The sequence below is a fragment of the Monodelphis domestica genome, chromosome 5 (assembly GCF_027887165.1).
Source record: "Monodelphis domestica isolate mMonDom1 chromosome 5, mMonDom1.pri, whole genome shotgun sequence".
NCBI classification, from domain to species: domain Eukaryota; kingdom Metazoa; phylum Chordata; class Mammalia; order Didelphimorphia; family Didelphidae; genus Monodelphis; species Monodelphis domestica.
The window spans coordinates 99,943,963-100,016,051 of NC_077231.1; the positions used below are offsets into that span (position 1 = coordinate 99,943,963).

General features: G+C 41.7%; 1 protein-coding gene and 1 long non-coding RNA gene across 2 annotated transcripts; one reads left to right on the top strand and one right to left on the bottom strand.

Annotated features, from left to right (window-relative positions):
• The first annotated feature begins 1,078 nt into the window (after positions 1–1,078).
• Positions 1,079–11,774, top strand: LOC103092902 (uncharacterized). The gene is made up of 3 exons (XR_001624812.2): positions 1,079–1,373; positions 8,404–8,569; positions 9,039–11,774. It is a non-coding gene; the product is annotated as an uncharacterized LOC103092902 (long non-coding RNA).
• Positions 11,775–27,918: 16,144 nt separating this feature from the next.
• IL2RB (interleukin 2 receptor subunit beta) lies at positions 27,919–55,931 on the bottom strand. The gene is made up of 11 exons (XM_007503448.2): positions 55,679–55,931; positions 42,935–43,072; positions 40,855–40,969; positions 39,463–39,577; positions 38,710–38,788; positions 34,906–35,008; positions 33,896–34,044; positions 31,122–31,290; positions 30,244–30,349; positions 29,424–29,508; positions 27,919–28,990 (listed from the first exon to the last, which is right to left on the bottom strand). The coding sequence occupies exons 2-11, from the start codon at positions 42,953–42,955 to the stop codon at positions 28,244–28,246; spliced, it is 1,689 nt and encodes a 562-aa protein (XP_007503510.2). The 5' UTR covers positions 42,956–43,072; positions 55,679–55,931; the 3' UTR covers positions 27,919–28,243.
• Positions 55,932–72,089: the final 16,158 nt, after the last annotated feature.

The following is a 72,089-nucleotide window of genomic DNA, read 5'->3' on the forward strand; positions in this document are numbered from 1 at the left end:
ACAACAATTTCTGGGGGGAGGGCCTGCGAACACTCTGGTGACTGGCTTTGAGAGGCTCTGGCCTCTAGGTCCAACCCCTCCTATTGCTCCCCCACATACACCCTGAGCCCCCACTGAGGAACAGTGTCAAGTACTGGAAAGAGGGCTGGATTGGGCATCTGTGGGCCTGAGTTTGAATCTGGTCTCTCCTCCTTACTGGTGTGGCTCTCAGGTCACTCTCCCTCCCCAGGCCTCAGTTTCCTGGTCCCTTCCCAGAGAGCCCTTGGCTAGAGGCTGACACAGCAGGGCCAGGGCTGCTGTGCCTGGCAGATTCAGGCCTGGAGGGGAGAATAGGCCACTGGGCACCCTGAAGCCCGGACAGAATCAATACTTTACCCAGCTGGCAGGGTGGGGTGGGCAGCAGGATGGAGGCAGGCCTCTGGTTAAAGGAATGGCGGGTCTGGGAGCCGCTGGCTGCGGCGGGCTGTGCCCCTCTCACCCACTGGTGTGCACGTCCCTGGCAGGATCAGGAAAATGGATGTGCCAGCAACTCTGCCCTCTCGCCTAATCCAGGGCTCCCTGTCCTGATGTGCGGAGAGAATGCTGGGCGCCAAGTCAGGAGGGCAGCTGTCTGTCCAGGCTCCCTTTGTGACCCCGGCCAGTAACAGAATCCAAGCTCAGCCCTGGAAGGGGCCTCAGAGACCCTCGAGTCCAACCCCTCCTTCTACAGATGGGGAAACTGAGGACCAGGGAAGTGAAATGATTCCAGCGTGGTCATACGCCTAAGACGACATTTGAACACAGATCCTCAAGGACTCAAGACTCGCCTTGTACCCATCTCTCTCTCCGGGGCTTGGTCACCTGACAAGTAAGGGGTCTGGACTAGATCAGCTGGGAAGACTCCCAGGGATCTTCAATGAACTTGGATGGGAAAAACCAAATTCATCTTTATTTCAAAATAATGCTTTTCTTTGGGAAAACAATGCATTTGATTTCATACATTTAAAAACATTCTTCTGAGAAGGTCCCTAGATTTCACCAGACTCTCCCTGCCAGGGGGGTCCGGGACCCCCCAAAATGGGTAAGAAGCCCTGGCCAAGGCCCCTCCTAAGGCCGCTTCCTGTTCTGCTCCGTGCCGCCTCGGTCCCCCAGAGAACACCCATTCCCTGAGACTCCTTCCCCTCTTCCCACCTCCTCCTCCCCCCTTCCCTGACATTCCCGGCGCGTCTCAGACTTCGGTCCTTCCGCTTCTCCTGGGTCACTTCCTGGGCAGCAGGCCCTGCGGACGCTCTCCTCCAGGAGCCGGAGAAGCTAGGCCAGGGACGCCGACCCACCACCAACTCTGAAGGAAGGGAGGGGGCTCCCAGAGAACCCGACTTACCTTGACACCACAGGTAGGGCAGGGCCAGAGTGCGGGCCCCAGGAGGCCCTGTTTGTCCAGGCTCAAGGTCTCTCCCCTGCCCCCTCCCGGGCCCCAGATCAATGACCCGGCTCCATGGCCTCTTGCTCCGGCCCTTGTCCCCCCTGGCCCAGGGCCCCTGGCTCCATGGAGCCCAACGCCTCCAGCTTCCTGTGCCAGTCTGGGCCACCCAGAGCGTATTGTGCTTCTCCAGGGCTGGGGGGACCCCAGTGGGCTGGGATCAGGCTGCCGGTGCTGTAAACAGCTGGGGAAGGGAGCCAGCCCCCGCCCCTGCCCCCCATGGGCACCCCCGGGGAAGGCAGGTGCAGGGAGATTGAAGTTCTCCCCCAGGGGAGCCCCAGTTGCTTAGTGACGTCTGAGTTCTTGGTTACACCTGCTGTCCCAGGTCCCGTGAGGGATCCGAGGAGGGGCTAGAGGCAGGGAGTCTGTCGATGGACGGACGGACGGACGGGGTGAGGAAGGCGGGCCGCGCCCTCGCCCGCTGCTTTGCCCACGTGAGTCCCAGCTCAGCCGGCCTCTGGCCTGCCTTGGCCTGGAGCCCCACGAGCTGGAGTCCAGGAGATACGGCCGAAGGAGGAACGTGAGGAGGTCTGATGTCCTCAAACAAGAGAGTAAATGGTGGCAATGGCACTATTCCTTTGGGGGCCGAGCTATTTATTTCTCCTAAGCTGAGGCCTGGGAACCCAGGCTGGAGCCCTCCCATCCAGCTTTCAGTGAGCGTGTGTGCCATGAATATCCTCCGATCCCTGCCTGTGGGAGTCTTACGCAGGGGTGGCTATGAGGCACCATGGAGGCGCAGCCCAAACAACTCTGGATGTGGGGTACAGAGAACCTTGGGGAGCACATGCCTGTGTCTGACTCAGGCAAGACCCTGCCTCTCTGGTCTCAGCTTCCTCGCCTGTAAAATGGGTCCAGCAGTTCCCTTAGAACTGATCTCACCATATTATTAAGGGGAGAATTCTCTGTAATCCTTCCAGTTCTATAGAAGGGTTTTGTTTTTTTTATTTCCTCCAAGTTGTGTCCTGGAGGACAGAAGTATGTAATAACAATGGCTCACAGTTACCTTTGTTGGTATGTAGTTATGCTGGCAACATATTTAATCCTTGTTATCTCCCTTGAGGGATGGGTATGATGGGTTTGACCAAGTCTTAAGACTTTGGGCTTTTTTGGGTAGAGTGCCAGACCTGGAATTAGGAAGACATGAGTTCAAATTTGACTTCAGACAATTTCTAGCTGTGTGACCCTGGGCAAGTCACTTAATCTCCATTTGCCTTATTTTCATGATCCCTAAAATAAGGGAGTTGGACTCCATGGCCTTTCCTGTGCCTCCTGGCTCTAAATCTATCATTTTCTTGTCTACCACTTTCTTTGTCAAATCTATAGCTCCTCCTCCTACTCTTCCCCCATCTTTTGTAAAATAAAAAGAGAGGGAAAGTAGTTCCGCAGGCCTGCCTTTGTATGTCGTGTTCTATGCCCATAGCCCTCCACTTCTGCAAAGAAGAGAAGAAGATACATTTTCTCCCCTTTCTTTCTGGCCGTACTTTTTCATTTCAGCATTTATGAAGGTTCTATTTTGTGCAAAGACATTTGTGTCTCCTTTCTCTGTAGGGAGGAAACCTGATATGGTGGAAAGAGCACTGGTCTGGAGGCAAGTTCTAGTCCCAGGCCCACCAGGACTAGTCATTTCCGCTTCCTACGCCCATTTCTTCATCTCTAAAATGAGGGGGTGAGACTAGCAGATGATTCCTAAGATTCCTTCTCGCTCTTATGAATAGACAATAACTCCCTGTATGACCTTGGGCCATTCACATATCTCTGGGCTTCTGCTTGTTCATCTGCAAAGTTAAGGGATGGCATTAGGCGACCTTGGGGGTCTGCCTCAGTTGTGACATATTTTGGACTCATTCTCCAAAGGCCCGAGGCTTTAGGAGTATCGGTCAGCACTGACACTAGGTCCTGGATCTGTAGAGGGCGACGAGGGTCAAAGTGGCTGGTGTTTATCTGGGCATCTCTCTCTCCAGAGCTCCACCTTCTGGCCTTACCTTTAGCCTCCAAGAGCATGTCCAGGCCTACAGAGCTGTTATAAATAGAGTTCTTGTCCTTCCCCTAGGAATAGATCTATCCCATTCCCACGTCTCTCTCAAAGAAAACCATTAGATTCTTCATCCATTTCCAACCTCAAATAAAATGGTCCTTGGCTTTTCCCTTCCCTAGAGATGGCCTTGGAGCCTTTCCCACCCTAGGAGGACCCTCAGTGTCCTTACCTTCATGGGTTCAGCCCTTATCTATCTCCAGGAGTAGCCCTGGGGGTTATTAGACCATCCAATTATATAACACTATATTATAGCCCACAGCTCTCCTCAATTATTGCCCTAGAAAGAACCTTGAACCTTCCCTCCCATTAGAAAAGATAGAGTCTTCCGCTCCCAGGCTCAGAGATTCAGAGCTAAGAGGGGCCTCTGAGGCCATATTGTTGTTACTATTCAGTCATTTTTCAGTCATTCCTAACTCTTTGTGATTCCATTTGGGGTTTTCTTAGCAAAGATCCTGGAGTGGTTAGCTATTTCCTTCTCCAGTTCATTTTACAGATGAGGAAACTGAGGTAAACAGGATTAAGCAACTTGTCTAGGGTTACCTAGCTTCTGATTTGAGGTCATATTTGGACTTAGATCTTCCCAATTCCAGACCTGGCATCCTATCCACTGCACTACCTCGTTGCCCTGGAGACTTTTATTATAAATGAGGAAACTGAGAGATTTTAGAGGCCAATAAATCCAACTGTCCTCCTGTTTGACCTAGGGATGTTAGAGGTTGCAAATGCCAGAGGCAGCCTGACTTCAGAGCCTCTACTCTTTCCATTGTGTCATGCCCCCTCCTCCTCACACCCATAGGAACAACCTTCCCCTCCCCCTGCTCTGGGATAATTGTCAGTCCCTTCCCCCTCCTATTCCCAAAGGGACAACCCCTCACCCTAGGGACAGCCCCTACCTGATGGTGGCAAGGAAGTGGGTGGTGGGCGAAGATAACAGGAGTCGGTGTGTTTGTTCCACCAGTACTCAGGGCATGTACAGTAGACAGCCTAGCTGAGGGCTGCTAGCAGTCCCCAGGAACCACAGATCACCCCCCATCCATTTTCTCCTAAGGCTCCCCAAGTCCTTTCTGGGGGATGTGGCTTTAAGGACAAGGGGAGGTCCCTCCCGGGAGCAGGGGGGTCAGGTTGATGTTTGAATAGAGTCACAGAAAACTAGCCTGGTTTATGCAATCATTGCCCTCTGCAAACAGGCCACAGAGTTCTGGGATCTCAGCCAAGTGCCCAGGAACTCTCCTAAGCCCCAACCCTCTGCTAAAGGTACTAGGGAGAGGCAGTGCGCAATAGACTCTCCTTTCCTCATTGCAGAAAGCCAGAATTTATTTATTTTTTTAAACCCTTGCCTTCCATCTTGGAGTCAATACTGTGTATTGGCTCCAAGGCAGAAGAGTGGTAAGGGCTAGGCAATGGGGGTCAAGTGACTTGCCCAGGGTCACACAGCTGGGAAGTGTCTGAGGCCAGATTTGAACCTAGGACCTCCCATCTCTAGGCCTGGCTCTCAATCCACTGAGCCACCCAGCTGCCCCCTAGAAAGCCAGAATTTAAAAGAAGGGTTCTTAATTTTTTGTGTGTCCTGGATTCAGCAGGCAGGGGATCTGGTAGAGCCTATGGACTTATGGATCATGCAGTTAAATGCATAAAATAAAATATAGAGGATTACAAAGGAAAGTAATTTCATTAAAATAGAATTACCAAAATAATTAAAAAAAAAACAGATTTGTGAAGGGATAGCTAAGTGGTTTAGTGGATAGAGAGGCCCGGAGATGGAGATCCTGGGTTCAAATCTAGCTTCAGACACTTCCTAGGCAAGTCACTTAACCCTTATTGCCTAGCCCTTACTGCTCTGCTTTGGAATAGATATTTAGATTTGATTCTAAGATAAAAGGTAAGAGTTTTTTTTTTTATTTAAAAATTTTTTTATTTTTTATTTTCTCAAAATCAATACATTTTTTTGCCAAATATATCTATTTATTTTAAAAATATTTTCCCATGGTTCCATGATTCATGTTATCTCCCTCCCCTCTTCCCTCCCTCCTCCCAGAGCTGACAAGCCATTCCATTGGATTGTACAAATGTTATCACTTGATACCTATTTCCATATTAATTCGTTTTTGCTATAGAGCGATCTTTTAAAGCCTAAACCCCAAATCATAATCCCATATAAACAAGAGATAACTCAATAAGTTTTTATTTAGCTTTTCTGCTCCCCCAGTTCTTTCTTTCGATGTGTATAGCATTCTCACTTGTAAGTCCTTCAGGAGTGTGTAAGGGTTTAAAAACATAAATAAATAAAATGAGCAAAAAACAGATTTGTGACCCTTAAGGGAAAGCCCCATGCTTTAAGGAAACTGAAAATGTAGCCACATTTGCAACCAAATCAAGAAGCTAAGGGATCCTTGGATGCAGAGCTGGAAGGGACCTCATTTTCCCCATCTGGAAAGTTAAGTGGTTTTCCTAGATGGTGCCCACGGTCTCTTAGATCTTAAACTCTATGATCTTATGGATTTCTTCCTTTTATGAATGCGGAAACAGGCCTGGAAAAGAGAGGGAACTTGCTTGATTGTTAGGAGGGGTATTTGAACCCAGAAACTCCCACCTCCCAGTCTAACCTTATACCACCCTGCCTTCTTTTCAAAAGTCCTGCAGAATAAGCACAAGTACCAGAGACATGTTGGTTATACAAGGGCCCCCAATATAGACACAGGGAAGTCTCCTCCCCAATTTCAGCAAACCTATTTCTAGCTCCTTGGGGTGTAGACAAAACTCTGGGGATGGATGGAAGAGTGGCAAAAGTTGTCAGCCTGGCTCCCAGAGGTGTTGACTGTTCTGTAATGAGAGCCTGCAATGGCCACAGCCCTCAGTCTGACAGCAAGGCTCTGGAAAGGCAATCACCATTGGCTCAGGGTCCAGGGATGTAAGCGGTGGTCCTTATATGGCCAGTATTCTCAGTATTGTTTTGTCTTCACAGCATGGTTTTGCATTGTTACTATTATGACTGTATTTGACTACATAGGCTTATATATGACTATTATTATGATTCTGACTGCAATTATTACCAATTTCATAGATTCAAGCTGTTAGAGACCATTTAGCCCAATACTTCCATTTTACAGATGAAGAGACTAAGGCCCAGAGAGGCCAATTTCACATACTCAGTAAGAAACAGAGGCAGAACTTAATCTGAGTCTGTCATTTCAATACTGTTCTTTTCTCAAGGAAAGAGTTGAAAGGAATTGTTTACCCAAATAATCCCAATACGAGATAGAAGTTCCAATCTTGACAAAATAAGGGGACTAGACTGGATGACCCCAAGGTTCCTTCTACTTCTAAATATAAGGGTGCTATAAATGTGCTTGAGGAAGGTGCATCATGCTGTGGGAATGCCCAGGAGGAAGAAATCATGGCTAGATGGAAGGAAGAGCAGCATGTCTTGAAGACATCAGCAAGGAGGTGACTTTGGTCTGGGCTTTGAAGGAGAGGATGGAGGATGATGGGTTGACATGGGGAGGAACAAGCCATTCAAATAGAGAAGGAAGAACCACACAGAAAGGCAAGAACATACATGTGCTTAGAGAATGGCAAGTCGTCGGATGTGTATGAGCACTTGGGTGATTAATGGAAATAAAAGGGAGACGAGAGTAGGAAAGTCTGAGAGGTCTGACAAACCAGACAAGTGGAGAACTGTGGTCAGTGGGACAACTGATTTTGGGGCCAGGAGGCCAGATACTGATACTGGAGAAACTGAACAAATGCATCAGCCTCTCTCCCACCATGAGGTAGCGTTCATACTTGCTGGCCAGTGTACTCTACTGAAATGGAAAGGCTGAATACCTTACAAGGAAGAAAAGACCTTTGGGAGAGGCAATTGGTCTTCTCTTCTTGGGCAGTTTTCTTGTGTTGGATGAGTATTCTTGCAAAAGTCTTCTGTCCCAATGAGAAGATTAAAATGGATCCTGTATCATTTATTTATTGATCCTCTTCAATTACTTCACAAGTAATTGATTTTTGTCCTGGAACTGCTTAAGTCAAGGTTCTTTGTCTCTGAACTTATTTCAGAGTTCAGCTGACCTGGAGTAAGTTAAATTTAGAAATCCAACTTGCTTGTCAATCACTGATTTATTCTTGTCTCAAGGAATTTTGCTAGGGGGAATGTGTGTGAATGCAAGGGAGTTTGGGTCTGATATCTTTGTGCCATCAAGTTATCCTTCACAGATATCAGGTTTGCTCTCCAAAAGTCTGGGCTGCTATTTTGCACTTGGACTCCAAAGATGAGCTCTTCTTAGTTTCATGGGAGAAGAAGGGAGGTCATTAGTAGTCCCCATCACCAATCTTCCAATCATTCATGTTTATTTTTTTTAACCCTTACCTTCTGTCTTGGAATCAGTACTGTGTATTGGTTCCAAGTCAGAAGAGTGGCAAGGGCTAGGCAAATGGGGGTTAAGTGACTTGCACAGGGTCACCCAGCTAGGAAGTATCTGAGGCTAGATTTGAATCCAGGAATTCCCTTCTCTGGGCCTGGCTCTCCATCCACTGAACTACCCATCTTCCCCACAACCAATCATGTTCCTTGTGCCTCAGCTCTGTAACCAATCAAGTTGCCCTCAATCTCATGATGCCATCTATCCTCTTCTGTTCTTTGTTCTGTACTCCCCAAAACCAAGGGAGATTGTCCTCCTGCTCTTGATCTTTGACATTAATGGAGGCAAGCTGCTGGTAGCATGCTCTTGCTAATAAATTATTTGCTCAGCATCTCTGCTTCAGTTTACCTTTTTGCTCAAATTAAATTGAAACACCAAGTCACGCCTGAAGCTGCCTAAGGTCATGGGTCCAGAAAACACTAAAGGCCAAGTAATGTTGACTGTGATGGTAACATTATCCTTAACAAACCTTCTGATCTCTCCTCTCTTCTCTAAAGGATCCCTACATTTGAGGTCATGAAATACTGCTGGCCAGATATTTGTGGAATCCTAACAGGAGAGCCTTTGAATACCAGGCTATGGAATTCAGCAACCAGTGGAAAATGAAATCTGCTATCTGTGGGGCAGACCCACGTTTATGCCATGGATCACAGAGCATTTAAGGTTGGCAGGGGCCTTAGGGATCATTTGCTGAACATTTATTATGGAGTCTACTGAGCAAGATGAGTATTCTAAATCAGCGGGTGTCCTTGTCCTTGTAAAGGGAGTGTCATATAAGGATGATTCCTTTGCAGAGGACTATAATACCTAAATATACCCAAGAGGGACCCAAAAAAGTCCTCCATTGGCATGTATTAAGCACCTACTCTATCCCATAATACCATGTGCCAGGTACTGTGCTAAGTAAGCATTTTTTTATACTTTTACCTTCTGTATTAGTTCCAAGGCAGAAGAGCACTAAGGGCTAGGCAATGGGGGTTAAGTGACTCTCCCAGGGTCACCCAGCTAGGAAGTGTCTGCGGTCAGGGTTGAATCCAGGACCTCCCATTTCTAGGCCTGGCTCTCTATTTACTGAGCCACCCAGTGCCTCCATTAAGTAATCATTTTACAATTATTATCTCATTTGATCCAGGAGGTCTACAGAGGAAGATTCAACTGCTCAGGGAAGGCAGAAGAAGACGCTGAGACCCAAAGGGATTGTGTTTTGACCAGTGTTTTATGACAGTTGCCAGAATCTGAACCCAAGACAACTGACTACAGATGTGGTAGTCTAACTAATGCAAGATACTATCTCAATTAATGAGATATTTTATCATCATCATCATCATCTCTCTCTGTCTAGCCTTTGCCCTTTCAACAATATGGCACCAGACTTAGCAATGGTAGGCAGCCCAAGAGCATCTATTCAAACCCCTCATTTTACAGATGGGAAACTGAGGCTCATGGGGATTAAGTGACTTGCCCAGTTTCATGAGTAATGTGATGGGTAGATCCATCCCAATGAGAGCAGCAGAGCCCATGAGTCAGACTGTTAGCAGACTGCATAAATGACGATACAGATAGGAAAGGTAGAACTGTTGTGGGATAGAGGAGTTGGCCAATCTCTAGGGTAAGCCAACTAGCTGACATATTCCAGACCTTGGAGACCTCTGAAAGCCCTTTCGAGGATATGTCACAGACTCTCAGTGGCAAACAGCTCATCTTATGTCTAAAAGTCAGTTATGGTACCTGGAAAACAAGATACATGGCCATCAGTTGCTGACAAACCAAGACTTAATGATTTTTTTTCTCTGAAAATCTGTGTGGGATGTTTGACATCACCTCTGTGGTAAAGGGCTGGCAGAGAAACTACCAGCCAGGCAGCTTAGAAAGAGAGAACCTCAGAGCTGAAAGAGTGCTTAGGAGTCAGCAGGGCAGAGATCTAAAGCTGGGAGGGTCTTACGATGCTATTAGTTCCTCGCCATCATTTTATAAAGGAGAAATTGGGGTCCAGAGGGAGGGAGAGATGTGCCTAGTATCACACAGCTAGTGTTAGGAGCAGGATTTGAATGCAGGGCTTCTTGATGCCATGGCCAGCAATCTATCTACTATGGTCATCTGGCCTTATTGCTCTCATAATGCAGAAGAGAAAACTAAGGCTCAATACATCAGAGTGAGTTCCCTCAGATCCCATGAGATCCAGCACTCTAGCCTAAGCTTTTCCTACTTGCACTCTATCGGCTCTCATGGCTAGCATTTGGGGAAAGCATAGTGATGGCAGAATCAGGAGGTAACATCATGTGCTAGAATGCCTGGACTGCCTTCCTAACGGTAGTCATGAATAAGTGTTGGCCTTTGTGTGTACTCTTTCCCTATCTCCAACTAAGTCCCGTCCCCATTTTCAGGTGATTAGAAATGCTTTTTAAAATTTAATGTGATTTTATCCTCTAAAATTCTGGTGAGAGTAGCCTAAGAGATGTGAAGCATGATAAAAGGGACAATACTTTTTAAAAAAAAGTTTATTTATTTGTTTAATTAATATAGAATATTTTCCCCCTGATTACATGGTTCATGTTCTTTCCCTTCCCTCCTCCCACCCCCTCCCATAGCCAATGAGCAATTCTGCTGGGTTTTACACGTGTCACTGATCCAGACCTATTTCCATATTATTGATATTTGCACTAGGGTGATAATTTAGAGTTTACATCCCCATCATATCCCCATTGAACCATGTGATCAAGCAGTTGTTTTTCTTTTGGGTTTCTGCTCCCACAGTTCTTTCTCAGGATGTGGATAGCATTCTTTCTCATAAGTCCAAAAGGGACAATTCTTAACAACTATTCACAGTTTTTTTAGACCTTTATTTTATGTCTTAGTATCAATTCTAAGACAGAATAGTGGCAAGGGTTAGGCAATTGAGATTTACTGACTTGCCCATCCAGATAGGAAGTGTCTGAGTTTACATTTGAACTCAGGACCTCCCGACTCCAGGTCTAGTGCTCTGTCCACTAGGTGGCCCTAACAGCTCTTTAATAGTTGTCTCTAAGGTTTCATAGGATGATCTTGACTGGATTATCTGGAGCAGAGAAAATTCTTCATAAACCCTATAGAATGGAAGTTGTGTAATTATTAATATGACTCGATTACTCATTTGCCCCCACCCTCACCCTCCCAGAATATGACCTCCCCCAAGCCAGACATCTCTTCAATGCCCTCCATGGTCATTCTGGACCTTCCTGGGATGTTCCTCTGACCTTTTTATCCTTTCCTCTTCCCCATGAAGTCTTCTCTTACTACACCAGCCCATCCCTTCCTAACTGCTCCTAAAATGATCATAGATAGAGTCACACATTTTGAGCTGGAAAGGACTGAAGAGGTTACCTAACCCAGCACCCTAATGTTCCAGAAGAGGAAAGTCCATGGTGGAGAAAGAACCTATTCAAGGTCCCACAGGTACTAGGATAAGGATTTGAACATAGATTTTTGATCCCAAATCCAGTATTCACTCATTCATTTCCTAGCTCAGTCAATAAACACTGAACAATGTATCATGATTCCCACAATATGAGGGAGTTTAACAAGATGACTTCTAAGTCTGAAATTCTATGACTGTGTAGCAAAGGACCTGGGTTCAATTTTGGATTTGCCACTGACTGGCAGTGAGGAATTGAGCCAGGCCTTTCCAAACCCCTCTGAATCTTGGTCTCCTCTTCTGCAAAATAAAAAAGGTCAGCCTTAATGATCTTTAAGTCTAAATGATGATCTCCAGTTCTAAATCAATTTTTTTAATCAATGAGTGTTTCTTAAGTGCCTTCTACAAGCCAGATGATGTGGACATAAATGCAAGGAAGGAAATAATGTCTATTAAAGTTTCATTTATTTAATTGCACATTTAGCTATATTTTCGTGTCATAGAATCAGTGGCCTGAATTTCGAGTCAATAATTTTTGTAAAAAGCCAATGAAGTTTCTATAAGAGTCTAAATCCATCTCTCCCTAGTTCTTCCTGACTCCCTCCAAAGCTGACATCCATTTCCCTGAAGGAGGAGCTATGCTGTGATCACCACCATCCTCTCTGGCATGAACAGTCTTGCCACTTTCCTCCCCCACCCCACCCCAACAGTGGTCTAGGGCTGAAGGGCTGAGAAAAATATTTGGGGGTTTTTTGAAGAGAACTTTCTCACGTTGTTTGTGATAATGGAAACTTTGAGACAGGTGTACTCTCGGACCAAAGGTCTGGCTTTAACCACACCAAAAAAACCAAACCAAAACAAAACAAAAAACCATACACAAACTGACATGCACCAAGTTTCCAGCCAGAAACCCTCATGCTCAAAGAACAAGAAGGACCCTAGAGACCATCAATTCTGCTTAAGCTAGAGAAGAGAAGAGACCTACCACTATGACTACTTAGTGGAAGAGAGAAGACTAGACTTCAGGTCATTTGGGTCTTCACTCTTTAAAATAAGACAATCCTTATAAAAAACTCTTTTTCATAAGAAGCGATTGCCTTATGAAGTGGTGAGTTCCCAGATACTGGAAATGTTTTGAGCAGAATCTAGATGACTTACTGTTCACAATGCTTTCGGGGGAATTCCTTTATTTGGAGAGAATTCAGCAAGGCCACCCCTTTGGTCCCTTCTCACAATGCCTGTGTGTCAGGAACTTTTGTCTATGTGGAAAAACTATAAAATCTGAGTTAGGGAACATTTATATTTTGATGGCAGGGCTTATATAATTTAATGAGTATTTTAGCATCATTGGATCATAAAATTATGGAATCTTTGACCTATAGAAACATGAGTTGTTAGAATCACACACTATGATTTGTTTCTTTTTTTAATTTTATAATATTTTATTTGATCATTTCCAAGCATTATTCATTAAAGACAAAGATAATTTTCTTTTCCTCCCCCCCCCCACCCCCAGTAGTGGACGCGTGATTCCACTGGGTATCACATATGTCTTGATTCGAACCCATTGCCATGTCATTAGTACTTGCATTAGAGTGTTCATTTAGAGTCTCTCCTCTGTCATGTCCCCTCAACCGCTGTAGTCAGGCAGTTGCTTTTCCTCACTTTTTCCACTCCCACAGTTCTTCTGCTTGTGGATAGTGTTTTTTCTCCTAGATCCCTGCAAATTGTTCAGGGACATTACACCACCCCTAATGGAGTAGTCCATTACGTTCGATTATACCACAGTGTATTAGTCTCTGTGTACAATGTTCTCCTGGTTCTGCTCTTCTCACTCTGAATCACTTCCTGGAGGTCATTCCAGTTCACATGGGATTCCTCCACTTTATTATTCCTTTAAGCACAATAGTACTCCCATCACCAACATATACCACAATTTGTTCAGCCATTCCCCAATTGATGGGCATCCCCTCGTTTTCCAGTTTTTGGCCACCACAAAGAGCGCAGCTATGAATATTTTTGTACAAGTCTTTTTGTCCCTTATCTCTTTGGGGTACAGACCCAGCAGTGCTATGGCTGGATCAAAGGGTAGACATTCTTTTATCGCCCTTTGGGCATAGTTCCAAATTGCCCTCCCGAATGGTTGGATCAGTTCACAACTCCACCAGCAATGAATTAATGTCCCAACTTTGCCACATCCCCTCCAGCATTCATTACTTTCCATAGCTCTCATGTTAGCCAATCTGCTAGGTGTGAGGTGATACCTCAGAGTTGTTTTGATTTGCATCTCTCTGATTATAAGAGATTTAGAACACTTCTTCATGTGCTTATTAATAGTTTTGATTTCTTTGGCTGAGAACTGCTTGTTCATGTCCCTTGCCCATTTATCAATTGGAGAATGGCTTGATTTTTTGTACAATTGATTTAGCTCTTTATAAATTTGAGTAATTAAACCTTTGTCAGAGGTTTCTATGAAGATTTTTTCCCAATTTGTTGTTTTCCTTCTGATTTTAGTTACATTGGTTTTGTTTGTACAAAAGCTTTTTAATTTGATGTAGTCAAAATTATTTATTTTACATTTTGTGATTCTTTCTATGTCTTGCTTGGTTTTAAAGTCTTTGCCCTCCCAAAGGTCTGACATGTATACTATTCTGTGTTTACCCAATTTACTTATGGTTTCCTTCTTTATGTTTAAGTCATTCACCCATTTTGAATTTATTTTGGTGTAGGATGTGAGGTGTTGATCCAAGCCTAATCTCTCCCACACTGTCTTCCAGTTTTCCCAGCAGTTTTTATCGAATAGTGGATTTTTGTCCCAAAAGCTGGGTTCTCTGGGTTTGTTGTATATTGTCCTGCTGAGGTCACTTACCCCGAGTCTATTCCACTGATCTTCCTTTCTGTCTCTTAGCCAGTACCAAATTGTTTTGATGACTGCTGCTTTGTAATATAGTTTAAGGTCTGGGACTGCAAGGCCCCCATCATATGTGTTTTTTTTTTCATTATTTCCCTGGACATCTTTGATCTTTTGTTATTCCAGATGAATTTTGTTATGGTTTTTTCTAAATCAGTAAAGAAATATTTTGGGAGTTCAGTGGGTATGGCACTAAATAGATAAATAAGTTTGCATAGGATGGTCATTTTTATTATATTGGCTCGTCCTATCCATGAGCAGTTAATGTTTTTTCAATTGCTCAAGTCTAGTTTTAGTTGTGTGGAGAGTGTTTTGTAGTTGTGTTCATATAGTTCCTGTGTTTGTCTCGGGAGATAGATTCCTAGGTATTTTATTTTGTCTAAGGTTATTTTGAATGTGATTTCTCTTTCTAGTTTTTGCTGCTGAGCTGTGTTGGAGATATATAGAAAAGCTGATGACTTATGTGGGTTTATTTTGTATCCTGCAACTTTGCTAAAGTTGTTGATTATTTCAATTAGCTTTTTGGTTGAATCTCTAGGATTCTTTAAGTAGACCATCATGTCATCTGCAAAGAGTGATAACTTGGTCTCCTCCTTCCCTATTTTGATGCCTTCAATTTCTTTTTCTTCTCTAATTGCTACTGCTAGTGTTTCTAGTACAATGTCGAATAGTAGAGGTGATAATGGGCATCCTTGTTTCACTCCTGATCTTACTGGGAATGCGTCTAGTTTATCCCCATTGCAGATGATATTAGCTGATGGTTTTAGATATATACTGTTTATTATTTTTAGGAACAACCCTTCTATTCCTATGCTTTCTAGTGTTTTTAATAGGAATGGGTGTTGTATTTTATCAAAGGCTTTTTCTGCATCTATTGAGATAATCATGTGGTTCTTGTTGGTTTGCTTGTTGATGTGGTCAATTATGTGGATGTTTTTCCTAATATTGAACCAGCCCTGCATCCCTGCTGTAAATCCTACTTGATCATGGTGGGTGACCCTTCTGATCACTTGCTGGAGTCTTTTTGCTAGTATCCTATTTAAGATTTTTGCATCTATATTCATTAAGGATATTGGTCTATAGTTTTCTTTCTCTGTTTTTGACCTGCCTGGTTTTGGAATCAGTACCATGTTTGTGTCATAAAAGGAGTTTGGTAGAATTCCCTCTTTGCTTATTATGTCAAATAGTTTGTATAGTATTGGGATTAACTGTTCTCTGAATGTTTGATAGAATTCACTGGTGAATCCATCAGGCCCTGGGGGTTTTTTCTTAGGAAGTTCTTTGATGGCTTGTTGGATTTCATTTTCTGATATGGGATTATTTAAGAATTCTATTTCTTCTTCTGTTAGTCTAGGCAGTTTGTATTTTTGTATATATTCATCCATATCACCTAAATTGGTGTATTTATTGCCATATAATTGGGCAAAGTAATTTTTAATGATTGCCTTAATTTCCTCTTCATCGGAGGTGATGTCCCCCTTTTCATCTTTGATGCTGTTAATTTGCTTTTCTTCCTTCCTTTTTTTAATTAGATTGACCAGTACTTTGTCTATTTTGTTTGTTTTTTCAAAGTACCAGCTTCTAGTCTTATTTATTAAATCAATAGTTCTATCACTTTCAATTTTATTAATTTCTCCCTTAATTTTTAGGATTTCTAGTTTGGTTTTCTGCTGGGGGTTTTTAATTTGATCGCTTTTGAGTTTTTTATTTGCATTTCCAATTGATTGATCTCTGCTCTCCCTAGTTTGTTAATATATGCACTCAGGGATATGAATTTACCTCTGATTACCACTTTGGCTGTATCCCAAAAGGTTTGAAAGGATGTCTTGCCATTGTCATTTTCCTCGATGAAATTATTAATTGTTTCTATTATTTCTTCTCTAACTAAATGATTTTGGAGTATCATATTGTTTAATTTCCAGTTAGTTTTTGATTTGGTTTTCCATGTACCATTACTGATCATTATTTTTATTGCCTTATGATCTGAGAAGGCTGCATTTATTATTTCTGCTTTTCTGCATTTGTGTGCCATGTTTCTGTGACCTAATGTATGGTGAATTTTTGTGAATGTGCCATGTGGTGCTGAGAAGAAGTTGTATTCCTTTTTATCCCTATTTATTTTTCTCCATATGTCTATTAATTCTAATTTTTCTAAGATTTCATTCACTTCTTTTACCTCTTTCTTATTTATTTTTTGATTTGATTTATCTAAATTTGATAATGGTTGGTTCAAGTCTCCCACTAATATGGTTTTACTGCCTATTTCTTCCTTCAATTCTCCTAGTTTCTCCATTAGAAATTTGGGTGCTATATTATTTGGTGCATAGATGTTGATTAGTGATATTTCCTCATTATCTAAAATCCCTTTTAACAAAATATAATTACCTTCCCTATCCCTTTTGATCAGGTCTATTTTTGCTTTGGCTTTATCAGATATCATGATTACCACTCCTGCCTTCTTTCTGTCAGTTGAGGCCCAGAAGGTCTTACTCCATCCTTTAATTCTGACCTTGTGGGTGTCAACCCACCTCATGTGTGTTTCTTGAAGACAACATATGGTAGGGTTTTGGATTCTAATCCATTCTTCTATTCGTCTATGTTTTATGGGTGAGTTCATCCCATTCACGTTCAAAGTTATGACTGTCATTTGTGGACTCCCTGGCATTTTAATAACCTTCCCTAATTCTAACCTTTTTTTCTTCGGCTCTACCTTTTAGTCCAGTGATTTACTTCAAATCAGTCCCCCTTATCCCCTCCCTTGATATGTTTCCCTTTTTAGTCCCTCCCTCTCCCCCCTCTCTTTCCCTCCCCTTTTGTTTTCCCTCTCCCCTCCCCCCCTTGGTTTTCCCTTCTCCCTACCCTTATTGGGTAAGATAGAATTCAAGATCCCAATGAATCTGGATGTTCTTCCCTCTCAGAGTTGATTTCCCTGAGAGTAAGGTTTAAGTAAAAACTCTCTTCCTCTCCTTCTTATAAGAGTTTTCTTTCCCTCCCCTTCCCATGTGAATCTTTGTGTGAGAAAGATTATCCTATTTGGTCTTTCTTTTCCCCCTATTTACACATTACATTTCCCCCACATGTTAGTATACATAGATTGATATAAATGTAGTCCTTATAGAAGAGAGTTTGAGTAAAAGAAGAAGATAAGATTTTTCTCCTTTCCCCTTTCCTTCATATTTACTTTTTCTGGTATTCCATGCTCTTTGATTTTCGATATCGAACTTTCCACAGAGCTCTGGTCTTTTCATTGCAAAAACTTGGAAATCTTCTATTTTGTTGAATGCCCATACTTTCCCTTGGAAGTATATAGTCAGTTTTGCTGGATAACTGATTCTTGGTTGAAGACCCAGCTCTCTTGCCTTTCTGAAAATCATGTTCCATGCCTTATGATCATTTAGAGTGGAACTTGCAAGGTCTTGTGTGACCCTGATTGGCATTCCTTTATATCTAAATTGTCTTTTTCTGGTTTCTTGTAGGATTTTTTCTTTTGTTTGAGATCTTTGGAATTTGGCAATTACATTCCTGGGAGTTGTCTTTTGGGGGTTTAGTGTAGAGGGTGTTCTGTGAGCTCTGTCAGTGGCTGTATTGCCCCCTTTTTCTAGAATCTCTGGGCAATTTTCTTTAATTATATCTTGTATTATGATGTCGAGTTTGGTGTTTATTTCTGGCTTTTCTGGAAGTCCAATTATTCTTAAATTATCTCTTCTCCCTCTATTTTCCAAATCTGTCATCTTGTCAGTGAGATATTTTATGTTCTCTTCTAATTTCTTGGCCTTTTGGCTTTGCTTTATCAGTTGTTGTTTTAAGGCCTGCTTTTCCTTTTCAGTTTGGTCATACTGGTTTTGTAGATGCGTGAATTTCTTTTGCATTATTTCCCACTTTTCCTCCCAGAAGGTTTCCATCTTTTTGATCATTTCTGATTCAAATTCTTCATGGGTTTGTGGAGAGTTTCCATTTCCTTTGGAAGGTTTCAGAGCATTCGCTTGTGTTTCCTCTTCTGTCTCCTCTGTGTTTTGTATTTTTGCTCCATAAAATGTGTCCAAAGTTGCCCCCTTCTTCTTGTTTCTTTTGGAATTTGGGGGCTTTTGTGCTTCAGTGTAGTTTGCCATCTCTATCTGAGTGGGGAGGATTAGCTTTTCTTATCTCTGTCTGGTGTTCAGAGGTTTTAGCCCCAGGCAGATTGTCCTTTCTATGAAGTTGTTGTTCTGTCTTCCTGGGGAAGCCAGGAATTGCTGGTGTGTCCCTGGGTTGAATTGAGTGTGCCCTGAGGCAGGGACCTGAGAGTGGGATGGAGGGATCCAGCCAGGGGGTTATAAGCTCCCCCCCCTGTCTCTCTGTTTCCCTGCTGTCTGGGTGCCCCCTCGACTGGGTCAGGTTGTTTTCAGAAAGTGGCCTTCAGAATAGCAGGCTGTGGGGCTCTGAGGTTGCCTCTGCTGTCTTGGACTTGGAATCGGCGCTCTGGGTTGGGGGGGATGGGTGCTAGGTCCTTCTTTCTGCCTGCCCCTTAGGTCTGAGTGGTCTCGGGTTCTGGCTTTTGGGGGGGGGGCGTACCTTTTGATCCAGGTCCAGGTCCAGGAGGAGGACTCCTGGGGTCTATGCTGTTGATCGTTTTGAATTTCGGTGTCCTAGGAGCATTTGGTTTGAGATCAGTAAGGAAGGGTTTCAGGAGATCTGGACTTTAGCTTTCTCTAAGCCGCCATCTTGACCCATTGCCTCTATGATTAGTTTCTAAAAAAACAATATACAGAACATTTGGGAGTGGATAAAATGAGGGAGAAACAAAAGTATACCATAGACCACCTGGCCAGAGGGAAGAGAATCTTCAAATTTCAATATGATATGTCCAAGTTAGAAATCCCCTGAAATCTGAGTGGGTACCTATCTTGGCCTATAAATATCATGTCATATTTTTGTGCTATTAAGAGACAATAATAATCAGGAAAACTTGGGAAGGTTTGTAGGCACCAGAGCAGAACCATATGTTTGTTTGTGTACATATGTTTGTAAATGTGTGTGTGTGTGTGTGTATTTCACTTAATGATTACAATGGAAGTGCGAAGGGCACAGCTGAAATCTTATGTTTGAAGGGTCCACTTTTCATATTGGAGAACAACTGACTAAATAGAATTCCTCTTGGCAGAGGAGCCAAGTATCCAGACCCTTTCAGACATATTCAGTTTGTCTGTAGGCTTTTTTGTTGTTGTGTGATTGTTTTTCTTTGTTACAAAAGAAAGTTCAAAGGAAGGGGTATATCAGGAATTTCTGTGGTGTATCAGTACAAGATATCAGTAAAACTTTTAAAATAGTAATATCACTCTCCCCTGGGGTCATTAGAAATGTGAGTGAGACTCTGTGGTGGCAAAACATTGGAAAATGAAGGGATGCCCTTCAATTGGGGAATGGCTGAACAAATTGTGGTCTATGGTAGTGATGGAATACTATTGTGCTAAAAGGAATAATAAAGTGGAGGAGTTCCATGGAGACTGGAACAGCCTCCAGGAAGTGATGCAGAGCGAGAGGAGCAGAACCAGGAGAACATTGTACACAGAGACCGATACACTGTGGCAAAACAAGCCTTCAAGAAGACTATATAAATGAAACCTAAACTTTCTAAGCTATGATGACTAACTTCAGGTGTCCACGTCTTGCTTGTCCTACTTTGACTCTCCCTAATCTGGAATGCTGAGGCTTTTTTGCTTTGTTTTGTTTTGTTTTGTTGCTGCTTGTTTTAGATAACAAACATATCAACTCTCCTTCCTCTCAATAAACTCAAATTTCTGCTCACTCCCAAAGTAGAGTAGATCAGAATGGCCAGAGAAGACTGTGTTGGAGCACAAAGTTTAGCTTGTGGATAGATTAGATGTCATTGAGTCCATTGAGTGCCTTTCCCCACCTTCCCTCCACATTTCTACATCATAGAGGAAGACATTATCTTGCCAACTCTTTGCGTGTTTCTTGCTTATGAACTGTTGAGAGAATGGAAAGAACAATATCACCCAAGACGAAACGTGATAAAAAGGCAAATGATCAGAAGATTTCAAACGACAAAAAGATTTACAGTTCTAATCGAGCCATCCACATTTACTTATTAACCATTTACTATATGCCAGGTGCTGTGCCTGGGAACGTAAATCCAAAGGTGAATCAGTTCCTGTACTCAATGAGCTTACATTCTAATCAGGCAGACTGTATGTACACTGATAATTTCCTACAAGATATATATATATATATATATATATATATATATATATATATATATGTTAGATACAATGAAAGATAACCTTGGTAGGAAGAAACTAGCAGCTAAAGGGCTCAGGTCTTTATACTAATCCTGGGAGTTAGGGCATGCAAGCTATAGTAACTGAAGCCCAGAGTTGGGTAGTGACTTGTTTAAGGTCACATAGATAGTGGCAGAACTAGAACCAGAACCCAAGTTTCTTCCTTCCTACTCTTACTCTCATTCATTAATTCATTCATTTCTTAAATGATCATGAGCACCTCCTTTGTGATGGGAGCTATGCTGTGACTTCTGCCTTGGAACTAGGGTAAGGAGGAGTCATTAAGAGTGGCAGCCTTGAACTCCAAAGTTTGCTGGGTCTCCTAGGCTTGAGGGGAGTCATTTACTTCAAAAAAGAAGAGCCTTGGAGGCTTTCGAGTCCAATCCTCAAATTTTACAGAACAGGAAACTGAGGCCCAGGGAGATAAAATAACTTCCCCACAGTCAGAGAATTATAGGATCATAGATATAGAATTGGGAGGGGATGAACTCCCTCATTTTACACCTGAGGAAACTGAGGTACAGAATGAGTAAATGATTTGCCCAAGATCTTCCAGAAAGTAGTAGAACAGCTGATACTTGGTCACCAGCTCTTCTGTTTACAAATCCAGTGCTCTTTTCATAAAACGCCACATTTTTGTGGAAGGGCAGTCTCTTCAAGTCAGTGTCAAGGTCAATGAGTATCCCCTTTGCTACCTCCAGTCATTCCCACATCTCTGACCCCATTTAGTTGGAAGGCTCTTCAACAGGCTCTGCCTCCTTGTTCTCCTTCTTATTCTTCTCTGCTCTCTCCATGTCACCCAACACAAGTCTTCATCCTGTTTTCTGTAATAGAAGATCTAGTATCTCTGAATATCATTACCATAACCCAGGGCTTCCTGCCTGTGGCTTCACACTCATGCCACCGCCTGAGCTGTCATTGTCTAATGGCCCATCAGGCAGGCCATACTTAGGGAAAAGAAGCTAACAGGGCTACTAGCACAGAAGAAAAAGGAGGAGCCATGTTGGACCGGGAAAAGGGATGATCCAGACATAATGGGGGGCCTCTGAAAACCCATTTACCTGATTCCCTGTCTTCAAAACAGTGAAGTATAATGAATAAGAGCTCTGGATTCAGAATCACAGGACCTAGCTTTAAATCCTGATCTACTACCAACCACTTGTGTCACTTTGGGCAAGTCTCTTGCCATTTTGGCATCTCAGATTTATCATCAGTTAATAGAGGGGTTTGGCCCAAATGGGCTAAGCTCTCTCCTAACTCTAAATTCTAGGATCTCCTCACCCCTACCCCACCCTCCACCCCAAGAAATTATCTCTTTCACCTTTTCTGGAAATGGTTGAAGATCAGGTTAGATTTCCAGGATCCCCCAAAACCTACTGGACATGTCCAAGGAAACTCTGCCAAGGACTGAGTAGAAGTCTCAGGTCTTAGCTCCAATGTACTTTATAGGGTTAGATCTGAGAAGGGCCTGAGAAAATTTACTAAAACTTGGCTTCTCACATTCAATTGTAGTACACACACACACACACACACACACACACACACATACAGATCTCTCTATATTATCTACAAAGTACTTAAAAATGTTTTTTCAATGATTGGGGATGTAGACTCTAAACGATCACCCTAGTGCAAATATTAATAATATGGAAATAGGTCTTGATCAATGACACATGTAAATCCCAGTGGAATTGCTCTTTGGCTATGAGAGGGAGATAGGAGGAGGGCAGGGAAAGAACATGAATCTTGTAACCATGGAAAAATATTCTAAATTAATTAATTAAATAAAATTAAATATTAAAAAATAAAACCTAATTCTGAAAAGGATACCATAGCATTTACCAGATTACCAAAGGGATTCGGGGCACACACAAGAGGGGAAAATCTCTGATCTATTTCTCATTTTATAGGGTAGTAAGCAGGAACTAAGAGAGAGGCAATAACTTGAATCATAGTCTTAGAACTTGAAAGGAACTCAGAAGCCATAACATACAATCTCCTCATCTGGAAGATGAGGAAACTGAAGCCCAGGAAAGGGAATGGACTGGTCCCTGGTCACCCAGGTAGTGGGATTTATATGTAAGGTGGAAGCAAAATGTATCAATAAAAAGTTTTCACAAAAGAACTCTGCCTTTTCCTGATTTCTGTCTGTTGTCATGTACTCCATGAAATCCCGTCTGCCAAAAGAATCAATATTCCACGAAGAAAAAGATTCCTTGGTGCTAAAGGTCTCATTCTCATGTAAAAGACTGGTGTTCTCCCTTTTGCAAAGGCCACTGTTTTCTTGGAGTCTTTGGGGTTATAAGATTCTACTTTTGTCGCTGTTGTTTCAGAATTCAGAATTCGCAGAATGTCAGAGCAGGTGGAGCCCTGAGAGAGAGACGGTACAGCGAGGAGGGGCTTTAGAACAGGCAATCAGAGCTGGGAAAGACCTTGCTTAGGTTGGGGAATGTCAGGGTTGGAGGGAGATAAAAGATCATCTCATCTAACTGCGTCATTTTTACTGAAGAGGAAGTTGCATCTCCAAGAGCGGAAGGTGGCCTGAGGTCATCACGCAACAAGTGATCCCACTGTAAAAGAAACTCATTTTCCCCCCACCAAAATCTGTGATTTTTGTCATAAGATTTGAATGCAGCGACGTTTCTCTCTTCACTATATGAAGCCCTTCCACAAGAGAAGAGAAAATCCCAAGGGCTCCCCTCAAGGAGGGCTGAGTCATGGGCTGGGCCATTTATGGTCTACACAGCCAGGAACTCTTTCTTGGTTCCAGTCCTCTCCATAGTTCCAAGACCATGATGAGTCTCGTGATACTCACAACTAACCAGCAGGTATTCCAATCATTTCGCCTCCCTATGTCTCAGCTTCTTCCTCTGTGAAATGGAAAGGTTGGCCTCATTGGATGGCCTTGAAGGTCATTTTCTATAACTCTATGCATCAAGAACTCAGATTTTTCTACGCGGAGATCTAGAGTTCTTGAGTGAGGAACCAATCTGTCCAAACCCCTCCTTTTATAGATGGCAAAACCAAGGCATAGGGAGGTCAAGCGATTTGCAAAAGAGAACACAAAGTCATGGCTCGTTCATAACTAAGAGCTACGGTCATCCCATCCCATCCCACCTTTTACAAATGAGGTTCTTAAGACCCAATAAATTTTGTCACAAATTAGCAAGTGTCTGAGGCAGAATTCAAAATCAGATATTCTCTCCCTCTTTTTTTAAAACTCTTATTTCCATCTTAGAATCAAGACTGAATATTGGTTTTAAGGTAAAAGAGTGGTAAGGGCAGGCAATGGGGGGCTAAGTGACCTGCCCAGGGTCACCCTGCTAGGAACTGAAAACCATATATTTTTGGTTCCAAGTCTAATTAGTGTTCTGTCTCCTGTACCTCACCATTAGAACCCAATCCTTGTGGCTACTAGCTCAGAGCTCTTTCCCAGACATCATCTTGAGAATAGGGAATACTCCAAGTAGCAAGAGTAGGTATGGCTGAGCATATCTGGGGGATCCAGAGAATTATGGTCTTCCCAGCAAAGGATGAACCAGAAAGAACTAAGGGCTCCACCCATCTTGTCACCCCTCTTTCATCCTCAGGTTTGGGAGTTTTATTTCACTTTTCTGATGCACTCTGCCCCACTCCATCTGGCAAACCCTTCGGTGGCCCTCCACTGAAGGGCTCAGTTACCAGCTCTATTCCCAAATAGTCTCCATGTTTCAGCTCTGCAACCCAACCCAGTTCTGCTTCCCACCTGGTCTCGTCCCCAAGGGAACCTACCTTGTGTCTCCTGTACCCCCGTTCCTCCAATCTCCCCTTTCATTTCCCTCACTCGTTCCATCTGTTCAGCCTCTCTCCACCTGGAATCCCTCCCCCTCCTTATCTGGACAAAAATCCTCCAGGGCCCCTTAGCTGTGCCTTTCTCCCCACTTTCCACCTGTTTGGGGTTGGGCCCTCGATCTCCCAGACCCAGCTGGCAGGGCCCATTGGGACAGGCTCAAGTATCTAGCTAGAGGACAGAGGGAAAAGAAGGCCCTGTGTGTTTCTGGAATTCTCCTGGGTCCCCCTGAAAGCTCCAGCCTGAGGCCTAGAAATGATCTCAGGGGTAGTAGGACACAGAGACTAGGAACAATGAGGTCAGAATTTTTTTGAATTCTGGTCATTTGAATCATAGTACATAGAACTGGATAGCACAGTGGATAGAGTACTAGACCTGGAGTCAGGAAGACTCCTCTTCCTGAGTTCCAATCTGGTTTTAGATACTTAATGGCTAGGTAACCTTTGGAAGTCACTTAATCCTGTTTGCCTCAGTTTCCTCACCTGGAAAATGAGCTAAAGAAGAAAATGGCAAACCACTCTGATATCTCTGCCGAGAAAAGCCCAAATGGGGTCACAAAGAATCAGATAACTGAAATAATTGAATGAGTCTTGACAATCACCTATATCCAACCAACGCATTAAAAATTATGCTATTATTATTTTTTAAACCTTACTTTCTGTCTTAGAATCAATACTATGGATTGGCTCTGGGGCAGAAGAGTGTTATGACAGTGGGGCTTAAGTGACTGACCTAAGCTCACACAGTAGGGAAGTGTCTCCTTTTTTTTTCAATGAATATACATTTATTCTCCTTTCCTTTCATGTCTCAACAAGCACACCCCACTTTTTTTGGTAGTGGAGGGGGGGGAATAGGAAAAACAAAATCCTTGTGACCAGTATGCATAGTGAAGCAAAATAAATTCCTACATATTCAAGTCCAAAAAAATAAATATGGCTCATTTTGTTTCCTTAGTGAAGACTTCCCTATCAGGAGGTGGGCGGTATTCTTCCTCATTGATCCTATAGAATCATGGTTGAATATTGAGTTGATCAAAGTTCTTAAATCTTGCAGAGGTGTTTGCTTTGATGATACTATCATTTTTGTACTAGAAACTGTTCTCCTGGTTCTGCTGACTTCATTTTGTAGCAGTTCATGTGAGTTTTCCCAATCTCCTCTGAAACTATCCATATTGTCATTTCTTATAGTGTAAGAACATTCCATTAAATTTACATCCCATAATTTGTTTAGCTCATCCCTAGTAGGTGGACACATCCCTGGTTTCCAGTTGGTTTGTTTTTTTAACTACTAAGAAAGCAGCAACCGCACATTTTTTAGCAGACCAAAAGATATAAAGATATCTCTGGTTTCATCAGAGTATTCATGGGTCAGAATGTAGGCTCAGAATGTTAGACCCTTTTCTTATCCCCAACCCCGGCCATTATTTCCTTAATATTCTTGGCTTTTTGTTCTTTCTGATAAGTTTTGTAAGTTTTTTTACCTCAATAAGGTAACACTTTGGAAGTTTGTTGGGTATGGCACAGAATAAGTCAATTATTTTAGGTAGTATTATCCTTATTCTATTAGCATAAGCTACTAATGGACAATGAATATTTCCCCAATTATTTAGGTTTGTTATTTCCCAAAAGTTTCCTAATTTTGTTCATAGGGTTCCTGTGTCTTACTTGGTAGATCCTCATGTATAGTTATTTCTGTTTCTTCCTGCTAGATATTGTTGGTAGTATATAGAAATGCAGATGGTTTGCATGGATTAATTTTAGTATCCTGCAACTTTGCCAAAATTATTATTTCAATGAGTTCTTAGATGATTCTTTAAGATTTTCTAAATAAATCACCATCCAATCTGCAAAAAGAGATAATTGTAGGGCCTTTTTGGCCCACATTTATTTCTTCAATCTATATTTCTAGTCTTATTGCTAGGTCGCATTTCTAGCACTGTATCAAATAGCAGTGGTGATAATGGAGATTCTCTATCCTTGATCTTGCTGAAATATACTCTTTTAGCTCCATTACATGTAATTTTGACACTTGGTATTTGATAGATATTACTTACCATTTTAAGAAAGTTCCATTTATTGCTATTTTCTTTCCCCTGCCCCAGATACAGGCGTGGTATTTTTCAAAACTTTTTTTCTCAATATATTGATATAATTGTGGTTTTTGCTCTTCTTGTCATTATTGTGGTTTACTATATAATTTTCCTTACAGGGGCAACTGGGCGGCTCAATAGATTGAGAGTCAGGCCTAGAGATGGGAGGTCCTAGGTTCAAATCTGACCTCAGACACTTCTCAGCCATGTGACCCTGGGCAAGTCACTTAACCCCCATTGCCTAGCACTTACCACTCTTCTGCCTTGGAAGCAATACATAATATTGATTCTAAGATGGAAGGTGAGGGTTTATAATTTTTTTTTCCTTATATTGAATTAACCTTGAATTCTCAGTTCAACTGAAATCTGATCAGAGTGCATATTTCTTTTTAAATCTCTTTCTGTAACCTCTTTTCTCTTATTTTATTTTTCTTACTTGTGTCAATCTTCATTAAGGATATAATGGCCTATAGTTTTCTTCAATTTTTAAAGTGTCTAATTCTGACTTTCACTGGTTTATATATATATCAAGATCATGCTTCTGTCCTAGAAGGAATTTAGTAGGATCCTTTTCCTTTTTTTTGCAAACAATTAATATAATATGGGAGTTCACTGTTCTTTAGATATTTGATAGAATTCACATGTACATTCAGCTGGTTCTAAAGCTTATTTTTCCTGGGAACTTCACAATTTACAATTCAATTTGCATGGATAAAACTAATTTTAAAACTAGTCATTTGATTTTCCTGTTTTTAAAAATTCAAATTTGCTAATTCTTTCTTATTTTTAAAAATTCTTATTAATTTATTTCAGTTTTTGCTTTGTTCATATCTTCTTGATTCTCAGAATTTTTATTTTGGTGTTTAAGTTTTAAAATTTTGTTGGTTTTCTCATATTTTTAGTTGTACGTCCAGTATGGTCTCTTCTACGTCTCTTTTGCTGATGACACCATTTGAAGATATAGATTTTCCCCTTAAATACTACTTTGGCTACCTCTCCCAAATATCTCCTCATGTTATTTTATTATTTCAATTATTTGTTCTTTGACATACTGATTACCTTTTATTAAATCATTTAGTATCTGGTAAATTTTAATCATTCCTTTAATAGTTTTTTGTTAAGTACAGTTTCTTTGAAAGGATATATTTAATAGCCTTTGAATCCTTTAAAAATAATATCTGATTTTCTATATTGTTGAGGTTTTATGAGGTGATTACATGGTCTAGTTTGATAAAGATTCCATAGACGTATTAGCATATGTATTCTCCTTTCTAATTCCATAATAGCTCTATTATATCTAACATAGAAATTCTACTTACGGTCTTATTTTCTTTTTTTACTTTTGGGGGGGGATTATGTGTCAGAAAGGAATTCATTGAGATCCCCCATTATTATAATTTGACTTTCTTTCTCCCTAGAACTTTTTTTAGATTTTTCTTAAGTTGTTAGATTTCATGCCATTCAGTATATATATATATATATATATATATATATATATATATATATATATATGTAGATATTGGAAAGAATTCATTGTCTATAGTAACTCTCAGAATAATATAATGTCCAAGTTTATATCTTTAATCAAATCTATTATTGACATTGTTTCTGAAGGCCTTCATTTTACAGGTAAAAAGCAGATGCAGGATTTGATCAAGTTCATGGAGGTAATAAGGAGTAAGTCCAGGGTGTGCACCTTAGTCCTCTGCAGCCAAATCCACCAAATCCAGTCTGTCGATTATTAATAGTTCTTCTTGGCCCTTTATCGAGGAGTTATCTTGAGTCTTGAGGATCTTCCCTACCTCTTCTGCCTGTCACCTCTTGAAGAAGTCCACCTGGTTAGGCTGAATGGGTCTGGTATTGATTTTGAAGTTCTCCCAGGGAGAGATAGGCACCAGTGTTCAGGACTGGGTAGGAAGAGGAGACAGCCCGAGTTTGGTCTGCTGCAGAGGGAACATCTGCAGAGGGAAAGGGAGGGACAGACCCCAGTCCAGAGCCTAGAAGAAGGCTCCCATTCTGGACTGATTCAGGTCTTAAGTCCAAGGAATTCTGGAGTGCTGAGAAACAGGGGTTACAAGATGGATTAGTAGCTATGTGCTCTTCAGGGGGCAAAGTCTCCTTTTTGATCTCCTTTCCTGGACAAGAGATGCTCTGGGGTCCCAAATTATTCCCAGGGCTCTGGAAGAGCCTGGGAGAGAAGAGGATCATGTCATCTCCAGGGGGGAAAGTGCAGTATGAGTCATCCTCAGGGCCACCAGGGTGCAGCTGGGGCATTAGGGAGCCCTGATTCCCTTCCACTTTGTTCTCCTCCTCTTCCTCATTGAAAGGCTCATAAGTGAAATATACCTGGCAGGACTCAACCTCCAGAGCATCAGGAAGGTGGAAGAAAAAGTAACCCTGGTTGGTGAAGCAGCTGGAGAGGGAATGGCCACTGGTCTCTGGGGATCTATAGGCTGGAACCAGTTCCTTGGAAAGCAACAAGCCCAGGTTTGGGTCTTCCTTCTGCATCACCTCCAGTGGAGAGATTTCTGGGGCCAAAATGCTGGTGGAGAAGGAGGCGGTAGGAAAAGGAGAAGAAAGCCACTTCTGCCAGAGGGGAGAAAAGAACATAAAATAGCACGTCATTCCTCATAGGAGTTCAAGTCCCACTCGAGACACTTGGTTACTAGCTATGTGAGCAAGTCTAGGATTCTTTCCCCTATTCCCAGGGCCCTGTTTCTCACTGAAGCTTTGTGCTTCTGGTTAGTGAGAATTTAGCATGTATCTAGGGAGTCCCAGACCCACCACACTGCACTCTCTGGCCATATTTCTAACAGTTGTAAACACACAACATTGAAGATGATTTATACAATGGGTCCAGAGTTGAAGAGGAGAATTAGAACAGCCCTTGTGAGAAAGGTCGTAATCCAGTCATCCTTCACATTTTGGACTTTGCCACCATGTCCTCAAATGGAGTACCAGTCCCTACTGCCATCCTACACACACACACACACACACACACACACACACACAACCATACCTGGAAATCTCCTCCATGCTCTGTGCTCAATGGGGAAAAGAATTTGGAAGGATCTGGAGTGTGATATTTTAGAATCTTCTTCAGCCTGCCAGGAAGAAAGCAAGGATGAGAGAGGATGGACAAAGATGTAGGATGTCCCTCCCCTCTTCCTGGAGTTCTTTTAAAAAAGTAGCAGACAATTGTCATCAGGACTTAGAGGGGAAACTCATGTCTATGCATGTACACGAGCACACATAGCAATGTGTCCATGAACATGCAACAGCATATGCAAATATGATAAATGCACACAATGAAATACACAAGTGTATGTCAATGTATAAAAACACACATGCATGATGTCTGCAAACATGGTACCCACAAAGCAGCCCAATATCCTTAGACATCTATACACACATACATTAGCACAAATGCAAATAAAAGTATGTGAACAATTCACCTGCCCACGAACACTGGCACAAACACAATGCCTACAAGCGTTTGTGTAGATATGGGCATGCATGAATATGTGTAGAACTGTATACACACGTGTACATATGTGTGCACATGCCCTGAGGCTAAGATCCAGAATCAGGGATTTGCTCTGAACACCTGGCTTCTTCCCATACTTCTTCCCACAACCTTTTCTCCAAGGTCTCAAGCCCAGATCATCCACCCACCCATGGGCCAAGTGATGGGAAGGGGTAGACTCTTCACTACTCTTAACCAGAGACAACCAGGAGTTTCCAGGGAAAAGGAAGGGAGAAGGGGTGGGGCTGCCTAGTGAAGGCACAGAGTGAGGGATGGAAGAATCTAGGCAGGAAGGTAGGGCAGAATCTCTTACCATTTCTGGGGGTACCACTTGTACACCAGTAGGAGCAGGAGGATGATGGCCACAGTGCCACAAAGACCCATAATCAAGTGGGGCAGCCAGTAATTAAAGTTAGACCCTGGGAAAAGGAGAAAAAAAGGAATCAGCATCATGGAAGTAAGTCAAATATCAGGGCACATAATGTAGAGAAGGTCCAGTGCCACCCAGACCCCATATAGACTTTATAAGATCAGTACTACCTCATTTTATAAATAAGAAAATGGAGGCTTAGGGAGTTTAAGTGAGCTGTCCAAGGTCTCACCAACTAGTCAGTGAGTGACAAAACCAAGATCAGAATTTAGTTAGGTCTTTTGGCTTCAAACCAAGTGAATGAATTTCCTCTATAGTTCCAATTTAGACAGAATGCTTTCCTCATTCCTGAAAGCAGCTAAAAATTATCTCCATTTTACAGAAGGGGAAACTGAGGCTCATACCAAGGAATTGGTTTGCTCATGACACTTCCTGAGAGCAGGGACTGTCTCTTTTCTTGTATCTTGAGCACTCAGCATAGTATTTCATATGCAGTAGTCACTTCATAATGATTGTTGACTGATTTACACAGCCAAAAAGTAGTAGCAGAGCTTTAGGGAGGCTCACATGGATAGACTCAGGACACTGGAAACATTGTCAAGGCAAAGATTATTTCATTTTTTTTAAACCTTTACCTTCCATCTGGGAATCAATACTATGTATTGGTTCCAAGGCAGAAGAGCGGTAAGGGCTAGACAATGAAGGTTAGGTGACTTGATCAGGGTCCTACAGATTTGAACCCAGGACTTCCCATCTCCAGATTTGGCTCTCAATCCACTGAGCCACTTCGCTGTCCCCAAAATGATCTTTTCTTTAGATACCTTGTGGTTTTGTCCGGAAGACCAGGGTCTGGCTCCAGGGGCTCCAGACTGCTGCAGATGTCATTCTTTCCGGTTTGCCTCGGACCTGGAATTCATACTGCGTGTCAGGAGAGAGCTTTTCAATGCAGACCCACCTCTGATCTTGCTTTATGGACAGCACAGCAGCTTCCTGCAAATGACCAATGAAGTAAGCAGTAAGCATGTGCCCAGAACAGTGCTCAACTAGGCACTGGGAATACAGAGAGCAAAAACAAATGGCAAATAAAGCAATCTTCAGTCTAAGAAGTTTATGTTCTATGAAAGAGACAATATGTGCATGCAGACATCTACAAATCTGTATACAAACTAAGCACAAGGAGATTGGGGAGGGGAGGTGCCAGCAGCAGGAAAGGTCCTATGGAAGAGGCAGGATTTGAAGCCTGCTTTGGAGGAAGCAGAGGGAAGAAGAAGGGCAGTCTGTGTGTGTGTGTGTATGTGTGTATGCGCACGTGCGCACGTGCCACAGCAATGGGAACCTTTAGTTCAGGGAATACCAAGATGAAAAATGAAATAGGGGCCAACTAGGGTGGCACAGTGGATTGAGAGCCAGGACTAGAGCTGGCAGATCCTGGGTTTAAATCTGGCCTCTGCCCCTCCCTACCTGTGTGACCCTGGACCAGTCACTTAACCCCCATTCCCCCTAGCTCTTACCATTCTTCTGCCTTAGAACCAGTATTGATTCTAAGATGGAAGGTAAGGGTTTTTTTAAAAAGTGAAATAATCTTTGCCCTGATGATGCTTCCATTTTCCTAAGTAAAAGCACGGTGTTGGGAGATGGATTGTCTTGTGTTAGGGAGAGCGAGAAAATGTACAAAACCTTAGAGTCCTGGAATCACAGAATCTTGGACTATTGGGATTTAGTCTATATGAGTTTCTATTGTTTGTTTTGCTTACTGTCAACAGAACTCTCTACTTCAGGCTCAGAGCAATTGCAGCAAAATGTTGAAGACAGTGAAGTCTGTCTTTGACACTCACTGCCCCAACAATACATTTCTTCCCTGGGGCAGCTGGGTGGCTCAGTGGATAGAAAGTCAGATGGGAGGTCTGGGGTTCAAATGTGAACTCAGACATTTCTAGCTGTGTGACCCTAGGTAAGTCCCTTACCCCAACTGCCTAGTTCTTGCCACTCTTCTGCCTAGGAACGGATAGTATCAATTTCCAAGACAAAAAGTGAGGGTTTTACAGTAAATGTGTTCTCCCTTCACTGTCTCTTTTCTGGTGGTCTTCACGACCTCATCCTCACACCTTCATGCTCTTTTGCTCTTCCCTTTAGGGCATTTGAATCCAGTATCAAATTCCTTATTCTTTGTACTCAAGTGACATTAACTGATAACAGTTTAAGGCATCTCCCTCTCCATGTCTGATTAAAGTGAAGGGGCTGAAGGGGGACACTTAGTCCTGGTCAGTGTTTCACTTGCAGGTCCCAGATGGCAAAAAAAAAAAAGACCGGAAAGGAGCAGGAAATAAGATTTTGGCTAGAACTTCTTCAAGATGAAAATTGTTCAACAATGATACAAGATGCCTTCATTAACAATAATAATTCTTATACATTACTTTGTATCTTATAATATATTTTGGTACTGACAGATGATTTCATTCTCATCAAGAACTCTAGATAAGGAAGCTCCATTTGTCTAGTACAGATGGATATTTTCTCAGTCAATTGTAGTGTTCAGAGAGTTGACTAGGTGTTTAGGAGATGAAGGGATATTGTCCAGGTTCTCACAGCCAGTATGTGCTCACATCTGGATTCGAATCCAAGTCTTCATCTCTCCCACTACTCAAGGCCAGGTCTCTCAACTACGCCAATCAAGGTTGGTATCTACTCTGAAACTTCTGGTCTTAGAAAGTTGCTTGGGCATTGAAAAGTGGGACCTGAGTCTAGGTCTTCTTGACTAGGCATTCTGCCAAACTGTCTCTGCTCTGATGATCCTTCCATCCCTTGGTCACACCTTTAATATATGTTCTCAGCCTTTTGTATGTGTCCTGGACCCCTTGGGTGAAGTCTGGTGAAGTCTACCAACTTCTTACATGTATAGGCTTCCAAAGGAAATCAATGATCTAGAAATAGTTATCCAAATTCTATTCTTAAAAAGTTCAGAGGTTCTATATTAAGACCTTTTGCTTTAAACTGCCCATCACCACAAGAGGGCCAAAGAGCCTGAAGATGGGTCCTGAACAGAAGCAGGAAAAGGAGGAGTGGGAGTAATTCCCCTAATAACAGCCCAAAGCAGAACGCTCATCTCTTTAGTGCTGGTTCTCCTAAAGTGCCTGTATCCCACAGATGGAGTTCATTACCTTCTTTTGGTGTTGTGCACCTTTCAGCTAGTCGAGCTAATAACCTCTATTGGTCCCTTTCTCAGAATGAAGGTTTCAAGTACATAAAAAATAGGATTACAAAGGGAAACAGTTCCATTGATATAAGGACTATTTTCTACCATTCAGCTTTACAGGTTCTTTGAAACTTCTCCATGGACCTCTTGGTTCACAGGAGAAGAACTCCTAGACTTGAGTTTTGTAAGGATCTTCCCTTCCAACTGTGACATGACTGCAGTAAGCTGAGGTGGGATTAGGCTACACAGGGGGTGAGGCAAAGACTTTCCCCAAAAGGTCCTGGCTTCTGAAGGCTAGTTGTGTCTGGCTGGGTAATAAGGGTGAGGGGAGAAGAGTTGGGAGCAGCCTCAAGGGGTTAAGGAAAACAGAGCAATGGAGCCCAAGCCTCAACACTCACTCACCTCCCAGGGTTTTCCCTGAATCCGATATCTAGCCTCGAACACCAGGTATTTGTCCAGGTAATGGGAGCACATAGGAACATTCCAGGACACATTGTAGGTGTGTTCTTCTTGCTGGTTTAGAGAGAGGTCATTGAGGGTCATCAGTCGGACTGAAGGAGAAAGAGACAGGAAAAGCTGATGGTACTGGGAGGAAACTTCTATACAGTAAAGGCTCAGCTAATCCCTCCTGCTTTTTTTCATCCCATTCCATCCATTTTGTCTGGACCACTGCCCCCATCATCTAGGCTCTCTGGTCTCTAATCTCTGTCCTTCTGTCATGGCCAAAGTATAAGTACTTAATTCAGATGAGAAAAACTAACTGACTACAGAGAGGCATTGGCTAAGACAGTTCAAGAATCCTAGAACCTCAGAAAGGGGAAGCCCCTTAGAACCACATTCAATTCCTAGACCAAGAGGATGAGTAAAAGGACCAAAAAGGAGCATGAACAAAGGAAGAGAAGGACATAGAACCAATGCAGAGTACAAAGTCTAGATCTTGCCTGTCATTGGTATCATGACTTTTTAAATTCATTTATTTATGTATTTGTTTATTTATTTATTTATTTGTTGGTATCATGACTTCTACACGAGTTCTTCCAATTGGTCAGATACAGGAGTTGACTTTCTACTTCTCTCTTTTCCCTCCCTCCCCCCCTCTCAATCTCCCAATCTCTCTCTCCCATTTCCCATTTTATGTGTGAAATAATTGAAGTCCAATGAAGGAAATGATTTTCCTGAGGCCACACAACTTAGGAGTGACAGATTTTTTATTAGGACTCAAGTCCTTTGAGATCTAGCTCCTGATTTTTAACTCCTGCTTCCTAGTTTCTTTAATGTGTGGTTTCTTGGGGAGCAGGTCCTGGGGAAGAGGAGTGTGATTTAGGACCCACATTCAAAAAAAGGAAAAAAAAAGTTGAGTCCATAATCTCCCACCCCACCTTTGATTCTTGACCCAGGGTCCCCTCACTCACTCCTCTGAAAGGGTTCGAAGTCCTCTTCCATGACAAACCTCTGTTCTCCCATTAGACAGCTCACTGTCATGACCATGACATCAGCAGCAGTCAGAGATTGACGCTGGAAGGAAAAGAGATCAGGGCTGCAGTGGGTGATCCTAAAGTCAGGTCCAAAAAGTAAAGGACTGGAGGAAAGTGGACCTACATCATCAATAATACACAACCAAAGCTCTATATAGATTCCCTCTCTCCATACATTGTATTCATAGCTTCTGGAGATCATGGTGATAGTGTCTCAATGGACCTTAAGATCATTCAGCAGAACTTCATCATTTTCCAGGTGACAGAGCTGTAGAATGAAGCCCATAGCCTCACAGGTCACTCCTTCTTTGATTGTCCTCTAGCCTAAGATACCCTCTCCTGCTCTGTTGCTGCCATTTACTTCTATTGTGTCTGGCAAGGCCTAGCTCAGGAAGATTTCAACTACTCCTCTCATCTCTTTTTTGAGAAGATAGAACTAAGATAACTAAAGTCATTCAGTCAAAGTCTCAAAATAATTTAGTGGCAGACCTGAAGCTAGAATTGCATTCAAATCCTGCTGCCAATATCTACTACCTGACTTTGATTGAGTCTCTTCACTTCTCTGGGCCTCAGTTTCCTCATCTGTATAATAAGGAGGTTGGGCTAAAGACTATGAGACCCCCTCCCAATTCTAGAACTGTGGTGTTGTAGAAAGAATGCTAGTTAGTCCTTACTTGAACATTACATACTTGTGGCATAACCTTTGAGTCCCTTTGTTTCCCTAGGCCTCAGTTTCCTCATCTGAAGAAATTGGATCAGACAGCTTTGGAGGCCCTCTCATATCTACATGTAATCCTATGATCCCTTCAGCCATTTAATATGCTATTCCCATGATGGTTGCCTAATATTGAGAGATGATCACATATATGGGAATAGGAGGTGCTCTAGAAGGTTGGGGTATTAGAAACCGCCAGATTTTCCCAGCAGTTTTTATGAAATAGTGGATTTTTGTCCCAAAAGCTGGGTTCTCTGGGTTTGTTGTATATTGTCCTGCTGAGGTCACTTACCCCGAGTCTATTCCAGTGATCCTCCTTTCTGTCTCTTAGCCAGTACCAAATTGTTTTGATGACCGCTGCTTTATAATATAGTCTGAGATCTGGGACTGCAAGGCCCCCTTCCTTTGCATTTTTTTTTTCATTTTTTCCCTGGATATCCTTGATCCTTTGTTCTTCCAAATGAACTTTGTTATGGTTTTTTCTAAATCAGTAAAAAAAATTTTTGGAAGTTCCATGGGTATGGCACTAAATAGATAAATGAGTTTGGGTAGGATGGTCATTTTTATTATATTGACTCATCCTATCCATGAGCAGTTAATGTTTTTCCAATTGTTCAGGTCTAGTTTTAGTTGTGTGGAGAGTGTTTTGTAGTTATGTTCATATAGTTCCTGTGTTTGTCTCAGGAGATAGATTCCTAGGTATTTTATTTTGTCTAAGGTGATTTTGAATGGGATTTCTCTTTCTAGTTTTTGCTGCTGAGCTGTGTTGGAGATATATAGAAAAGCTGATGACTTATGTGGGTTTATTTTGTATCCTGCAACTTTGCTAAAGTTGTTGATTATTTCAATTAGCTTTTTGGTTGAATCTCTAGGATTCTTTAAGTAGACCATCATGTCATCTGCAAAGAGCGATAACTTGGTCTCCTCCTTGCCTATTTTAATGCCTTCAATTTCTTTTTCTTCTCTAATTGCTATAGCTAGTGTTTCTAGTACAATGTGAAATAGTAGAGGTGATAATGGGCATCCTTGTTTCACTCCTGATCTTATTGGGAATGCATCTAGTTTATCCCCATTGCAGATGTTATTAGTTGATGGTTTTAGATATATACTGTTTATTATTTTTAGGAACGACCCTTCTATTCCTATGCTTTCTAGTGTTTTTAATAGGAATGGGTGTTGTATTTTATCAAAGGCTTTTTCTGCATCTATTGAGATAATCATGTGGTTCTTGTTGGTTTGCTTGTTGATGTGGTCAATTATGTGGATGGTTTTCCTAATATTGAACCAGCCCTGCATCCCTGGTATAAATCCTACTTGATCATGGTGGATGACCCTTCTGATCATTTGCTTGAGTCTTTTTGCTAATATCCTATTTAAGATTTTTGCATCTATATTCATTAGGGAGATTGGTCTGTAATTTTCTTTCTCTGTTTTGGCCCAAATTCAAAATGGGTGAATGACTTGAACATAAAGAAGGAAATTATAAGAAAATTAGGCGAACACAGAATAGTATACATGTCAGACCTTTGGGAAGGGAAAGATTTTAAAACCAAGCAAGACTTAGAAAGAAGCACAAAATGCAAAATAAATAATTTGGAATACATCAAATTAAAAAGTTTTTGTACAAACAGAACCAATGTAACTAAAATCAGAAGTAAAGCGACAAATTGGGAAGCAATCTTCATAAAAACCCCTGACAAAGGTTTAATTACTCAAATTTACAAAGAGCTAAATCAATTGTACAAAAAATCAAGCCATTCTCCAATTGATAAATGGGCAAGGGACATGAACAAGCAGTTCTCAGACAAAGAAATCAAAACTATTAATAATCACATGAAAAAGTGTTCTACATCTCTTATAATCAGAGATGCAAATCAAAACAACTCTGAGGTATCACCTCACACCTAGCAGATTGGCTAACATGACAGCTATGGAAAGTAATGAATGCTGGAGGGGATGTGGTAAAGTAGGGACACTAATGCATTGCTGGTGGAGTTGTGAATTGATCCAACCATTCTGGAGGGCAATTTGGAACTATGCCCAAAGGGAGATAAAAGACTGTCTGCCCTTTGATCCAGCCATAGCACTGCTGGGTTTGTACCCCAAAGAGATCATAAGGAAAAAGACTTGTACAAGAATATTCATAGCTACACTCTTTGTGGTGGCCAAAAATTGGAAAATGAGGGTATGCCCTTCAATTGGGGAATGGCTGAACAAATTGTGGTATATGTTGGTGATGGAATACTATTGTGCTCAAAGGAATAATAAAGTGGAGGAATTCCATGGAGACTGGAACAACCTCCAGGAAGTGATGCAGAGTGAAAGGAGCAGAAGCAGGAGAACATTGTACACAGAGACTGATACACTGTGGTCCAATCGAAGGTGATGGACTTCTCCATTAGTGGCAATGCAGTGATCCTGAACAATCTGCAGGGTATCCACAAGCAGAGGATAAACTGTGGGAGTAAAAACACCGAGGAAAAGCAACTGCTTGACTACAGCGGTTGAGGGGACATGACTGAAGAGAGACTCTAAATGAACATTCTAGAGCAAATACCAACAACACGGAAATGGGTTTGAGTCAAGAACACATGTGATACCCAGTAGAATCCGGCTATGGGAGAGGTGGTGGGAGGGGGCGGGGGAGGAAAAAAAATGATCTGTGTTTCCAATGAATAATGATTGGAAATGACCAAATGAAATAATATTAAAAAAAAAAAGAAACCACCAGAGATTTAAGACTAGAAAGCTGGAAGTAATTACAATGATTTAAATCAAAAAATAAAAATAAAATAAAAAGTAATCTAATCTAATCTCTTCCTTTTATGAATGAACAAGCTGAAGCTCAGAGATGTTGGGTCTTTCTTAGTTCGCATAGACAGTAAGTGGAAGAGCCCAGATCTGAAGGCAGGTCTGCTGGCTGTGAGTCTAGATATAGAATAGAAAGAATCTGCCTCTTGCCCAAAGACTCTATCTCCCCTCACCCTCTCTTCCATCTCATCCCTCAATGGATTCCAGCCACTTACATTGAATTCTCCTAAGATCAAGTTACAGGTCCAGAATGTTGGCCCCACATGGAGAAGCTCACAGCTTTGGTTCTCTGTCCTGCCAAAGAAAACATTTTTTTAAAACCTGTTTTATGGAGTCATTTTGGGGAGGGATTGGCCAATCTGTCTATGTCTTGTTTGTTCACAGTTGTTGGCGTGCTGACTCCCCTCATTAGACCATGAACACCTTGGGGGCACAACTTGAAAGAAGCCAATAAATCTGGGACTTGGAGGGAAAGAATTGCAGCCATGGGATGGGGTGGAGATGGGGGAGAGCCAGTGAAAATTCTCAGAGTCAGGAGATGGAGTATGTTGTAAGAGGAACAGCACGGAGGCCAGGGTCACCAAGTCACAGAGTAAACACAAGGAGAGATTGGTTTAAGGTATAAAAAGATTAAAGACGAGGGATTTGGTTTTGAAGGGCTTTGAAAGGTTAGGGGGAGTCACCAGAATTTCTTGAAAGGGAGCATGATATGCACAAATGGAGACTGGCCTCTTCCACTTGGGAAGCCCCAACCCTGCCAGGTCTGCTCTTCAACGTATCATGTATCATGTGTAGAACAAAGCTTAATGAGCCTCATTGTATGGTTTCTTTACCACCTTCAATTCTAGCTTAGCTGACAGTGGGCAAGAGAGGAAAAACAAGCCTGAGAATAACTCACTGGGAATAGAGGGGCCAGCAGGGAGAGCACTCAGGAAACAGAAGAAGCATTAATGGCTTCCAGTTCTTACCGCAGCTTGGACTTGGCATAGATCCGACACTGCTCAACCCTCAAAGTAGGCTCTGGGCTCCAGGTGCAGGAGATATTGGCTCTTGAGTTATAGAAGCAAGAGAGCTGAGAAGAGTCTGGAAGAAATCCAGTCATCAAGCAAGGCTTAAAATCATCCTAGCGGAATCCTTTAACCTTTACTACCTACTTATTCCTATCACCAGCCCTTCCTTTGGGGCATGGATTGATTTCTTCCTTTCTCAATGCAAACAACTCTACATTTGATGGGGTAGGGGTTATTAACCCCATTTGAGAGGTGGAAAAATTGAGTTCCAGAAATGACTCAGTAACTTGCTCAAGGTTACATAGTTAATATGTGGCTCAGAGAAAAACGAGAACCCAAGCTTCCTTACTGCCCTTTCTGGAGTCTTTCTCTTAATCAAAGCTGTAGAGGGTTTTAAGTGACATCTACACTAGAATTACCCATGGTTCATAGGGCATGGAGTTAGAGAGGACCTTAGAGATGATCTATTTTAACCCTCTCAATTTTCAACAAAGGAAAAGTGAAACTCAGAGAAATCTGCTATGGAGAAATTTAAAGCATGGAGTGAGTGAATTTTGGAATTTGGAATAAAAAATAATTCCTAAGGTTACAAAAATGGCAAATGGTAGAAGTAAGATTTGAATCCAAGTTTTCTTCTCCAAGTTCAACACTTTTCCCACTGGCCCACATTGGATTTAGTCATTTTAGAAGAGCATTAAACATTCTTCTAGTCTGTATCCTTCGGTCTTCTCTACTCTTGCCTTAAGCTAGTGTCAACTCCTCAATTTATTAAAAAGACCAGTAGCTGGGGCAGCTAGTTGACTAAGAGGAAAGAAAGCCAGGACTAAAAACAGAAAGTCCTGGGTTCAGATTTGACCTTGGACACTTCCTTAACTGTGTGATCCTGGTCAAATCACTTAACCCCCATTGTCTAGCTCTTACCAATACATAATAATGATGCTAAGATGCAAGGTAAGGGTTTAAATAAATAAATAAAAAATAAAGACTCCAAGGTATATAGGATGGTCCACAACACTGAAAATTTACATCCTGGGCTTTTTCTTAGGATACTCTCAAAACACACACATATACACACAAGCTAGCTGCTGAGTTAAGTTCTGGAGTATGGGTCTGGGAGATGGGTTCTCCCTCCCTGGATCAGAGCAGATGTATAATGGAATCAGTGAACTGAAGCAGACACCAAAGACCATCTAGTTCCTGCCTCTCATTTTACAGAAGAGACAATTGTGCCCAAGAGAGATTCTGGGAGGTGCCTGAGATCACAGAGGGATTAAAGGGAAAGCCTGGTTTTCAAATCAAGTTTAATGCAATGCACACTTCACTAGCTCTCTAGCTATATAATTTCCTTACCTTTTAAGGCTCCTTGGATCAAAGGAAGAGCGAAGAGGAGGAGGAAGAAAGGTAGGTACCATGGAAGAGGAGAATAGGTGGTCATACTCATAGGATGAAGTTGAGAATGAGGTCCCTAGAAAAGAAAATGGAAGGCATAATGTCCCCAATATATTATTGCCCCCACAACTATTACTGTCATAATCCTCAATATCTTTATCACTATCAGGAGCATTGTCACCTCCATTTATCATGACTATCATCATCATCAAAACTGATAGCACTCATGCCTCCATCATCACCCCCTGGCTTCCTTTCAACCCTCCACAGGTGACCCACCTAACATTTGTGGAGGGAGTCTTCCTCTAGTTCCCTCCACATAACAGAGATATCAGTTGAGCATTTAGCTTTCCATCCTTTATTCTCAATAAATGGTAGTCTTCTCTCCTTTGGGAAATCATCCAATGATTTAAGTGGTCCCGACTTTCTTTTCTAAGTGACGATTCTTCTTTATGATATAATGATACTTCAGAAGATGTCTCAAGGCTCTAAGCCAATGAGTATCACAATATCTAAGGAATTCAGGTGTGGGTCACCCAGAAGTGAATGATGGAATGGAGAGGTGCATAGCAGACATAAAAAGGTAATGATATATTATATACTATTTTTGAGTGCTCCCTTCACAAATTATCCTATTCACGTCTTGTATCCTCCCTATCGCTTTTAAATAGAATGTAAATTCCTTAAGAGGAGAAACTGAAGTTTTCCCCTTTGATTTTAACTTGGATCCCCAGCACTTAAAAAAAAAAAAAAACGTATTTTGTAATTAGTTGTGGGGCAGCCTGAAATCAGGAAGACCTGATTTCTGAGTTCAAATTTGACCTCAGACATCAATTAACTATATAATCCTGGGAAAGTCACTTAACCCCATTTGCCTCAGTTTCCTCATCTGTCAAATTTTGGAGAAGGAAATGACAAACCACTTTAGTATCTCTGCCAAGAAAATCCCAAATGGGATCATGAAGAGTCAGACATGACTGAAAACAACTAAACAACAATAACATGTAGTGTGTTCTCAATAAATATTTGCTGAATTGAATTAGAGTGTTAATCCACATTTTATAAATAAAGGTTTAGAGATGTAAACTAAGTTGCCTAGAGCCATAGGGTTAATAATAAATCATTAATATTTATATAATCTCTTAGGGTCTGCAAAGTGCTTTGTAAATATTGATCACATTTTATCCTCTCTTCAGTCTTGGGAAGTAGTTGCTGTTCTTATCCCCATTTTATAGATGAGGAAGATGAGGCACAGAGAAGTTAAATGACTTATCCAGCATTATATAGCTAGTAAGTGTCAAAGGGTAGATTTGAACTCAAGTCTTCCAGACTCTGTGGTCAACATTCTAACTGCATATCACCTAACTAGCTATTAACTAATAAGTATTGGGTCCAACATTCAAAGTAGAGTCTCTGATTTTAAGCCTAGGATTCTTGCCATTATTACATGCTGCTTTTTAGGATCATTGACTTTTGAATCAGAAGATGTTATCGATCACCCTCTTATTTTCAGAGAGGAAAACTGAGGCTCGAAGAGGGCAAATGATTTCAGTAAGTAACAGAGCCAGGATTCAAAGTCAGGTCCTCTGACTCATGGGGTCACACTGCCTCTTTGAAAGTACTCAAAGGAATGGAGAAAGAATGACGGGAAAGAGGCAGTAGGTTGATCATTTGCCTTTGGCCTCTCCAATCATGCTTAAGACATGTAAGGTTGGAGCAAGGAAAAGAATGAGTGGTTTGGGAGGTATGGTTTAACTAAGAGGGCACTTAGGTGATGCAGAGGATAGAGCATTGGGTTTGGAATTGGGAAGATTCATCTTTAGTTCAAATTTAGCCTCAGACTCTTACTCATTGTGTGACCCTAGGTAAGTCACTTAACCCTGTTTGCCTCAGTTCCTTATTTGTAAAATGTGCTGGAGAAGGAAATGGCGAACTACACTAGGATCTTTGCCAAGACAACTCTAAATAGGGTCATGAAAAGTCAGACATGACTGAAAAATGATTGACTGACTCGATTAAGAACAAAGATCCCGGTAGTTACCATCTGGTAAGGGGGCTGCATACAGAAGTCCCTTGTAGCAGATTCAAGTCCACTCAAGTTTTATTCCTGATTCAGCTACCACTGGGGGAGGACGTCTTGGGTCAGGCCTGCTGTTCATCTGTATCCCAGTCTTCTTCTCTGAAAAAGGAGAGAGACAAGAGGGCTCAGGTCTATAGTAAACTCGGTCCAAAGGGGTTGTGAGAGCTTCAGCTCAGGGACTCCTTTCAGACATGCAAATTGCAAATCATCCATGCCTTTAGGTAAGACTTTTGTGATCCCTAAAGAACTGTGAAAATGTGAGCTATTATTGTAATTATGGGCATCACTGTAATCAATCATCACTACAGTGCCGTGCATATATTATGGCCCCTAAGGTTTCCACAAGGGTATTAAGATAAACACTAGAGAAAGAAAGGGGAATTATTTACTTATTATTACTACCACCATCATTGCCATCACCATCACTATTTTTCCCATCATCCATAACTATCATCATCAAAATCATCATTGGGTAATCTTCTCTGTTGTCATTATTAGCTAGGAGGGGCAGCTAGTGGCATCAGATCTGGCCTCAGACACTTCCTAACTGTATAACCTTGGGCAAGTCACTTAATCCCAGCTGCCTAGCTCTTGCTGCCCTTTTGTCTTGGAATTAGAACTAAGACAGAAAGTAAGAGTTATAAGACAAAAAGGATCTGAACCCCAGAAATCTGAATTTGCTATCAGCAAGAGCAGATTCCTTAGCATGCCCATTAATCTCTTTACTTTGAATTTGATCTTCTGTCTTTGACTCTCAGTTATCAGACCCCCCTTATGTGTATGCCTCTCCCAAGAGGTGGAGAGAATTCCCCAATGAGCTCTCCAAAGAGCCATGGAGAGGAAAAATGTTAGCAGGAAGAGTTTACAACTTCTAATGCATGAAAGAAATGGCAGAAGGTATGAAATCTGGTAGATTTATGACTGGAAAAGAGGGGGAGTATAAAATGAAATCATAATAATTATTAATAATAATCAACTCTCCTTTACTCAGTGCATGTTTTAAAGTTCACAAAATACTTTCCTTACAGTAACCCTAAACTTCAAGCAATACAGTCATTATTAACCCAGGTTTATAGAGGAGGAAGCTGAGACTCAAAGAGAGGCAGTGCAGTTCAAGGGGAAGATTGCTGTATCATCAAGGAAAGGAGTTTGAATCCCATCTTTGCCATTTTGCCATCCAAGATTACCTTGTCCTATTGGAGCTTAACTGTATGAATAGAAGATTGTAGTTCTAGAGCTAGAAGGGACCTTAGAAGTCCACAGATTTCCCCTAAGTCACATAGATAGTAAACAGCAGAGTCCAGATTCAGCATACTATCCATTTTCATTGCTTCTCTATGAAATGAAGGACTTGACCCAAATAACCTCTTAAGTCCCTTCCAGCCAATAAAATTAGGTTTCTATGAGGCCCCTGGTCACATAATTAATAAGTTGCAGAATTGGCCCAGGAATCCCAGTGTTCTTCATCTAAGTCTAATGTTCTTACCTCTCTTTATTCCTATGCAATCTAATTTGAGTTATTAGTTACACCCCCTCCATCCCACAATCCACCAGGTTTGCTGTTTGAAGTGCTAGTGAGACGCCAACACTCCATGTTCTCCATAGTTAGGCACTCTGAAGATCATGGTCAGAGGTCAAACTCTCACAATCCATCAGGGCTCCTCTCTCCTTGACTCAGTCACCCTGTTCCTTTCACTGTCTGACTTTCCCAGTGTTCCCTATTCTCTTTCTCCTCACTACTGTGACCTTTCGAATCATTTCAATATGACTTCTACTTTTACCAGCGTACTGAAAACACCTTCTCCCAGGTCACCAGTAGCCTCCTAGTGCACAAAGGCTGTAGTCATCTTCAGTTCTCCTTGCAGTGATCGCTTGGGAGCTTGAATGGGTTCACTAAAAGCAAGTCATGCCATGGTCATCACATACTTGTTTTGTTGGGGCTACCAATCTAACAAATCCAAGGGATAATGTAAATATGGACTGTAATGGTTTCCCACCATAGCCTTGTGGACAATATAGGAGTTGTGGACTACATGATGATACAGTTAGATGAGTTCAAAGACAAAACTTAAAGAATGATGGCACATTAAGATGAGTAGCTAATTAAGGGCAAATCCATCTTTATTTTGCCTTGTAATTAATGAAAGAATGAAGTAATCACTGCAACAGCAACATTTTCCTATCACTTTATGATTTGCAAAACACTTTCCTGGTGTATAAAATAAAGAGTTTGGACTAAGCGACTTGTTCATTCTTCCCAGTTCTGACACCATGATTTGAATGAATCCTTGTTAAACTGGAGAAAGGTGGAGTGTCCCAGAGATCTATCCTTGGTCCTATTCTACTTAACACTTAGCAATGACTTAAGAAGCCCCATGACTAGTGGATAGAGAGATTGGTTCCATTCAAAGGCTATCTCTGATGTCTGAATGACCTTAGCCAAGTCACTAAATATTTCAGGCCCTAGATTCCAAGTTGGGGAAGGTCCAACTTGATTTGGAGGGAAAGTTTTCTAAGTAATCTAATCTAATCCTTTTGAAATAACAGGTCCAATCTCTACCCCACCAGCTTATTGGATAAAGGCAAAGAAGTCATGTGGGTTTAAACAAACTCATGGCATAAATCTGAAAGGTGTATCTAACTAATTAGATGATGGAATTATAATCTAAAAGCTGATAGGCTGAATTAGATAGAAAGGAGATTAATAAGGATAGGCCTTTTACTTTGGTCCAATAATCAGCGGTATGAAGACAGGATGTGGAAAATGTGGGGAGGCAGCAGCTCATGTCTAACCACATCACTCCCCTGTATCAGGGGTTCCTTTTACCTGCACATAGCACAGAACATCAGAGAAAACATCAGAGCTGGGAGAACCCTGAGATATCAATGTGTTAGTGAATTGAAGATTTTACAGAGGGATTTCCTCTTCTGAAAAATGAAGGGTTTGGAGTAGATGGCCTCAGGGGCCTCTCCCAGCTCTAAGGTTCTAATCCTGAGGGAAAATGAGGGTGCCACAGGGAACAAAGCATTGGGTTTGGAGTTATGAAGAACCGGTTCAAATTAAGTCTCAGGCACTTACTAGCTGTGTGACACTGGGCAAATCATTTAACCTCAGACTGCCTCAGTGTCCTCAGTTGTAAAGTGAAGATAATAATAATAGCATGTATTTCACAGGGTTGTAGATAGAATCAAATTTGGTGACATTTATAAAGCACTTAGCACAGTGCCTGGCACAGAATAAGCATTTAATAAATTCACTTTTCTCTCTTCCTATGAGCCTATAGCCTCGGTTCAAATCCAAGGTCTATTTCTTACTGATCCAGTCAATTAAATAAGCCTCAGTTTCTTCATTTGTAAAATAAGGTGATTGGATTCAGCGGCCTCTAATTTTCTTTCCCTTTCTAAGCCTTTGATGATTCTCAAAATATACATCCTCAAAATCTTCTGGACACATTTCTGTTGGAACCCATCCAAGATGGCAAATTGAGTTACTCGCAGAGGAGGCCCTGGTGCCCACTCTAACCAATGAGAATAATAGGAGACATTTGCAGTGATGATATACCAATTTACAGAAATCTGCAGTTAGCAAAGATGTTTTCCTTGATTCCTACTCTAGCACATTCTGTCAGTTTTGTGACTTCTCTTTTGTCCTGAAATTCTATCTAGATTTTATGTTAAATAGTCAGAAAGGCATCACATATATAGATTCCTTAACCTGGCATCTTTGCTTGTTAGAGGGGATCCCATCATCCAATTGTCTTCATTTGCTAAAACCATCTTCTTCACTATTTCCTCTTTGCCCAGGAGCTTCACCTTCTCTTTTTTTCTCTTAATCACCAGCATGATGCCAAGGACACCTTCAGTTAATAAGGAGACAGGGTGCTCATTTGGACTCCATCTGGAGCCAGAGGGGTGAAATCAGATCTGGGCTCATCTATTCACTATCTCTTGAGCAAGGCTTTCCTTTCTTGCTCTATAAGATGAATGGTTGGACTATGACTTCTATCTCTTGCTCCTCTTCCCCTCCCCATGACACTGACTGTCCTTTTATTCTTCCTTTGTTGACTCCATCATAGTCCCTTTAATATTGATTCCAAAACATTCTTCCTTATCTTAAACCCACTACACAACTTTTCCCCCCTCCTTTTCGAAGGAGGAATTTGTCTCCCACTTTATTGAAATAATAAAAGTTCCCTTCCTCTGTTCTCTTACTTCACACCTCAGATTCCCTTTATGTTAGCCATCATTATCTTTCTTGTTCCCTTCTCTGAAGAAGACATGGCCTTTCTTCTTTCCAAGCTCAACCTTTCTCTTGCTTTAGACCCCATTCTCTCCTGCTTCCTCCTGGAACTTACCTCACCTGTGTTCCTCAGTCCCTCTCTTAGCCTTTTCTCTGCTGCAGCCAATCATGCCAACACCTTCCCATCTTCAAGAAAAGCTTCACTTGACCTAGCCATCCTTGGACCTATCTTCTCACATCTCTCTTTCATTTCACCTTCAAACTTATTAAAAAAAACTCTCTACTCTGAATGTCTACATTCCCTCATTTCCCACTTATTTCTCCTTCCTTTGCAATGGGTCTTATGAACACCCCCTTGACAATACTTTCTCTAAGGTTATGAGAACTTTTCTTAGTTGTCAATATGCCTGACTTTTCTACAATTTTTGGAAACCTCTACCTTTTCCCTTTTCCTAGGAACTGGATTCTTCTTTGAATTCTGTTACAGTGCTCCTTGGTTCTCTTTGCTCTCTGGCTGTATCCTCTTAATTTTTTGAAAGAGCTGAGTACAAAACTTAAATTATTGGTCCATCCCAAGACTCTGCCTTGGATTTTTTCTATTCCTTCTGCAACTTTTCTCTTAGTGAACTTTTAAACTCTCCTGTGTTCAATTATAAGCTTTCTGGATAAAATTGTGTTATTGGTCTTACTGGCTTCCCTTCCAACTCCAAAGCTATGATCCTATGAAATAGGATCTTAATCATGACGACTAAATCTAGTTATAGTCACTTAAGATCTCTTTAGAATTAAAGTACTAAATTACATATCACCTGATTATCACTAAATTACATATCTCTAGGTAATCATCCAATAAGCATGCATTTATTAAGATTTGAGCATTGTTCCAAATAGTAGGAATACAATGAAAGGCAAAAATAGTTCCTGCCCTCAAAGAGCTTACATTCTAATGGGAAAGCTAACATGTAAAGAAGTGAGTAGTGATTTGCTCAGGGTTCACATAGTTATTGTCTAATGCAGGAACTAAACTCAGGTCTTCTTGACTCTCTTTGTCATTTCTTTCTCAGCACTAGTCCTTGCCATCTACCCCTTTCTCTTTATCAAATGTGATAATTTGTGAACTTTAAAATGTTATACTAATGCTAATTATTACTGTTATCATCATCATTATCATCTAATTCCACAGCCATCCTTGTTCGGAACTTCTCAGCCTCTCACCATGACTATTGCAATAGTTTCTGAATTTATCTCTCTGCCTTCCATTTCTCCCCTTATCAGTTCTTCTTCTTGAACACAGCTACCAAAGTGATTAGTGAAAATCTGACTATGTAATTCCTCAAGCTCAATAAATTCTAATGACTCCCTATTGCCTTTAAGTTAAAATCTGAGCTCTCCTCTTTAGCTCTTTTCTTTAATGCCTTTTCTTCTACATAGTATTAATACTAAGCATGGGTTCCAAAGCAGAAGATCAATAAAGGCTAGGCAATGGGGATTACGTGACTTGCCCAGGGCTACCCAGCTAGGAAGAGTCTGAGGCTAGATTTGAATCCAAGACCTTCTGTCTTCAGGCCTGGTTCTCGATCTGCTGTACTATCTAGCTACTCCTCTTTAGCATTTAAAGTCCAATACAACCTAACCCACACTTAACTTCAACTTGATTATATCTATTACACCTCCTCCCACATACCACCATTCAAGCCAAACTGGTCTTACTGTGCTCTTCACACAAGAGATCATCTTCTATCTCCATGGCATTGCACTGGATACTTCCCCCACTCCTGCTTGGAATGCAGTGAGTTAGAGCACTAGGTCCAGAGCCAGGAAGATCTGTGTTCAAATTCTGCCTCAGATACTTACTAGCTGTGTGACTTTGGGTAGGTCATATAGTCTCTATCTGTCTCAGTTTCCTCATCTGTAAAATGAAGGAATAACACCATCTACCTTCCAAAGTCATCATTGAGATCAATGAGGTATTTGTAAAGCACTTAGCACAGAGCCTGGCACATAGTAGATGCTTGATGCTTATCCCTTCCTCCCTCCTCATCTAACTCTTAAAATTCCTTGTTTCCTTCAAAACTCTTCTCCAGCACAATCTTCCCTAAATAGTATATGCTCATCGATGCACACATTGTCTCCCCCTATAGAATATAAACTCCCTGAGGGTAGGAACTTTCATTTTTATCTTTGTATTCCCACAGCTAAGATAATATCAGGCATGTAATAGGCAGTTCACAATTCTTGTTAATGGATTCATTATCTCTCCTTCATACTCCCACTCTGTTTCCAACTAACTGCCCACTCATCGATTAGTCTTCATAACATCCTTACCCTTATCTCCACTCAAGGGGCCATCACACTCTCTCATGCTTTCATCACCTCTCACTTGGATTGTTGTGCTAGACTCTAAGCTGCCCTCCCTACATCATCCCTCTTCTCTTTCCAAAATTAATCTTCCAAGCAGAAAGATCTGTCTCACCATGTCACACTCCTGCTTGAAAAGCTTCTATTGTCCCAGGGATAAAAATAGAAACACCTTAGCTTGGAAATCCAAAATCTTCACAACCTGATTTCTGAAAATCTTTCTGACATTTTGGGCTACAGTCCTCCATTAATCAACCCACCAATAAATATTTATTAAGCACCACAGAAATACAAATCATAGGGATTCAAAGACAAAAGATGAACAGTTCCCACCTGCATGACTACTTTGTTGCAAACAAGAGTTCTTCCTGGAACTCAACATTCTATTTCCTGCTTTTTCCTCTTCATAGGTGGTCACCCATGCCTAGGATGCTCTCCCTCCTTATCCTGGCCTTCTAGAATCCCTCCTTTTCTTCAAGACTCATTTCTAAGATTCCCTCCTTTGAATAGCTTTCTCTTTTCAAATGACCTTGTATTGACTTGTCTCTGGGCATATTGTATTCCCTCCATAGAATGTAAGCCACTAGATGGCAGGTAGAGTGTTGGGTTTTTTTCATTGTATCCCCAGGACCTAGCATCATGCCTGACACATAACAAGAAATCATTTAATTGTGGCTCAATTCATTTGATTTCATTATTCTAAGGGTCTTTCTGGCCAGCATGGGAGAGGGAAGGCTTTGGGAGCAAACCATAGAATTTTTATATGGAGATCCTAAAGAAGGAAATCATGATGCTCCACATAGTAGAGATATAGTGCCTCTCTTGGGGACACACTCAAGTTTGTCAATCAATGTCATTCCTAAAACATAGTACCCAGATTAGTGCTGATACTCAAGCTGCAAGAGGATTAAGTGGGCTCCTGCTCTGCTCCTAATTCAGTGGAAGACTTTGAGCAAGTTGAACCCCTTTCTCCTTGGTTCAAGTCCATGGCATCCCAGGATCTTCAAATTAAATTAAAAGGGATCTCAGTGATCCTAATTCCCTCCTGGCACTTGCGCCTTTGAAATCATCCTTTTTATTTTTATTTGTTAAAAACCCTTAGTTTCCATTTTAGAATCGATGATACATATTGGTTCCAAAGCAGAAGAGTGGTAAGGGATAGGCAATGGGGGTTAAGTGACTTGCCCAGGGTCACCCAACTAGTAAGTTTCTGAGGATGAATTTGAACCTAGGACCTCCTGTCTCTAGGGTTGGCTCTCAATCCACTGAGCTACTCAGCTGCCCCTGAAATCTTACAGGAAACTCACTACTGCCCAAGGCAGAAGGTTCCATTATTAGGCAATTTTGCTTTATAGCAAGTTGAACTCTTCCTCTTTAATTCTACCCTTTCCTATTCCCACAAGCTATATGCAACATTAGAGATGCTCTAGTACAGACTTTTCATCTTTCCAATGAGGAGACTTATTAAATGATTTAAAGCTAAGAAGAGACTTTAAAAGAAATTTTCTTACAAATAAAGAAACTGAGGCCTAGAGATGGGAAGTGACTTGTTCTTTGCCTCCCAGGTCCTCATGGTTGGAGACTAGACTAGACCTCTTAGTCTCTTTCTCTTAGTTCTGTTCTCAGCAGCCAAAGAGAACAAGTCTTATTCCTCTTCTATGTTATAATCCTTCAGATACCGGAAGATAGCTCTCATGTTCTCCCTTCCCTCTCTCAAGTTTTCTCATCAGCAGGGTTAATTCTTTTAAGCAATCCTGATAGGAACATCCTGCCTGCCCTCCTGTGGATGTGCTCCAGCTTGTCAGTGGCAGAGGTTGGTTCCAGATGCGGAGCACAACTCAGTAGGAATATCACTTCCCCAGCTCTGGATACTCTTCCTGTAGCCAAGGAAGGCATCAGCTTTGGGGGCCACTCAGCTAGCTGCACAGTCAACTCATAAGTAGATTAACAGTCCTGGCTCTTTTCAAAACCTAGCTCTCATAATTACGAGCTGTCTGACCTTAAACGAATCACATCCTTTATATGGGGAACAATTTCTGCTTTTGAAAATGAGAGCATTAGACTCTGTGATGCCATATGATACCGTAACCTCCAGCTTTCTGCAGGGTGAAGGGGAGGGGAACAGTGGGGGGATCTTTAGTCATAAAGACAGATTTATATCTAATGTGATGAGACAAGGTCAGACATAGTCCCTCTACCTCCCCCCAACCCCTGCCAGCTCAACAGTCTCAGACTCAGAAGGGGAACCTAAGGTGCTCTCCCATTCTTCTAAGGAGGAGGAGGAAGGTGGGTCAAAGGGTACTGGGAAGGGGATCTGGAGGCACCTTCCTCAGCCATTCTCCAGGGCCACCACCACCCTGCTTGGCTGTCCCCAAAGAAATGGAGCAAAAAAAAAAGCTAACAACAAAAAAACCAGTGGATGGTAATCTTTCACCAACAGGGCCCCAGCTCTATCTTACTGCTGGGAAAGATGTGTCAGAATGAAACTGCTTGCAAATGTGCCTGCCTCCACCCCCTCCTTAGCTGGGAAGCATCCCCTAGTAATAACTCCCTTTCCTTGTGGCCCATTATCTTTCCCTCAACGTCTCTATTATGATCCTCTACTATAGCCTTCTTCTCTTCAACAGGTCTCTTAAAGACTACAGCAAAGTATCATGAGGATCATTCACCACAACCGGGTGAGATTTATACCCAGAATGCAAGGCTGATTTAATATTAGGAAAATGATCAGCATTATTGACATATCAATAACCAAACTAACAGACACTACATGATTATCTCAATAGATGTAGAAAAAGCCTTGGACAAAATACAAGATCCATTCCTGTTGAAAACACCAGAAAACATAGGAATAAATGGCTTATTCCTCAAAATAATAAGTAGTATCAATTTAAACGCAAGTATTTGCAATGGGGATGAGTTAGAAGCCTTTCCAAGAAGATCAGGGGTGAAGCAAGGATGCCCATTATCACCACTATTGTTTAATATCATTCTAGAAATGCTAGTTTTAACAATAAGAGAAGAAAAAAGAAGTTGGCAGGAGTTAAAGCAGATGATGAGAAAATTCAACTATCATTCTTTGCAGATGATATGATGGTATACTTAGAGAATCAACTAAAAACTGGCCAAAATAATTAATAACTTTAGCAAAGTTGCAGAATACAAGATAAACCAACACAAATCATTAGCATTTCTATGTATTCCAACAAAACCCAACAGCAAGGGTTAGAAAGAGAAAGAAACTCCATTGAAAATAACTCTAGGCAATATAAAGTACTTGGGAATCTACTTGCCAGAACAAATACAGGGATTATATTAACACAGTTATAAAACACTTCACACAAATAAAGTCATATCTAAACAGTTGGGAAAATGTTAATCACTCATAAGTAGACTGAGCTAAAACAATAAAAAGGACCATTCTAGCTAAATTAATTTTCTTATTCAGTGCCACAACAATCAAGCTACCAAAAATTATTTTATAGAATTAGAAAAAATAATAAAATTCCTCTGAAAGAACAAAAAATCAAGAATATCAAGAGAATCAAAGAGAAAAATATGAAGGAAGTTGGCCTAACAGTACCAGATCTTAAATTGTACTATAAAGTAGTCATCATTAGCAAGCTAGTGTCTGATAAACCCAAAGATCCCAGATTTTAACTCACTATTTGATTAAAAACTGTTGGGAAAAACTGGAAAACAGTATGACAGAAACTAAGCTTAGACTAATATCTCACACCCCGTATCAAGATAAGGTCAAAACAATAGTGTGATATAAACATAAAGGGTGATTCCATAAATAAATTAAAGGAACATAAAACAGTTTACCTGTCAGATCTATGGAGAGGGGAAGGATGTTATGGCCAAATGAGATAAAGAACCTTACCAGATTCTGTAAAATGAATAATTTTGACTATATCAAATTAAAATTAATTGTACAAACAAAACTAATGCAACCAAGATTAGAAGAGAAACAAAAAAAACTGGGGAAAAATTATAATACATTTCGACTATAAAGGTCTCATTTCTCAAATCTTTTGAGAACTAAGTCAAATTTATAAGAATACAAGCCATTCTCCAATTGGCAAATGGCCAAACGATATGAACAGTTTTCAGATGAAGAAATCAAAGCTACCAATAATTATATAAAAACATGCTCTAAATTACTCTTGATTAAAAAAAGTAAATTAAGATAACTCTGGATATCTCCTCATACCTATCAGTTTGGCCAATATGACATAAAGGGAAGTGGTAAATGTTGGAGGCATTTTGGCAAAATTGGGACACTAATATATTGTTGGTGGAGTTGTGAACTCATCAAACCATTCTAGTGGACAATTTGGAACCGTGCCTAAAGAGTTATAAAATTGTGCATACCTTTTGATCTGGTAATACCACTATGAGGTCTGTATCCCAAAGAGAAAAGGACCTACTCATACAAAAGTATTTATAGCACTCCTTTTTGTGGCAAAGAATTGGAAACTGAGTGAATTCCCCATCAATTGGGGAATGGCTGAACAAATTGTGGTACATGATGATGATGGAATACTATTGTGCTGTAAGAAATGATGAACAGGATGATTTCAAAAAGGCTGGAAAGACCTTCATGAACTGATGCAGAGTGAAACAAGCAGATCCAAGAGAACATCATACATAGTAATTGCAATATTGTGGAATGACCAAATGTGATAGACTTAAACTTAGCTGTTCTCATATGTGCAATGATACTGGACAATTCTGAGGGACTTATGACAAAGAATGCTCTCTATTCACTTCCAGAGAAAGAACGATTGCAGTTGGAATGCAGATCAAAGCAGACTATTTTCCTGAGTTTGTGTTTTTATTTCAGGATTTTGGTATTCTCTTACAACAATTAACAATATAGAAATATATTTTGCATGATAATACGTTTAACCCAAATCAAATTGCTCGCCATCTTTGTCAGAGAAGGAAAGGGAAGAAGGGAGACAATTTGAAACTTCTGACTTCAGAAATGTATTTGGAAAATATGTTAATACATGCATTTGGAAAAATGAAACATCTTTAAAAATAATAAAGCTGAAATCCAATTTTCCCTAAAAACAAACAAACATTTCAACCTCCCCCTACCATGTACACATCCCTACTTCCCACTTTCCCCAACCCCCTAAGCTTCTGTTCTTGCCCTCTTAAAAGGTACTTCCCACAAAAGAATAGAGGATACACAAGACTAGATTTCAAACTGGATGGCTAGACATTACAGCATCCTAAGATCTCAGAGCCAGGAAGGGGCCTCAGTAGCCATTCAGTCTAACCCATTCTTGACCTATAATCCCCTTGCTAACACCCTTTGATGATACGTGGTCATTTAGTCTCTGCTTAAAGATCTCTAATGAGAGGAAAACTCATCACCTCTCCTGGCAGCTCATTACACTCTGGGACAGCTATTATGGTTAGGAATTTCCTAATGCCAAGCCAAAAATCTACTTTTTGCAATTTGCACTCACTCCTAATTCTCTTCTCTGTAGCTGTCCAGAACAAACTGAACCCATTTTCCGCATGGCAGCTCTCCATATATTTGAAGGCAGCTCTCATAAAAGCAGCCCTCTGCCCCACTCAGTCCTCTCTTCAGAATTAACAATTTTCGTTCCTCCAATCCATCGTCATATGGTGGGAGCTCTAGTCTCCATATAGACCCTTTTCTGAACACTCCCTACTTATAAAAGATTTGGGAAGGACCTCAGAAGCCAGTTTAGAAGATCTGATTCCAGAATCAATGGTTTTAAGGCTTTTAAAAAATCAATAACCTTTCTTGAAGTTCAAATTTAAACATTACTGTTTATCCCAATTCTTATATATTTGCATAGAAGGAAACTGAGGCCCAGAGACGAAGAAGGACTGATGCTAAGAGTCCAAGTCTGAACCCAGATTCCTTTATTTCTCAGTCTGATGCTGTGGTCCCACAATGACCTGAGCCTCTGACCACTTCTTTCCCCGGCCTCATCCACTTCTCTCCACTCACAAGGTCCACAACTTCTCCCACACCCACATCTCTTCCCATCATGCTGCTCCCACATCTCGTCTTCCCCATCTCTCCTCTTTCAGAAGGAGCCCTGCTCCAGACTTACCTTTTCCAATTCCCCAGGTTCAGAAGCTGCCCCCTCTGCTGCCTCTTTCAGAGACACAACCCCTACGAGGGGGTGCCAAGGGCCACCAGAGGGGGCAAACACAGGGACTCAGAGATTTCTTAAGATGAGAGAGGATTCCCAGACAAGATAGATGGCTCGCTGCCCCTTAGCTGGCCTGAGAGGGAAGCAGGATCTCATCAGCACCCTGGCACTCTGTCCTGAATGCTCCATTCACTCGCCTGCCTGACCCAGGGCCTCCAAGTATGAAAAGACAACTACCTGGGCAGAGACTAAAAATCCCCCAGGCTCAGCCCACTTCCTGTGGTGACTGGGGGAGGGGGACAGGGGTGGGTGGAAATTGGGCTAAGTGTGAAACTCTGAACGGAGCAACCAGGTACCAGATAGAGATCTCCCACATATACTCCCACGGTCTGAGCTCACATCCCATGTTCATGAGCACATACGTGTGTACACACATACACCATTCTACCGGGAAGAGCTGATCTGTGCCTCTCAGGAAAGGCTTCCCCTGACTCAGCTTCTCCTTCCCAGATCTTAAACCACAAGACTCTGCTTGATTTGTCTGCCCCCCACCCCAAACACAGATACCCAGACCACTCAGGGAGGTACACACAGTGACACAATGCCCCGTGCCCCAGGAGCATCTCCCTACACATCCAGAGAGCTAATAGCTCGCATTTTTATAACCCTGTGAGTGACAAGACATTTCTGGTGCAGAATCTAATCTGATTTCCACAAGAGTCCGGGAAGGTAGCTACGACGTCGGCATGGCGAAACTAAGGTCTCTTCCAAAGAAGTGCCTGACTCCATGGCGAGGGAACGAGCTTTACTGTAAGAGAATGTCACAGTAGAGCATCTATCGATGGTTGGCGAGCTGGTAGAGTAAGAGAGTAAGTAATTGGGAAGTATGCCAGTAAGGGAGGGAAGGTGGGCAGGGCTTGTCAGGAATGGTTTTTATCTTGATTAGTCATTGGTCTGGGCAGTTGTTGCCCTGTCATTCCCAAAGAACTGATGCCACTTGGCTCATGGACACTTTGGTCCTCCAGGGTTTACCCATGGTTCAGGGGGAGCAAAACTGCAAAGTAAATGGTATGCTCATGACATGCTAAACACTTTCAGTCAAATTTTGCTCTTTCCCCAAAGACTCTAAGGAGGCCAGCGAGGGTGGAAACTCAGCCCTGTTGGAATTTGGGAAACTGCAGAGAGCCTCAACCAAGGACCTGGATGATGTATGTGAATTTTCTCCTAATTGTAAATCTAAGCAACCCACGTGTCTTATTTGAAATATGGCTCCGTATGAATCAACTAGTTACTGTTTCCGTGTCCTTTACGTTATTCACAGTGACTTGGCAGGGTTTGTGGGACATTGCAGCCCACTTCAGATATGTTAGTAGTCATCATTCCCATTTTACAGATGAGAAAAATGAGGCTCAAAGAGGAGAGGACAATTAGTCATGACTACATAGGTAGTAAACATGGAAGACAGAATGAGAACCCAGTAACCACTCTTACTCACAAATGCATACCCCAGGGTCCCACACACTCAATTTTCTCTTTGCATCTGGCTCTGGCTCTTTTCCTCACCCACCTACATACTTATAAATTAGATAATGTACGTAAAGTGCTATATAAATATATGCTATTGCTATTATTATAAATTATATTATGTTGTTATAAATTATATTCTAAATATTGTTGTTATTATCTCAGAGGTCCCACTCCAAATGCTCATCTCAGGTCTTTTCTGTCCCCCCAAAAGCATTCCCTCTACCACTTAAGGGGCTGGGATTCTTACGGGAAGAAATATTTGACCAGTCATTGATCATTTGAGCGGTCTTGGGTGGGCTGAGTGCTGCACTGGGTGGTGTAAGGGAGACACAGAAGTAGGAGACATAATTCCTTCCTTTAGGGAGTTGCTGGTCTAAGTATATGAGATGAGGGAGGGACAGGCAAAACCTGAGGGAGGACATGGGGTGTCATAGCTTCGGTCCTCAAGAGTCTTCACTGATAGGAGACCAAACGTCTCCATTCTCAGTGTCTCTCAGAGCGGGGAGTCCAAATAAACAGGGGTGACCTTTCCCTTAGGATGGGATGAGGGGAAGATGACACACATGCCCAGAGCATGCCTAGGAGTCTCTCTGCAGCCATCAGGGCCCAGTTTTCTCCAGTCTCCCCACGACTGAGGTCCTAGCATGGAAAGAGCAAGGACTGGAAGCCGAGAACTCTGGGCTCCAGCTTGGGCTGAGTCTCTGTGTGGACAGGTACCAGGGGGAGGTCCTATCCCCTGGCTGGACCTCAGATCTCTCACTCAAACATGAAGAGTCCCTCCAGGGCTACTGCTGCGTATGCCCATCATTCCCCAAGAGACCTAAATGCATTTGAAGATGCTTCTAGCTAGGGATTCCATGACTCACAGCAAAACAGATTAGAAACCGAAATAAACAGGCCTCCCTTCTCCACAGCCAATATAGAATGCCAAGGCTAGGAGGGGCCAGGGAACAGGGGCTCATAGAACAAGGCTAGGAGAATATGGGATGTCAGAGCTGAGAGAAATGCTGAGAAGGGAAGGACTCCACAGAGAGCGGAGCTGGTCCTTTTACAAGAAGCCTGAAGATTCCCATGAAAATTGACAGAGAGACATCATTAGTGCCAGAGCAAAGGTCCCCTCCATCCTTTGGCAAGATGCTAAACCTCATCAAGAGGAAGAGCTGAATAATAGAAAGAAACAACAGAAGTGTAGGCTATATTGAAAGATGTATCACATGCAGAATGAAAGAAGCCAATTGGAGTTGGAATAAGAGGATCTGAGTTCAAATTCTGGCTCTCCCATTTGCTGCCTGGGTATGTAACCTTGAGCATCTCTCTCTCTCTCTCTCTCTCTCTCTCTCTCTCTCTCTCTCTCTCTCTCTCTCTCTCTCTCATCTAACTTTTTTCAACTACATGCAGAAATAATTTTTGACAATTATTTTCTGACATTTTCCGATTCAGATTCTCTCCTTCCCTCCCCCTCACCCCACCCCCAGGCAGTAAATAGTCTGATATAGGCTATATCAGTGCTTTCATACAATTCCATATTCCCCGCATCATGACTGAAGACACAAATCACAGATACACTGAACAAATCTAGTCCTCTGAACATCCCAGTGATCCTAGTTATCCTTCTGAAGGCAGGCACAATGGGCTGGTGGATTTTCTTCCAAAATGGCAGAAGGAGAAAGGAGAGCATAGGCTGGATGTTGCCTGCCTTGGACAGAGGAGAGAGGAATTTGGCTTCTTTCGTTCTACATGTGACACATCTTTCAATATAGCCTACCCTTCTGTTAACTATTTGGGGCTGCCATTCTACATTGCTGACTCATTGCATTTGAAGTCCAGAGCCTCTCCACAGGTGCTGCTGTCTCCCCTGCCCTGTGTTTGCCTCTTGATCATGCTTCCAGAGATTCCCTATTTATGGTTTCCTGTTTCCTGAAGGGCAGACTCTGGCAGTGGGTGGGGAGAGCAGGTGCCACCCAGGCTAGCCTCAGGCTCTGCTCAGAAGCCATCTACCCAGCTTGGGAAAGCTGAGGGACAGGTAGCAGAGGGAGGGACCCTGCCCCACCAATTTTCCCCAACTGGACCCCACAAAGTAAGAATCAGCAACAAGGGACAGGACACCGGCACCAGGAAGGACCAGACGAGGGACTGGGGGCTCTTGGAGTTTGAGCCAGCTTCTCAGCCTACTCTTCCATCCTGGCCAAGGTCTCCTAGTCCTATGTGGGCTCATGCAGGATATAGATCCCTGGGAGGGGAGCAGGGCCCCACGTTACACTGCTGTGTCCTGGGATGCTTGCTCTGCTGGGCTGTGTGATCTCAGCTGTACTCCCTACCACACCTCACTCACTCTACTTGCTTTTACTTCGCTTTTTCATCCAATAATTTACCCTCCCGAACCATTTTCTTCCCACTTCACTTTAGACTCTCTGGACTTCTCCACTTCTATCCTATCTATATCTGCTCCTGAGTCCCCTCCTCCAATTGATGAATCCCCACTAGGGACCACTATTCAAGGACTGCCCTGGAGAGCTTCACTACTTTTTCTAGCTCCCTTCTAGGAACTGCATTCTCCTATTTGAATGTAAGCTCCTTGAGGGTAAGGACTTCCCTGTCCTAGCATAGGCCCTCATCCATAGTAAACATTTAATAAATTCGCCCTCTATCTAGCTAATCTGCCTTTCTCTTTCTCTTTCTGTCACTCCACATTTTTATCGTTTCAATCTATTTACCTAGCCCATGTTGTGCTATGACTATACTGTTCTGTATAATAGTTTACTACAAAATGCAGCCATATAAGGCAGATAGGTGGCATGGTGGTTAAGAGTGCTAAGCCCAGTCAAGAAGATATGTGTTTAAATCCAGCCTCAAACACTTACTAATCTGTGTGATCCTAGTCAAGTCACTTAACCTCTGCTTGCCTCAGTTTCTTTATCTATAAAATGGAAATACAAATAGCATCAATATCTCAGAGTTGGGGCAGCTGGATGGCTCAGTGGATTGAGAGCCAGACCTAGAGACAAGAAGTCCTGGGTTCAAATCTGGCCTCAAACATTTCCTAGATATGAGACCTTGGACAAATCACTTCACCCCCATTGCCTAAACCTTACTGCTTTTTTGCCTTGGAACCAATACACAGTATTGATTCTAAGATGGAAAGAAAGGGTTTTTTTTTTAATCTCAGAGTTGTTGTAGGGATCAAATAAAATAATAATTGTAAAGGGAATTGTACAGTGATGAACACAGATCCAGGGCAATAAGAATATTAGCTATTGTTAACTAATTATACTATATTACATGATATTATCATATAATTATTATACAATATAGTATTATGTATTCTAGACAGAGACATCAGTGGCATATAGCACTGGCCTCAGAATCAGTCAGGTCCTAACTAGGAAATAGTCTTGCTATATGACCTCAAGGCAAATTATTTAACTTCTTAGTACTTTAAGCCACTCTTGGGGAGAAAGAGAAAGTAATGCTATATGGGCTAAGTGGTGTAGTGGTTAGATCCCTGATGTCAGAAAGATCTAAGTTCAAATCCTGCCTCAGATACTTCTTAGCTGGGGAAATCGCAGAACCCAGTTGGCATCAATTTCCTCATCTGTCAAATGAGCTGGAGAAGGAACTGGCAAATAACTCCAGTATATCTTAGCTGAGAAAACCCCAAATGGGCTCATGGAGAGTCAGACATTACTAACAACAACAAAAATTCTATACAGGAAATAATCCATATCCCCTCATTATGCCCCTGAAGTGTTTGGAGAGATGCTTGTAGATTTGTTCTTGCTATATCTCTTAAATAAATATCCTTTTGTAAAAGCGAATTCAATGTGAAATGATTAAATGGGATTGGAGTTCTGGTCACTGGGGCCCTAAAATTAAAAGGGACTCAAGCAAATGGAGGAGAAGAGATTCCCCAATTCTTTCAGAGTAACTGAGAACCTAAGGGGGCTAACATTTAAGAGCTCAAGTCCAGAGAAAGTGGGGTCAGAATCAACCACATTATACATTGACCTTCATTATCTAAGGTGAGTGTTCCCTAGGGTCCCTCGGTCCTGAACCATCTTCTCTCCTATCTCCACACACTCTCTCAGTGACTTTAGAAGCTCCAGTGGGTTTAAATATCATCTCAATTCTGATCTCTCCCAGAAGTATATACCCAGCCCTAAGCTCTCTCCTGAGCTCCAATCCTGTATCCCAGCTTGGATGTCCTGGAATTTAGAGACAAATTCTACACATCCAAAAGAGAATTCATTATCTTTCTCCCACTAATGTTCTTTCTACTGTATTCCACCCTGCTTTACTGTTAATAAAAATGACCCGAAAAGGGGGTGGGGGGTCAACATTGTCATCTCCACCCAAAAGTGCCATTTTCTCACCTCCCACTCATTCTGGTTTCCGGTCCAACCACTCTACTCAAACTTTCTTCTAAGGTCATTACATCTTCCTTGTTATTAAATCCAAGTGTTTTCTCTCCTTCCTCATCCTCCATGGCCTTTCCACATTTTTCCATGTCTTTAACTTCCTCTGATCACTGCATACTTTCCCTTTAACTAGTTCCACATTCATATGATTCTCCTCCTATCTCTCTAGCAATTTCATTTCTAATTTTCAGTCATTTTTCAATTGTGTTTGATACTTTGTGACCTCATTTGGGGTTTGGCAAGCAGACTGGAGTCATTTGCCATTTCCTTCTCCAGCTCATTTTACAGAAGAGGAACTGAGGCAAACAAGATTAAATGACTTGCCCAGGGTCATACAGCTAGGAAATATCTGAGGTTAGATTTGAATTCAGGGAATTGAGCTTCCTGACTCCAGGGCCAGTACTCTATTCACTGCACCACCTAATTGCACCCTCCATTTCTACATTTCATGTAAAGGTTCGTGAAACACTTTCTATATATTATCTCATTTTATCCTCACAACAACCCAGGGAGATAGTGCTTCTGTCTCCATTTGTGTCCCCTGATTCTTCAATCCTGTGAGATATAGAGCTAAAGGGAGTTGGGATGCCATCAATTCCAATTCTGTCATCTTACAGGTAAGGAAATTGAGGCATGGAGTGAATTGTTAAACTAGGATGTGTCTGAGGCAGGCTTTAAATTCAGGTCTTCCTGACTCTGTGTCCAGTAATTCAATAAATATGTATTAAGTACCTCCTAAGGGACAGGCACTAAGCTAAGGGCTAAGAGGTTAAAAAATAAGAAATGAAAATAAAGGGGGAGGAAGAAAATGAAAGATTCTGCCTCCAAGGAGCTTAGAAGGGGAAGAGAAAATAAAAAGAGGGAAGACAGTGCATAAAAGGAAGGTAAAGGGATTGGGGATAATACACAAAAGGAAACTAAAAAGTGTGTGTGGGGAAACCCCTCCCTACCCTCCACCCCCCAGCCCCATAACCCACCCCCCCATCACATCCCCACCCCAACCCGGTACCAGGCAGAGAGGGGCATGGATGTTAATGGAATTGAAACCAAGTACAGCTGCGACAAGAAAATGAAGAGGACTCTACCACTGCACCACCTAGCTGACTAAAACCAGTCAACTAATCAGTCAATAACCATTTACCCAGCCCATCATGTACATTGGTTCAGGGAGGCAAAGACCCAAAATGCCATTGTTCCTGCCCTCTAGAAGCCTGTATTCTACTGGAGAAGATAACTGGTTTCCCAGGCTATCAACAAGCCAACCATTAACCAAGCCCTGGGCTAGGAGCTGGGGTTATAAGGACAAAAGGGAAAATCTCTGCCCCAGGGTGCTTAACACCTTGATTTGTGTGCAATAAGTACAAGGCGATTTCAAGGTAGAGGTGCTGTGGCCAATAGTTTGGGGAATTATGCAAAACGCCTTGAAGAAAGTGGTATTTGAACTGAAAGAGTCCAAGAAGAGAAAGTGAGCAAAGAAAGCTTATCAATTACAGGGAACTAGGGAGCCACTGAAGTTTCTTGTAAAGGATAGGAAGGTGGTCAGATCTGTGCATTAAGCATACTGTTATCACTTTAGTGGCTATGTGGAGCATAGGTGGAAAAGAGGAGAAATTATCTATAAGGAAGGCTTCTTGTAGGAGGCTGCACATGAGCTGAGCCTTTAAGAAAGCCAAGAATTCCTAGAGGAGAGAGTGCAACCTAGGAATCCCGGAAGAGACCATAAGACACAAATTCAAGAGATGGAATACTGAGGTCATAGAATAGCAAACTGGCCATCCAGGTTAAGGATGTATATCTTATTAATAATTGGAGGAACCCAGCAAAGCTCCAAGGAACAGAGGAGAAATTTTAACTTTATTCTGGCATGGCAGTGTTTAGACAGGACATCAATTACTATATTTGAGTTCTTTGGCTGATCTATGGCCTCATTAGTAGGAGGACTCTTAATTAGTGCAGATCAAAATCTATCCAGCCTTGCCTGTCTTGTCAAGGCTCTTGTCTGGGTTCTGGTTTAAAGAGGTTCTATCATGGTAGAAGACTTTCTCCAAGTTATGGATTCTTAGCCTGGGGTCAATGAAATTAAAAAAACAAAACAAAACAACTCTTACCTTCTGCCTAAGTATTGGTTTTAAGGCAGAAGAGTGGTAAGGGCTGAACATTTGTAGTTAGATGACTTGCCCAAGGTCACACAACTAGGAAGGGTCTGAGACTAGATTTGAACCCAGGGCTTACTGTCTCTGGGTCTGGCTCTCAATCCACTGTGCCCTTGTCATTGAACTTTAAAAATATATATATAATAAGTGGGAGAGAGGCCCAAAAAAGGGAAAGAATTTGGAACTCAAACTTTAAAAAATTTTAATGTTAAAAAGCTTTAAATACAATTGGGAAATATATAGAAAAATAAAAACATAATAAAATATGTCATGATGACTGTATTTTAATATAGTTGAATTCCTTTGTAATCCTATGTATTTAATTTTATACATTTAAACCTGTTATTTTGAGAAGAGGGTCAATAAACTTCTCCAGAGTAAGCAAGGGATGAATGGCATATCAATGGAGAAGTATCCCTGCTCTAAACCTAGGCATCTGTGTTAGCCACTCATAAATGGTCTACCTCCTTTTCTAATCATAAATGTCCTTTGTGACATCTTTTTGGGGAGGGGAGTAACTTTCTTTTTATTATTTTTTTCAATTACATGTAGAAACAACTTTTGACAATTGTTTTCTGACATTTAGTGATTCTGATTTTCTCCCTTCCCTCCCAAAGGAGGTAAATAGTATGACATCTTTTGTAACTCAGCTGTCAATTGGGTCCCTCAAGCTTTAATCTTCTGACATAGAATGGGCTTACTGTTGGGAGATTCTGTATAAATAACCTTTTCTTTCTTTATTTTCTTTAAACCCTTATCTTCCATCGTAGAATCAATACTAGGTATTGGTTCCAAGGTAGAAAAGTGGTAAGGACTAGGCAATGGAGGATTAGTGACTTGCCCAGGGTCACACAGCTAGGAAGTGCCTAAGTTCAGATTTAAACCCAGGACCTCCAGTCTCTAGGCCTGACTCTCAATCTGAGTCACCCAGCTGCCCCCCTATAAATAGCCTTTTCTGCGGCCTCCTTCATAAGAATCCTTGGGAACGAGAGACTACATTATTTTCCTTTAAGGGCCAGAAGCATCAGTAAGTACTATATACAAAACGCTTTTTCTCATAGAAAGGGAGAAGAAATTTGAATAAGCCATTTAAAAGAAGATAGGGAGCAGGGGATGAGGCCAACGATTTCATGAACATGGGAACTGCTTCTGGAATGCTAAAGGATGTTGGATTCTGGCTCTGAGCACCAATTGTTAATTTTTCTGTGCAAGTACTTAACACCCCGGAAATTGGCGAACACTGCAAGTGAGGACATGATTTATTGTTCTGTTGATTGTCTAGACTGAAGAAAGTGATGGGGGAAATGCTAATTAGAGAGATGAAACTTAAAAGCATGTCATCACAATTTCCCAGAGAGCCAGTTGTTGAGCATTTTCCAGGACACCCCTAACTCCAATGAAGCCATTCAGGGAGCCCTCCTGGAGTGGATGAAGGGACCAGAGGAGAGCTGAGAGAGGCAGAAGTGAAAGGATGCTGCTCCTTGGAGGGGAGGGAGAGAGCATGCGCAATGAAAGGGGTTTAACGAAGAAAATGAATTTTTTAGAGCCAGTTCATGAGCTTTGTCCTGAGCTGGGATGAAGTGCTAGATATTGGGAAGATGAACTTCAAAGAGAGTTGGGTTCTAGCTCTGGCTTTGCCATTAATCCACTAGTGACCGTGAGTGGTTTACTAGCTATGACCTTGGGACAAGTTGCGTGGCCTCTTCCAGACTCTTTTCTCCTCTGTAATACAAAGCCACTGGACCAGATGATTTGGAAGGCCCCTTCTAGCCTGAAAATCCTAAGCAAGCTGGACCCTGTCGGGTACCTCTCCCTCGCCATCCTTAGCCCAAAGACGATTAAGGATGCAGTTTTAACCTGCGAGGTGGTGTCTGTCATAAGTCACATCAGGACAGAGGAAGTGGAAACTGGGCTTGAAACATATAATAAAGAAACTACCGCTGTCCCACCACCCCCTCTTCCCCCTTCTCAGCTCTGACTATGGATTCCTATCAAACTGTTGGGGTTTCAGGGAGGGGAATAAGGAAAGGGAAGTAGCTATAATGTCACACACAGCCATGTCCCATTGGCAAACCACTCTTCCTCACCTATAAAGTATTGAGAGTCTTATCATACCCACTTTACAGAGAAGGAAAGTGAGGCCCAAATGGCTTGCCCAAGGTCACGTGGCTAGAGCTCAGTCCATCTATGTTTCAGACCTAGGTTTTCTGACTGCTTAGTCTAGGGTGTTTTCTACTGAATCTCTGCAGAATTGGGGAAAGAGAAAGGAGAAAGAAGAGAGGAGGGAAGAGCAGAAGGAACTAAAAGGTGAATTCTTAAACATTTGGTACCTATTTAGGTGTAGGGGAAAAAAGAGTTACAGCTTCTGGTAGAAGAGAGACATGTCTGCTCCTGCCTCCACTCTGACTAAATGCTGTAAAAGGCTGTCTCAGGAGAGATGGATCACATACATAATTAGGATGGGAGCAGATTTATCTTCGCCCATGTCTAGCTAAATCCTATTTGGGATAATGGATGACTTGAAATGCATTTTCTCTCCCTTAGCTAGAGCCCACATCCTCTTAATTAGCAATGGCAGATTTGTGGATTGATGTTCTACCCCCATAGCACCCACCATGTTCCCCTCCATCACATGCCTGCATCAGGGGAAGGGGAAGGAGGAGGAAAAGGAATTCATTTCTCCTTGTTGCCTTTGGGATCAGCATCCAGAACCTAGTGTGCAGACAACACAGGGGGACAGACCTCAGTATAGGAGCCCCTTAGAAACTGAAAGATCACTATGGGAACTGATGTTGCCCTCACAGACTCTTCTTCCTTCAATAAAACTAAAAGAAGTGGGCTGCTAGATGGCTCGGTGGATTGAGAGCCAGGCCTAGAGATGGGAGGTCCTAGGTTCAAATGTGGACTCAGACACTTCCTAGCTGTGTGACCCTGAGCAAGTCACTTAACCCCCATTGCCTAGCCCTTACTGATCTTCTGCCTTGGAACCAATACCCAGTGTTGATTTTGAGATGGAAGGTCAGGGTTGAAAAAAAAACCCAACTAAAATAAGCATGGAGGTACAGTGGTGTGTTGGCTAGTGTTTAACAACCAGCTCTCTTCACTCAAAAAATAAATATGCTCATGCCACATTTTAAAAGTTTTTATTCTGTATTATTAACATTTTCTTTATCACTCGCATAAGTCTAGACAATCAACAATAAATCAAGCCCCAAAATGTAGCTATTGTTGATCTCAGGTGTAAATGATCACACTAAAAATTTAATAATCAGCTTTCACAGCTCCAGCTGGCTCCAGTACAAGCCTGCATGAGTAGCAAGAGCAAGTGAGACAATGACAGTGCTGGGATGTCATCGTGCTTATCATCACACACACATTCAATAACTCATTCCTCTCCAGACTGAATTATAGACTTCCTCTACAATGTCCTGACTTTTCATCTCAAAACCTCACTCCAGACTGGAAATACCCTCCTGAAACCTCTCTGTCTAATTATTTGGTTCCTCTTAAAATCTCCATGTAAGGAAGGTGACCAGGCCAGCCTTGTCTTTATTCCTCTTTGAGCTGCAGGATGGGCTTATCCACCTAATCATCCCCATCACTCTTGGTTCCTTTTATGTATTGTATTACCTTACTTGAATGTAAGCTCCTTGCAGATAGGAACTGTCTTTGCAATAAGCACTTTCCTCACAATAAGCCTTTGAGGATAGTAGAGTATTCTTATCCCCATTTTACGGAAGTGGAAACCAAGGCTCCTTGAGGTTAAGTGACTTGTTAGTACTTATCTGAGGCAAAATCTGATCCCGAGTCTCTTTTGAGCAGAGGGTTTTCAAACATAACAAAAAGCCTAATTATGCTTTTTGTTGTTGTTCAGGACCCTCTTTCTTAGTAAATTTAAGTTCACATCATCGATTCTCCTAGAGCCCGCCTGAGGTTAGCCTTAAGAAGATCATCTCACCTCCAACCCAGAGGCTACTAGTTGAGACCACTGAAAATTGGCATAATTTTCATCCATCCATCCATCCATCCATCCATCCATCCATCCATCCATCCCCATCCATCCATCCATCCACCCACCCACCCATCCATCCATCCATATACTAAGTGTGATAGCAGGTGCTTAATAAATCCTGTTTTCCTATGAGGAAACTGAGTCCCCAAGCTATTAAGACTTGCCCAGGGTCATGGAGTTACAAGTATCTTGTTGGTATTCCAAACCAGATCTTGCTGACTCCAAGTTTAATATTGTATCTGTTATATCATGTCGCTAAAAATATACCTTCCTGTCTTCTCTGCAAAGGTGGAAGAATATGGGTATGAAGTACTATATGTAGGAAATGTCCACTTTTGGACGTGGAATATGTTGGCCACTCTTGATAAGATGCCTATCCCCCCCTTCTTTGTTCGAAAATCTCAGATTGTTATAGTACACATTTTATACTATATGTTTTACATCATATAAAATGTTATAATGTTACATCATGAGTTGGGGGAAAGATTAAGAGTGAGAGTTCAAAAACAAAAGATAATTTTTTTAAATTTTGTTTTTTTCTTTCTCATGTTTTCATCAAGGATGTCCAGGCAGCTAGTGGCATAGTCAATTCCCTCGGCTGGGAGTCCAGAAACTCTGAGTTCAAATCTAGCCTCAGACATTTACTAGCTGTGTAACCCTGGGCAAGTCACTTAAATTCTGTTTCCTCAACTGTAAAATAAGAAAATAGTACTTACCACAGGGTTGTTGTGAGGTTCAAATGAGTTAATATCTATAAAGTGAATGGCACAGTGCCTGGCACATAGTAGATATTTAATAAATAATAAATGTGTAATTGTTGTTTTTTATTACTTGTCTATTTAGTATCATTTGTTAGTTATAATAAATCATTGATTGATGTTAAATTATTAATAATAAATATTGAATTTATTAAGCACATACTACATGCCAGAGACTATGTTAATCCCTGGAAAAATTTTTTAAAGGCAGAAGTGATCTCTTTCCTCAAGAGTCTAATGAGGAAATTAATATGCTAAGAACGATGCCTAAAAAAATATGGAGAGGTTAAAGCAGGGATAATCAACAGAGGGAAGGCACCAGCATTAAGGAGAATCAGGAAGAGCTTCCTGCAGAAGGTGGAATTTGAGCTTATGGGGTTTGAAGCCTTTTTGATAATTCCCTAGTAACTGTTTAGTAAAACATGGACAACTTCTCAAAATAGTGTCTTCTTTCGATAATACACTAGATAAAATATATAGTTTTACAAAGAAAATTATATTGAAATGCTTCTAAAAAATCTAAGTCCCTAGAACCAGATTAAGAAGTCCTGTCCAAATAATTCTCAGAAGGGTTTTGTGGTGATAAAAAAAAATGAGCCTATAGTCTTGGCCTTATTGAGCTCTTCTTGTTTTTTGTTGGGAAGGGGGTGTGATGAGAATCTAATGCTGTCCACATGGAGGCAGTCAGGCATAGTGGACAGAGTGGTGGACTCCAATATGTCTAAGAAGAACTGTATTTGAATGCTGCCACTGGCACTTAGTAGCAAGAACCTGGGCTGTAAGTCATTTACCAGTTGGGTGACTGAGGGGACTCTCTGCCAAGCTACAGATGGATGGAAGGAGGGACTCCCATAGATCCTTTGCAATTGGGATTAATATGATAAACATATGATCACATTATCTTATCCTGGTATGTTCTTTCTAAATTTCTCTTTTTTCTTTTCCCCTGTAAATGATACTGAGAAACTACACTCCTGTGGCCCCACAGATGTGGAGATGGGTGATCGAAAGGATGGGGGCGAAGAAGCTGGAAGTCAAGTCTTCAGTGGTGGTGGCTCTGGTGAGAGGCACTGAATGTAGGTATGGACCTGACCTAAGGCCCCCAGGACCTTGAGGTGAGGTTCAGAAGGAATGTCAGGAACTTTGGTTCGAAAGTCTTCAGCCCAGGGCTGACCATTTGACAAAGTTCTTGCTGAAAGACATCACCCAGAAATGAAACTAAGACCAGACCACAGGAGAGTAGGGCCAGCACTACTCTTGCTCTAGACACTGTCCTTCTACAATGGAATCAAAAGTCTCAGAGGTCTCTTCTAGTTCTTTTTTTTGCTAAACTTTCACCTTCCACCTTAGAATCAAAACTGAGTGTAAGTTCCAAGGCAGAAGAGCAGTAAAGGGCCAAACAATCAGGGTCAAGTGACTTGCCCCGTGTCTCACAGCTGGGAAGTATCTGAGGTCAGATTTGAACACAGGACCTCCCATATCTAGGCCTGGCTCTTTATCCATTGAGCACCTAGCTGACCCCCTCCTAGTTCTAAATCTAAAATCCATTGAGGAAGAGGATGGATAATGATGTAAGAAGTAACCTGGTTACCCCAGTCTTTGATCATACTTCTAGCCTGGGATACAGGAATGCCTGGGTCATGGCTAAGATCTGCCCAGTAGGGTAGTCAGGGCTATAATTAGGGGCCAAGATTTCACTGAATCATATAGAATTGATCCTTTATCCTCGATATTACAAGTAGAAAGAGAATAATTGTTGAGGTTCCATAACAACATGGAAGCTTCTGGCTGAGAGGTTCTAGGTATAGATTACAGAAAAAGGAGAAGGTTCAGGGACAGATGGATGGGAAATATCTAGAAACAAGACAGCCTGTCATGAGCTAGACCAGACTCAGGAAAGCATAAAGTTTTCTTCATTTAGCCCACCACTCTGGTAGAGAATTTGTAGGATCCATATTTTCCTACCTTTTGGAAACTGGCACAGTTGTTTTGAGGCCATTTTGAATCTAGGACCTCCTCTCTCTAGGCATGGCTCTCAATCCACTCAACCATATAACTGCCTCAGAACACTGAACAATCTCTTACCTGTAGTGGGTGCTTGACAAATGCTGGATCAGATTAAATTAAAGCCTATTTAGTCATTTTTTCTCCATCCCCCCCTCCAAGTCTTTGTTTCATTTCTCTTGGTAGAGAAAACATGCAAAAATAGGAATTGAGGTGGTGTTTTATATCGGATATCTTAGTGTCAATCAGTAACCACTTAATATGGTTCTGCTATATACTGGGTACTCTGGAATTTCTATCCTACTGGGAGGAACACAATGTGTTTGCAGATAAGAGAAGAAGACACATCCCCCAAAGGAAAACAAACTGACTCACAAAGGGATGGGGGAAAGCACTAAAATAGGAGGAAAATCAGGAATGTCTTACTGAAAGAGACAACTTGGGCTGAACTTTGAAAGGAGGCCGGGTTTTTTGAGTGGTAGAGATGAGAAGGAAGAGCATTTCAGGCATGGAAGACAACATATGCAAAGTCCTGGAGGTAGGAAATAGCATTTTACAGACAGGGGATAGCCCATTAGACCAGTTTGGTGGGAGCATAGAGATGTAAGTAAGAGTAACATATGATTAACCTGGAAAATTAAGCTGGAACAAATATATAAAGGAATAAAAAACTCTGTTGAGGGACAGCCAGGTGGCTTAGTGGACAGAGTGCCAAGCACACAAACAGGAGTTCCTGGGTTCAAATCTAGCCTCAGATACTGCCTATCCCTATGACCCTGGGCAAGTCACTTAATCCCCATTGCCTAGACCTTACCAACTGAAATTGAATATTGATTATAAGTAAGAAGGTAAGGGTTTTTTTTTTAAGAGTGAAGAAACTATGAAGATTAGACATTTTGGAAAGTGCATTAGTTCTGTAGATTCTACCACAAATGTTCTGGGACTTAATGCAATCAAGATAATGTCATCCCCAAATATTGGAAAGCTCTCTTCCTTTGGATCTTCCATTTGGGCTGACTGGACATTTTCTAGGGAAATAGCAAACACCTTTAGTCAATATGGAGAGAAATAGAGAGAGAGAGAGAGAGAGAGAGAGAGAGAGAGAGAGAGAGAGAGAGAGAGAGAGAGAGAGAGAATGTTCCTATTTGATGCCTGGCATGATGTCAATAACCAATGTAACTTTTCTGAGACTCCCCTGCAACAATGAACCTATGATGATCAGGAGTGGCCACTAGGGTTCTATGTGGCCTGTTTATTGGAACTTGGCCAATCAACTTTGATGTGATGTCATCATGGCCATGGTCATTTATGCCAATGCATGGATTCACTAATGTTATATTTCATTTCAAGGATTAAGAACTTGGTGAAGAAGTGATAAAATAACATATCTGATCATGTGGAATGTATAATTTGCATTTGGCCAGTATAATTAGACATGTTTGCCAAACACATCTGGTTTTTAAATCTCCAAAGTCAGGTTTATATAGTTAGATGTACAGA

Coding starts and splice junctions, on each gene's coding strand:
- IL2RB (XM_007503448.2), bottom strand. CDS start 42,955: ATGCAGCCCCCTTACCAGATG. Junction 40,970..42,934: donor TGCAGCCCCCTTACCAGATG/GTAACTACCGGG, acceptor TTTCTTTTCTAG/GGACCTCATTCTCAACTTCA. Junction 30,350..31,121: donor CTTCCGGACAAAACCACAAG/GTATCTAAAGAA, acceptor TCCTTTTCCCAG/GGTCTAACTTTAATTACTGG.